At 41.9% G+C, this 72,089-nt stretch overlaps 1 protein-coding gene across 1 annotated transcript; it reads left to right on the top strand.

Moving 5' to 3' along the window:
* The first annotated feature begins 34,491 nt into the window (after positions 1-34,491).
* LOC147428190 (pentatricopeptide repeat-containing protein At1g11290, chloroplastic-like) lies at positions 34,492-62,233 on the top strand. Its single transcript, XM_086497155.1, has 4 exons — positions 34,492-35,379; positions 35,500-35,579; positions 35,683-35,752; positions 58,614-62,233. The coding sequence occupies exons 1-4, from the start codon at positions 35,274-35,276 to the stop codon at positions 61,592-61,594; spliced, it is 3,237 nt and encodes a 1,078-aa protein (XP_086353281.1). The 5' UTR covers positions 34,492-35,273; the 3' UTR covers positions 61,595-62,233.
* Positions 62,234-72,089: the final 9,856 nt, after the last annotated feature.

Genomic DNA, 72,089 nt, shown 5'->3' with positions numbered 1-72,089 from the left:
GTAAGTCGATACATGTCAAACCCAGGCAAGAAACATTGGGAGGCAGTGAAAGGAATATTGAGATACCTGAAAGCTACAAAGAGTATGCGCATATGCTATGGGAGTCAGGAGCTAAGTGTAAAGGGTTTTACAGACTTAGATTATGCAGGTGACTTAGACAACCGAAGGTCTACGTCAGGGTATGTCTTTACATTGGCTGGTGGAGCAGTATCATGGCGTTCTAGATTACAAGATTGTGTTACTCAGTCTACTACAGAGGCTGAATATGTTGCAGCATCAGAGGCATGCAAAGAATCAATTTGGCTTAATCGACTAGTAACAGATTCGGGAATCAAAGAAGAGATGCCTATGTTATATTGTGATAGTCAAAGTGCTATACAATTGGCTCGCAATCCAGTTTATCACTCAAAGACAAAGCATGTGGATGTGAAGTATCATTTCATCAGGGAAATGCTCGAGGATAAGCAACTTCAGCTTGTCAAAGTTCACACCACAGAAAATCCTGTTGATCTACTTAGAAAAGGACTTCCCTCAGAGAGCTTTGTGCATTTTCGCAAGCAGTTAGGTGTAGGGTAGTACATCACTTCTCTACATCTCTTGTATATTAGCTTGTATAGTAGCTTCTCTCACACTTAAAGTACCACATTGGACTTTAAGTGGGAGGTTGTTGGGGTATAAAGCCCAATGTGGTCGTCCAGGTAAGTGGGCGGGCCGCCAGGTATGTACACATATTCTTTTGTGAAAACCTAATAAGAACTCACTATGCTCTACACATTACAGTAGAGCGAGTTCACCATATCGTCGTGCTCTTCTTCTCGCACTCTCCCTCTCATAAAGATCACTCAGTTTTAACCATGCTTGATAAGCCAACATCTCGTCTGCTACATTGAAGTAAACGCTTTCTGCCAAAGTCAGCATAATGGTAGAAAGAGCCAATTCATCCATTTCGCTCCATTCATCTTCGTCCATATCTTCTGGTTTTATCCCCTTGAGCTTTATAGGTTTTATCTGCTTCTTTTGTACCAACACGTGCTAAATCTGCTTCTTCCACAATGGGAAATTGGTTCCATCCAGCTTCTTGATATTGTAAAGAGCAGTGTCCTTTGATCCAGCCATAGCTACGCATCACAGTAGTTTACTTTCCTGGGAAAAATTCGGCAGAGTTTCCCCTGTAAACTGACCTCTGAACCAATATCAACCTGTCAAATGAACCAAGAAAGCTCTCAGATTCTGCATAAATTTCGGCAGAGTCTCCTTTGTAAAATGGCTCTGGTGTACTCAAAAAACAGCTTAAAAAACCACTGTCTCACTAACACTATAAGCTATGGGTAAACCTGTCCTGCAACTGTACTGTCTCTCACTGTCCTGCCACTGTCCTATAAGCATAGACTGTGACAATGCCTCAACGGCAGTAAAGCAAAGATGCAATCCCAACTGTCTAACTCACAGTCAATACATCCTAGCTGCCTATCTAAGGGTGCTCGAGGGATCGCTCCAAGACCCTGTATCACCGAAAGGATCTCAACATTCGAGAATCCCCCAGCTCAATAAAACCTCACTCGACCCTCAACAAAGGCTGCAGTAAATCTGACAATACATAGACTTCCCACAAAGTCATACATCCACAAATTTCCCACTATATGCTGTAACCGCTGCGGCGGTTGTTTGCTGCGTGACTCACAGCCAGCAAACCCTCAACAGACATACATCATCTCTGACAATACATCCCGTGTGGAAGTACCTGCAATGTTAGGATGAAATCTGGAATATCAAGCAGCAAACACAAGCTACCTGATGAACTAGTGAATGTCGCCTACAGTCTGTGTGTAGATGCGCCCGTGTCGTATGTGACACGCCTCCAAGAACTGTGAGCCGTCCTTCGATGTGTAGACAGCCACAAATCAACACTCTGGGAGTGCCGATATCCTCAACACCTGCAGTCGTAGGCCGAAACCCCAAATTTGCAGAGTCGGATCTGCACCCGTCGAGACCACGTAGTCGAAAATGGCCTGCGCAGAACTCTGTCGAAGCCGAACGGTGGCCGAGACAAGATTTGGGGCCGTGTCTTTGCCTGTCGAATCTCACTCCAATCTGAGCAGGTGACTCTGGCTACCTGCAAATGCTACCCCAAGCCTCGATCTGAGCTCTAATACCAGTTGAAGGAGTACGAGCGGGAGTGCGACGCGAGGGAGAGTGCGAGAAGAAGAGCACGACGATATGGTGAACTCGCTCTACTGTAATGTGTAGAGCATAGTGAGTTCTTATTAGGTTTTCACAAAAGAATATGTGTACATACCTGGCGGCCCGCCCACTTACCTGGGCGACCACATTGGGCTTTATACCCCAACATGTGTTTGTGTTTGTATTGTTGCTTCAGCGCTCATGTTTCCCTTTGATGGTGCTACCATTGCACCTGCTATCGATTTAGCAGGTCCCCCCTCCCCCATGCTGCCCCTCGGTCTTCTTCCACCGCTAGTTGATCTGCCCAATGAAACCTTCCTTGGCCACCTCTCCATCCCCCACTTACACTCTTACTTCCAAGAGACATAGATAGTGGATTGTCAATTGGTGTTACTCCATTAGTGAATGTTGATTAGACTCTAAACCCTAGTAGCCCTATGCATTATAACATGTTTGTGAATAGAAAAACTAATTTCACGGTCCATGCACATTGTAAGCTATAGCAAAGCTCAAAGCAGTAGTAAAGCTCAAAGAATATGGTGTGAGGAAAGGAGTGGGGATATTTGCAAGAGATTCACCATGGTAAAACTATTTCCATGCTAAAATGCAACACTTGCGGCCATGTCTTCAATGGCAATGCAACTCCCATCAAGAAGCACTTTTTTGGCACTGGCAATGTGCCAGATTACACTACACTGTCGTCAACATTTTGGGTTCAATTTGCACCATGTGTAAAGCAATCCAAAGAGAAAAGACATATTCCTCAAAAACACAAGGTTGGGTCAAATTCAAATGGACCCCCTAATGGACCTCCGATGGAAGTATGTGAGGATGCTAAATGTGAAAACATAGATATGACAATGCAAGAGGATAGTGTTTGGAGTTCTGTAAAACCCCACTAGAAGGTCATGCTCTTGATTTTAACCCTCAAGACCCCACTGCATTTCAGCAACTCAATGACCATAAATTATAGGCCCCAAAATTGGGAAACATCATCTACAACCTCCTCTCCCCCCCTGCCAACTACCAACTTTCAACTCCAATATCTTGGTGTCTGCAACTCAGTTTGACAAGCCAACACTTTTGGCTAGACTCAAATGCTTAGTACTACATCTATAAACCCTCACAAGCTTGGAAAAGCATATGATGGCACATTTACCAAGGCAATCAAAATGGTGCAAAATTGGTCCCTCGACAAAACTTCATATGTCTAGAGTCTTGACCATTTGGGATCTGATTGCCGGTCCAAAAAGACCACCATGGAGAGCACTACATTTTTGGCGTATAACATTTCATTTTTTATAGTATCTCTGCATCCTAGCATATAGGCATCAACCCACAATTAACTTACATTTCCAATCAACGTAATGTCGTGATAGAATTTGGCATAGACCATAAGATTGCCAAAACTCCAAAACACATGCAGGTCCTAGTGGCATGACATTCACCCCTCTAAACTTGCACATTCTCCAGTATGTACCAATCGTCATTCCAAACTTCAAAAAAAAAACTTGTAAGCACATAACCACTACCCCACTATAAGCATACCATCTACAATATCCCCATCTGCAGCTTCATACAAGCATACCCCCTCAAGGATCATAGGGGAAAATACAAAAATTTTGCATCAATAGAACATATGTATCATTAACCCATAAGCCATCATGAACACCACATGGATCATATATGGCATAAAACAACCACCCTAGACCATACACATATCCATCTCCTCCTGGATCAAATGGCATATGAAACTGGCATAAATCATATGTACCGCAGTATCCTCCTGGATCAAAACATAGCATCGATTCCCATATAGTATTGGGTAGCATCAAATCCCATATAGCATCAAGCATCATCAAATCCCCTACAATATGAGGTAGCATTAGATACTACCACATCCCTTGTGCAACTTGCTCATCTGATTGCAAATCATCTATCATAGGTAGAAACATTGGTAATGCAACTTCACCCCTTCTAGCATTAAAATTCTGGTCATGCGCATCAATTCCCTGGAAAAACTCTCTTCATTTGTCTCCCAAGAAACATCAAAAAAAAATTCCCTATTTTGCACATGCTCAAAATCTAGTAGAGCCTCATCCACCAGCAATTGCATGAGGTCAACATCCCTCGCATTTGGATAAACTTGCTTACGTAAAAAAATTAACTGCTCAATACCCTTAGCATCCATAATTGAGAATCCTTCAAAAGCTTCATCCACCAATAAGCACATAAGCTTTGGGTCTACCACTTCATAAGAATCTTCTATCTTGTGTATCTCAAGTTGTAAACTAGGCTTTCCACATATGATATGCATACTAGCCACATCTGTTGTAGACTGCTCTTCAATTTCCTCTCCCTCATACAAATCTCCTTGAACTTCCATGGCAAAAAGTTTGGCACGCATATTGAAAATTGCATCTACTTTTCTATCCGTATCATCGGCATAATGAATCCAATCATATGTGACATCAAAAGATTGCAATTCATTTTGCACCCCCTCAGAATAGGCATCATCAAGTTTAGAACCAATCTGCCACATTGTGAGTTGTGCATCACAAAAGCTTGCTAAATAAAGAGTTTGAACCCCCTCTAATTCATCACTGTGCAGATATTCAAACCCATATTGTTGCACATCCAAGCCCTATAAATCTGGTATTCCCAAGCCCTATGAATTCTCATGTGTGTACAAACCCTATAAATCTTCATGCCTTTCCCAACCCTATAAGTCCTTATTTATGTCCATACTCTTTAAATCTTCATGCATTTTTGGATCTTGTAAGTCTTCAGCTTCAGCCGATCGTAAGGAATCCACAATCCCATGCTTTGCATAGACAACTTTGACAACTCCTTCATCATCTGTAACATGTAATAACTAGTTATTTTCAAGAAGGCACACTCATCTACACTAGTTTCAAGCTTATTTTGAATTTTCTTGCAAATCCCTACATAGATAGGCACATTAACACTATATAGTTCTTCTTCATACATGCTTCGATCCCATCGTTCTCAAATAATAGTAGCTTTAAACTTTCTCTAGCTATGGATATTTTGTTGTTGAAGCTCTTGAACTCGCTCAATAAAATTTGAAATCACAAATCTATCAAACTTAAGAATCTTTTTCTCTTTTGATACTCCATGCAACTCCAGCTCATCTTTATAGCACTCCAGATATCATGTTGGATCATAACCATAAAAAATAATTTGCTTACTAAAAATTGAGCATTTGGCATTTTTGAGAGCCAACTGTTGCAACATCTCTTGCTTCCAGCTTTTTGGATCTTTAGATTCCTTCCTTCCCATTGCTAACTATGATACTTGAAAAACATTTGTGTTATCTTGCACTTGATGTGCATACCGCTACTGCAAATAGCAGCCAGTAGCCCCATAATATGTTGCATCTATAAACCTTGGTTTGTTGACATGACTAATTCCATTCACCTTGGTCAAGTTCACCAAAGTTGTCAAAAGAGCGTGGTTCTCCAAGGTTGACCAGGAAATCACTGGGCTTTTGGCTATAGATAGGAACTTAGTAGAGGCAAAAACCAAGATAAATGAGCAATAAAGATAATTATAGGGTTATTAAGAGTATAGAATGAAGATTAGAGGGAATTTATGGGATATAATTGAAATTTAGAACACTATTATTTGCTCAAAGCAATGAGAAATATATAATTGACACAAAAACAATGTTGTCAATCAACAAATGCTTCCAAATTTTGATTTTTGATATCCCCTATTACAAATCATTTGCATACACCTTCATCGATATGCAACCCTCTTATCGAAATCCCTATCCCTTGGTAGCAGTTTTGATCTAACATCTTTGAAATGATGATTCGTAATTGTGTCTGACACTTTTACATCCATTTTAACCCCATAAGTGACACCAATGGGCTCGATTCATCTTGTAGGAGCATTTGGTGATACAATTTCCCAAATTTTCTAGCAAATTCCACTACTACAATACTGAACAAGTTGATCAAAGGTTATTTTTTTTTGCATGGACTTTTCTTTTGAGCTATTCGGAGCTTATTTTCCTCTTCATATGTTGTCCATTCTCCTTGATGGAGCATTGTTGCTGAGCCTGAAGCATAGATCTTAGCAAAACATAGCTTAAAAATTCCCTTAGGTTGATTATTTTTCCATTGAGAACTTGTAGTAGGCCTCCTTATTCCCATTCTACCATATATTGAAATATGTACAAGAGGAAAGTCGTGAGAGTTTCTACACTAGGGTCTAAAGCCTAGATGACCAAAGGAAAAAACCCACTAGGAAAAAAGTGCATTTGGAAGTCATACACATTCAGATGATTTCACTTGTAAACACGACTGAGACTAAAGTAGAAAAGGAATGATCATGGGTAGGAATGTTGAATAGGAATGGAGAGGAAAATTTTATTAACTTTTCAAACCAATGAGACAACCAACAAGAAGATATGATGTAATGCCTACAACGGCGGTGACTACAAATGAACCTTCATCACCTTTGGTAAAATATCATGAAGATCAAGACATGGATGATGAACCAAATGTGAAGCCATACATTCAAGTAGTTTTGGGACAAGGTAAGATCATTTTTGATGCTTATGTTGCTGGGGGAAGTGCTTTGAACCTCATTGGCTTTGAGACATGGGAAACTTTGGGAAGACCATTTGCCAAACCAAAGAAAATCGAATGTCAAGACTTTTCAGGTGAAATCTCTTGTGTACTTGGATCACTGATGCTCGAAGTCAACGTTAGTAATTACATTGTGCATGTGACAAACCATCCTCATTCACATGAAGTTGTGATAGCTTGTAATGGAGTTCAAGAGTGCATGGGAGATGATGGATACATTTTGGATAGTTGCAAGAACTTGAACATGTACATCCTATTCAAGACTACCCAGTGGTGGCTCCCATGGATCAAAGTAGAGGAGAGTCGAGCAACAATGTGAAACCATCACCAATTCAAGATCCTCAACATCAAACTCCAAAACTTTAAGGAGAAGGAAAAATCAATGCATGTGACAACCATCCTCATTCGCATGGAGTTGTGATAGCTTGCAAAATGGAGTTCAAGAGTGCACAGGAGATGATGGATACATTTTGGAGAGTTGCAAGAACGTGAACATGTACATCCTATTCAGTGGTGGCTCCCATGGATCAAAGTAGAGGAGAGTCAAGCAATAATGTGGAACCATTACCAATTCAAGAGCCTAAACATCAAACTCCAAAACTTTAAGGAGAAGGAAAAATAAAATCTGCAACAACTTAGGTCAATGTTGGTGGTTAGCAACTTCATCAAGCAACTACAAATTCTTCATGTCCAAGGCTCATGAGTACAAGAGAAGTTTTTTCAATTCTTATGAACATCTCAAGAGACCAAAAGGTTGCATCCAACATGAGTTGAAGGTTTCCATAGTAAGCATAGCTCCATCTAAGAAGATAATTGCTACATAGATCAGTCATCCTCAAATGCCAAATGAAGTCTATCTAGGACAAGACAACAAATACTATCAGATCATCCTTACTTTGCAGAAGCAGTTTTCAAAAGAGGTACAACGTACCTCTGACTTGGAAATCAAAGAAGATGTAATTGATGATGAATAAGGAAACATTTATGAAGATTTTTTTCCACCAAGGGAAGAAGTTGATTCAACACCTTCACTTGTAGTTTCCACAGCAACAAGAGATATCTAGGTGGAGGCAAGAACATTTCTTGAATCTTCTCTACACATCTCTACAACAAAATCTAGCACAACGGAAACAATCTCAACCTCTCCTACAATGTTTATGTTCACTCTACAAGTACCAAGCAAAAATCCAGTCTATCAACCAAAGCACTCATCATTCAAAGCATTAGAAAAGAGCCAAGTGTTCATTTTGTTGGCCAATATTCAAGTTGCATATCCAGTTTGGGTACTAACAAATCAACATCTTCATGAAGATAGACCCACAGGATGGATCATGTCAAGGCAGACATTGCAAGCACAAGTATACTTCCAAGGAAATACGAACATATGGGTTTTCACAAAAGCAACAAAGGGATACAACTTATCATATGGTCCAACACCTCAAAAAATTTCCATCAAGCGATGATAAGAAAAAAGAGGAAACCAAAAAACATGTGGTCCAAGAAGAATACTTCTATGCACCATCACCAACAACAAAAGGTTAAGCATATTTAGGTTCCAAAGTCTCATGTGGTAGCAACAAAGATGGAAATGAATTTTCCAGCTAGGGGTATAACAAATTGGTGTAAAGTTATCCAAACACAACAACGGATGGTCCCGATGAAGGTACTTGAAGCATAAGGATTCTATGAGGGCACCCCTCAAATATGGTTTCTTAAAGAGTAGCATTCTAGCCCATTACGTATAGTTGTGTAGCAGAACGCTTCACCCAAAGACAACCAACCATAACCAAGTATGCCACAACCTCCAGGTGGATTCCTCATCCTCTACTACAAAAGCAAGGCTTCAACAATAGTGATACCCACATATGGATACCAAAGTCTAAGGTCCATCAAATCAATGGTACAACAAGGAATTTATGAAATACAGTCACACATGGATAAGAACAAGGTGGATTTCCAAATTGCTATTGGAAACTTAGTTACAGAGAATCAACCCGCATATATAGCCTCTTTTTAAAAGAGATAAAGCAAAGGTGCAAGAAGGAGAAATCCTTAAAGAGGTTAACAAGTTTTTAAAGGCCCAATCAATTCTTGCTACAACCTTAGAACCTGTTTCACAAAGTGTTACCAATATATAACAAAAGAATCAAGAGAAATGGAAATATGCAAACTTATTGGAAAAAATGATGGCATCCAAACCCCAAAACAATGAAAGAGGCTTAAATCTTAAAAACCTTTGGCATTGGGTTTCTGACCTTGACCAGTTAAGTCAAATTCACCATTAGAAATACATGGCATAACAATAAGACTAGGGCATCTAAGAAAATTAAAGAGAAAAGCATTGGTCCCAAATCTTTGAGTAATATTGTATGTGGTCTAAGAGTATTAGATATTCTAGGTACTACTCAAGCTGGGAGAGTGAGCATATCTAAATCATTTTGCTCATGCCGGCATAGGTTAGCATAATAGTCAAATTTTATGTCTTTTAAGTCCAGAGGAGTGAAGGAAAAGAGTCCAAAAGACACTCATGCACTTAGCATTGTGAGATATGAGTGGATAAGTTTTTACGTTGCAAACAGTTCTTGGAAAAGTGGAAGCTATTGAGACATCTTTTGATGCCACATGTGCTACATTTGTTCCTTGAAGCAAGCATCGACTCTATAATTACACCGCATTCTTTTCTTGAAAATTCTCTCTTCATACTTCCCTCAACATCCTCAATATCATTTTTTTTTTGGAGCTTTGTTTGAGATCTTGCCACAAAATTCATAAGAACTATTGGTTCACCCTCAGATGAGGTTTGTAGAATTTACTCTACCATGTTCAATGATGGTTTTCTTGGAAGCAAGACAGTTCTCCGTAGTCAGTTAGCATCACCGCATAATCCACACCTAGTTGAAAGCGCTCGTGGATGTGAGGATCTATGTGAGATCCCCAACCCGCCGACACCAAGGTCGGGATGGGATCCTTGACAGGTCTCTAGGCCTAATAAAAACCAGAGTCTCTACACAAGGAAAATCCAAGGAATAGACCTTTATCATTGACAATGGCTCGGGTCTATAGCCCTAGAAGAAGACCTAGTCATGTCTCGCAGCAGAAACGGGACAACATTTTAAAAGTACAAAAACTATCTCAGCCCTATAACTTCCACAATTTGGGCTAAGGTATCCTTAACCAACACTTTTTCCCCCCTAACATATGTGAGGGCACAGCTGCTAGTGGACTCCTCTTCCGAATGAAGAAGTTTTCTGAACATTTTTAGTGCATAGGGATGGATAGTTACCTGACCAATCAAGTCCACCCGTCCATGATTGACAACCTTAGTCAATCCCCACTGACCACCCCACACTCACACATGATTCTTTTGTTTTCTAATTACTATCACATTGTTTTAACATATAAAATAATGGTTTCTTTGAACTTTTCGTAACAGTGATTCCTTCAATCAAGTATTAAAGACAGCATTGAAAAGCATTATTTTAGCAAACACACATCTTTAAACTTAAGACAGGGTCTGTCAATCAAAACATTGTCCACAATAACCATGACCAGTACTCTTCTTGTCTCAAGACTACCTAAGGGTGTAAAAAGGGCACCCATTCCTTATTCACAATCCAGGGTGGATAAACCCCCATCCAAGGTTCGGGGTGCCCATACACCAAACCAGTTGCCCATACAACCGGGCGGTTCCTCTAGGATAAAAATGATATCCTAAGTAATATCCACAAACACAAGCATGCACGGGGTAAAGACTGTATAATTATCTAAGTAATTTAGCTAATTTCTCCCTTCATTTTATACTCAAAAATAGACAAATTTTGACCTAATTAATTAAATAAAGTGATTTTCTGTGCATGGCCTAATTATCACGACTTTCCAACATTGATTCTTAGCTCTAATAATTACTTTATAATCATCTAAGTAATTTAGCTAATTTGCCCGTTCAATTTATGCTCAAAAACAGACAACTTTGGCCTAGTTAATTAGATAAACTAATTTATTGTGCATGGACTAATTATCCCACTTTTTCAACATTGATTTCTATCTCTGACAATTACTGTATAATTATCTAAGTAATTTAGCTAATTTTCTTCTTCAATTTATGCTCAAAAACAGACAATTTTGGCCTAATTAATTAGATAATCTAATTTTCTATGCATGGCCTAATTATCATGGATTTTTAAAATTTATTTATAGCTCTGATCATTACTGTATAATTATCTAAATAATTCAGCTAATTTTTCCCTTCAATTTATGCTCAAAAACAGACAATTTGGGCCTAATTAATTAGATAAACTAATTTTCTATGCATGGCCTAATTATCATAGCTCTTTAACATTAATTTTTAGCTTTGATAATTATTGTATAATTATCTAAGTAATTTAACTAATTTCCCCCTTCAATTTATGCTAAAAAATAGACAATTTTGACCTAATTAATTATATAAAATAATTTTATGTGAATGGTCTAATTATAATGGTTTTCTAACATTTATTTCTATCTCTGATAATTACTATATAATCATCTAAGTAATTTATCTAATTTCTTCGTTCAATTTATGCTTAAAAATAGACAATTTTGGCCTAATTAATTAGATAAACTAATTTCCTATGCATGGTCAAATTATCATGGTTTTCTAACATTGATTTCTAGCTTGAATAATTACTGTAAAATTATCTAAATAATTTAGCTAATTTCCCCCTTCAATTTATACTCAAAAATAGACAATTTTGGCCTAATTAATTAGATAAACTAATTTTCTATGCATGATCTAATTATCATGACTTTCCAACATTGCTTCCTAGCTCTGAGAATTACTATATAATTATCTAAGTAATTTAGCAATTTCCCCCTTTAATTAATGCTCAAAAACAGATAATTTTGGCCTAATTAATTAGATAAACTAATTTTCTATGTATGGCCTAATTATCTTTGCTTCCTAACACTATTTCCTAGCTCTGATAATTACAATGTAATTATCAGAGCATAAGTGTGTTAACTAATTTCCCCTTCATTTTATGATTATAAACAACTAAATTATGCCTAATATATTAGGTAGATTACTCAAGAAATTAAGATTCAATTTCTCTAGCTTCTACACAGTATAACCAAGCTCTAAAAATTATACCATAATTATTTAGGCTTAAAAACTATTTTCCTTCATAAATCAACCCATAATTAATCATTTTCAACTTAATATGTAGTAATTAATTAATTATATTACTAATCAGGCTTAAGTAATTAGTGACCAATAGTTTAAATGATAATTTAGAGAGTAGTTAATAATAGGGAATGCTAACTAATAGATTAATTAGTAGAAATTAATCAAAACTTAAGGTATTTTCCTAATTAATCAAAACTAGATTAATTACCTCGATTAATTACAAAGAGTTTTTTCTCTCTAAGTAATTTGCGAGAGGTTTTCTCTTATACGCAAGAAAAATCTGCCAGGACTCCGAGTCTGAATTTTTTTGTGAAGAGAGGGAGCCTATTTATAGGTTTTTAGGGTTCATAGGCTGCTTTTGGCTGTTACTTGCACATCAAGGCAGCTCCCAGCCTTCCCCTAGCACCACCTGCTACTAAAACTGGCTTAGGCAGGCTCATGACTGCTCCACACAGCCCCCAGATGCACCAAATCGATTTTTGCTCTTATCTAACCCTTTTCATGATTAAATTTGAAAATATCTGCAAATATCTGTAAATATCTAGGGATTTTATGATAAAAGTCTTTTACAATAATGATTAACAAAACCTTACAATTTATTTAATTAATTTAATCAACAGTGTAAACTTTGAGTGGCCATAAATATGCTAGTTTTTGTTGGAATTTAGTTCTGAAAATTTCTAACCATAGTAAAGTCATGATTACGATTCGAAAAATACCAATATTTGCCATGGTCGGTCAATTCTACATTGCTTTCATAACAAATAGATCAATTTGATTAGGCTTTATACAATTTCTAAGGTTTCAGAATCTGGAAACCTTACAATCCCTGGATTTTTTCTTGTTTAGAGACTCTGACTTCTATTAGACCTAGAGACCTATCAAGGATCCCATCCCGGTTTTGGTGTCAGTGGGTTGCAGACCTTACACTCTACACGAGCACCCTTAGTACTACTCTCTGCTCTCTCTGGAGAGTTGCTAATGAAAGGCTCCTCACTACCTCTAGAGAATTTCTAGTGAAAGGCTCCTCACCAAACCCTGATTTGTTATCAAATCTGAGGCAACATCTTCAAATGTGACTCTTTAGTACTCGACCTCTTTTACAAGATTCTTATGTATCTTGTATTCATTGAAGATCATGTATGAATTACAAATAATCTTACTAGATTTTGGATGTTAAAGACAATAGCCCATCTCTACATCTGCACCATATCCAAGAAAGATGCATTTGTGAGACTTTGGATCAAGCTTCTTTCTAATCTCCTTTGGCACATGAGCATATGCCTTGCAACCAAAGACACGTAAAATGACCACAGAGTGGTTTCTTGCTTTATCACAACTCCTCTAGAATATTCTAATACAATGGTATACTAGGATATCTATTTATGATGTGAATCGCTATCAAAACAGCTTCAATCCAAAAGAAGTGTCAAATTTTCCATGAAAAACATAGGTATAACACTCTCCTCAATCATGGAGTTGATTGATAGTCTCAACTACTCCATTTAAGGCAAGTGTGTATGGCGCAGTAAACATTCCAAATGCAATGGTGTTGTCCATTTGATCTAATTCTAATCACATCTTTTGCAAAAACGTGCATTGCATCAACATCCTCACACACAGACACAAGTTTTGTACACACAAATCGAGACACAAGACAGTTGTTTTGAGCATTGGCTCAATGTCTGCTTATGTGGTTCATACATGCTCTATGTGAGTGTAGTGTGGTCGTTGTCTATGACACAACAGGTTATAGGCATAGGTGCTACTTGCTCACACGACAGGCAGTTGGATACAAGTATAAGTTTTAAATAGCATTTTCCTTGAGATCTATGTGTGATATGCCATATGCATTTGGCATCTATGTTTGAGATCATGGTAAGCTTTATCATTGCAAATGTTGACCAACATTTTTTCTACTCCTGGGTTGCATTTTTTATGGGAGTTGTAGTTATTGCTTGCACTCTGATTGCCGCCTCTTGAAGTGCATATCATGCTTATTGTAGAGATTATCATATGTATGTTTCCTGCAAATATTGCCTTTGTACGCATTTGTGGAGCCATCTTGGCTAGTATGACAATCTCGACCATTTCTAAGACTTAGTCTGAAAGGTAGTTGTTTGTGAGGTTTATTAAAACCGAACATAGTGGGTCGGTTTACCCAGTGCAAATTGGATTAGGTTGTTGGAGATTTCCATATCGTATCCTCATCATAGGCCATTCATAGCGAGGACTAGATGCTTTGACACCATGTTAGCAGTCCTTTGATAGTATGCACATATAGTTTACTACTCTTCAGTTTATGCCTATTGCTTAGAGAGCATTTCTATGCGTTTTTGGTCTGTGTATTGCAATTTGATGGACATTTTTGTTGAGAATTTCTCCCAAACTCAAAGGGGACTATACCAAAAAAAAATTCCAAATTTTGTGCTAGAAATGTTGATCTTATGGCGTATTCTAAGGATAGGGATGTTTATGACATCACAAAGTTTGATGGGACAAACTTTGCTCTTTGGAAAGAGAAGATCCAGGATGTCTTAGTGCAAAAGAAGCAAAACTTCCCCTTTCATATGCTGTGAGGACTGAGGAGATGAACATGAATCAGTTTCAATGGGAAGAGTTAGATACATTTTGCAGATTACGATTAGATTGCATCTTGCTGAGTCAGTTTATTTCACTGTTTTGGAGTGTGTTACAATGCATCAAGTAATGCAACACGTATGAGAAAACTCTACTAGGTGTTCTTGATGCAAAAGCTATATAATCTTTATATGAAAGAGTCAGCTAGTGTTGCAAGCCATATCAATGCGTTCAACTGTTTGTTTGCCCAGAATCGTACTCAATTGATGAATATAGATGATGAAATAAAAGCTATTTGCTTGCTTTTCTCATTGCCACCATTGTGGGATACATTTTGTAAGTTTTGTTTGTAATTTTTAACCAAATTGTATGCTAATGTACAATGATATCACTAGTTCTCTTCTTTTAGAAGAAGTGCATCGTAAGATTATGGATAGCTCGCATCAAAAAGAGGGAAAACAAAGGAAAGTTCATTATTGGAAACATGAATCCAGCAAAGATGGCAAGAGAGATACATCTCGTGATAGATCAAAGTCTCGTAGTAAAAAGGACATTTAGTGTCATTTTTGTGAAAAGTATAGTTATATGAAGAAACATTGTCATCCATGGAAATGTCAGAAAGGAAAAAGCAAAAGCAATGACAATATGCGAAAGAGGAAATTAGTAAAAGTTTAGTGCAGATCCAAGCGATCAATCTGGTCACTGATTATGATGATGTGGAGGAAATTAATTTGTTGATAGAGTCTACAGATGTATTCTATGATGCATAAGAGACTCTATGCTTATAGAGTTTGTTGCCAACCAGATTGCTAGACTTCACTGGTGATGTGTCACATACGTGAAATTTGGATTCAAGTACATCTTTTCAGGTGACCTCACACAAGGATGGGTTTACTTGCTATGGAGACTTTTGGCTCCGTCACATTGGGTGACAATTATGCTTGTAAGATAATTGGCATTGGTGACATTACTATGGTCTTATTGAATGGCATCAAATTTATCATTCACAATGTTTGGCATGTTCCATGTTTGACTCACAATTTGATTCCCATTGACAGACTTGATAGCTTGGGTTATAAAGTCTCTTTCTATCAACAATCTTGGCATATGCATTGCATTTGTGCCCAGAGGGGAGTGCCCTCCCTTGAGCGCCCTAGAGGGACTTGGTGCAAAGGCAGAGCAACTAGCATTTTCCTCTAGATCAGCCAACATTTTGGCATGCGATCCGCTAGCATTTTCTTGCTCACCAGATCAGCCCTAGCGTTTTTCATGGGAAGCAGACGTAGTGCTCGGAGATCATCTCTACTGTGCAGTACCGCCTCAGGGCAGCCTTTCACAGGCCTTGTGCCCATGATGTAGCAGGTTTTTTGACTGAGATCTAGATCCACATATAGATCTAGCCAGAAGGAGATGCACTAGACCTATGCTCTCAGAGCATGTTGGAGGTGATGTCCATGTAGAGACCGTGTCAGTGGTCTCGTGTGCAGGATCAGTTGGCCGTGTTAGTAGTAGTCATAGTTGTGTGTACCTCGGGTCTATCTATTAGGCATGTCAATTTGATGTCAAACCACCCTCTGTCACTTGTATGAGTAGATTGTATCAGCATGGAGAGCCTTTCCCATCTCTCTCTCTCTCTCTCTCTCTCTCTCTCTCTCTCTCTCTCTCTCTCTCTCTCTCTCTCTCTCTCTCTCTCTCTCTCTCTCTCTCTCTCTCTCTCTCTCTCTCTCTCACACACACACACACACACACACACACACACATACACATTCTCAGATGTCCTAACTCTTTTTACCTCAATGTTCTCTCTCTCCACAAGTGTGCCTTGCTCATGTGTTTGGCATTGCAGGTGTTCTAGATTGGAGTCAAGGTGCCCACCAAATCACGAGCCAATGCTGATTGTGAGAGAAGAAGCTTGCTATTTTTTCTTGGTTTTCTCCAAGTTTGGGAAATATTTGGGTATGAGCAGGCCTTGGATCCTCGTCTACAACTTCCCCGTCTTTACCCTTGATTACCCCAACCTCTCCTTACCAAGGGGAACCCGTTGGAGGTTCCAAGATGTGTAGCAGTGTTGGATTGCTTTGTTTCTTCCCAAATGGAGTCATGTTATCGTGCCTTCCCGCAGGGGGAGAAAGCATGTGGGTGCTCGATCCAGAGGGGGAGCTATTCATTTCCAACTTCATCTTCAGAGACAAGTGTCGGATCTTCTTCATCCTTTCTAGAGGAGTCTTCTATGGCTGTGTCTTCTTTGAGGAGATGAAATGGAAGATTTGTTGTTCTGTTTGCAAATGCACATCTTTCTTGGAATTGTTGATAGCTACCTATTTGATGGGTAGTAGGTTGATGATTCAGTTGCACTTGGATGATAGAGGGGGACCTCTTCCCTTCTTGAAGTAGAGGATGTTTCATGATTTTTCATTTTCCATCTAAGGATGAAAGGTCCAGTTCCAATTTTAGTTGACTCTTGTTCTTCCGGTATGTAACATTTCAGGTGCATGTTTGAGTGCATGTGTTGGAGTTGGCTTAAACAGGTAGAGGGGGATACTTCTATCTCTAGAACCACTTTGTGTTTGATCATCCGATTTCCTTGGATGAGGTTTAGAGGTGGAGCATGTTGCGCCAGACCCTTAGCCAACAATGACAATAGTTTGAAGAGGTTTTGTTGGAGTGTGGACCCTTCCTTTCTCCATGTTCTCTCCTTTCCCCGGTGGTAGTGTGGCCCTATAGTTTTGGTCACTTCTTTGCCCTTTTGTGAGCTTGTCAGTACCAGTTGTGGGACAGTTTATGACTTCTTGTGAGCTTGTCAGCACCAATTTTGGGACAGCTTTGCAACCTTCCATGGGCAGTTTTTCTTGATGATCGACATCAAATTTGTCAAGATCGTTTGGATGACATTTTTACACGTAGTGTCAACAGTTGGTGGGGACATCTATTTCATATTCCCATAGTCAGAAACGTTTAAATGCTTCTTCCATACATTGATTTGGAGAGCTCCAACCTTGGGGGCAGCCATTTCGACTAGTTATTATAGTAGGTTCTTCCCTTGTAGTCTTTTGCCCAGCTTTTTGGCATGTTACAAATCAGCCCTACTGTCCTTTACGGGCTTGTTCCCCGAGCCGGTTCCTTTACTCTCTCCTAAGTTTGGAGTCATGTTGTGTATTGAATATTGATTGCACAGTTTAGTTGTGGGTATGTTCTCCTCAGCACAAGTACAAAGGACAATTTTGATGAATATTTTAAGGAAGCAAGTTACAACAGTAGCTTTATATGTGCTCTTCCGAGTTCTGGCATATTGTATTGGATTGTACCTACAGGGCTGATCTTGGCATATGTAGAGAAGTGGTGAACATTTTGGTTTGATCTCAAGGAGTTTGCTTGAGTAGCTAGGTACTTTTTGGATCCCGAAAGCTTCTTAGGCAAACATGATCCTCAGGTGACGACCCTTCAAATCTTCCTATTCTTAGCAGTCCGAGTTTATCGATGGTGTGATTCTCTTTGAGTCTCGAGTTCCATGAGATTAGGTTTTTCTATTCAGTTATAGAGGAAGCAATTTTACTCCAAGTTGTCTCAGATTTCTTTCTGGCGGTACTTATTCTCTTTTCCCAAGATTGAGCGGGAGGGGGACTTCCTATCTTGGGGGAGTTCTTAGCTTTACCTCTGGAGCTTTTATTGACAGTGTTTGCTATGTTCCAATGTGGGTTAAGTTAGTTGTTACCTTGGATTGTACTTTTGAGGATACTTCTCTTTCAGAGGGGGCTTCTAGGTTATTATCTTCGATTGACTTCTAGTGCTCCATTCAATGGAGTACCATGCACAGTGTCTTCTAGTCCTTGGTTTCCTTACCCATTTTTGTGCGGTTTTATGGTGTGCTTTATCCCACAGTACAATTGGTATCTTGGCAGATGTTTTCCTTTGCCATTCCTCATCTTTAAAAATTTGTGGTGTGATCGTTGCTCTTCCCAGTGCATTTAGCAGTGTTCCTATGCATTGTCTTCTAGATTGATCCCTAGCAACTATACCATACATGACACACCTACTTCCCTTATCCTTAGATTGGCAAGTTATCTTTCATACAGGTGGATGGTGGTCCTTCTTGGACTAGGAACGAGTTACAGTTAGCTCAAGCATTCTTCAAAGAGGGGAGACAGTCTTCTTGGTTTTCCTAGATTTGGTTCTAGTTTCCACAGGTATATTATACTTCCTTTCCGATTCGCCTATCCCTTGGGTGATCTAGTTACACAGGTAGAGACTGTTGGAGAGTTATGATAGTTATCCATGGTTCAGGTGTTCTCCCTTCAGAGGGGGATATGGACCTCGTTTGGGAGTTAGTTTATGCACACTACTTCCATACAGTTCTTGTGGTTCTATGTGCAAAGGACATGATAGACAGTCTAGTTGGTGGCTTTCTATAGCACCTTGTTCTTCTCTTGTAGAGCTTGAGAGCAGGATCTTCTCTTGATCTTGCCGTGTTAGTTGCAATCTCAGTATTGATGTGTGTTTGTTTTATGTTGGATGTTTATTATTGATTCACGTTGAGAGTGGGGTAATATTCTCTCAGGTGGTGTTCCATATAGTTGAAGATTAGTTACAATTTCACTCTCCGTTCCAATGATGTCATAAAATTTAATATCATTCTCATATTAAATTGATCATTTAATATGGGAGAATAAATGGGAACAAGGGTTAGAATATAGACATGTGCTTATGGATCTGTCTCAACACGGGGCCAAGGTTAAAGGGGTCCAAATGAGAGATGGTATGTTAAAGAGCAATGCTACCTAATGGAACTTAAAGACCTCCAAAAGTTAGTGTTAAAAAGTCCTTTGACCTTAGGCAAGCTAGGGCTGACCTTGAGGTGGGAACCCTACCCAAGCATGAGGTGCTTGTTGGTTGCTAACTAAAGTGCTTAAAATGTTTGTGGAAACCTCGCCCAAAGCTTCAGGTATTTTTTATGCTTAAAATGACTAACGTTCTTGAAGTGTTCAATTCAAAGATAAACTCTCAAGAGGCATCAGGTTTCCATGCTTGCTGAATAAGTGCTTGAAGCATTCAATTCAAACCAAATGACTTAAAAAACATAGAAGACACGTGTTCAAATGATCCTCCACATGTGGCCCTCATGATGTGCTTGAATCCTACTGGATAGGTTTTAAAGGGGTCCAATGAGAAGTTAGATGCATAAAGATAAATAATTAAGTTCTTTCTCTCAAAGAGAAAAACGAGGAGACTTGTCCAAATGAACAATTAAATAATACGAGAGAGAGAGAGAGAGAGAGAGAGAGAGAGAGAGAGAGAGAGAGAGGTGGACCAAGCATGAGAGGGGGTATACTCTCCCACACACACACACACACATTCTCTCATTGTGGGGAGTGCAAAGTGCAAGAGCTCCATCTCCTTCTCCAAGATTTTTGAGAAGTGAAGAGCCTACACCAACACTCTAGGCTATGGAATGCAAATCCAACCAAGAGCCATGCTTCAATGCTTAAGCTTGTCATCTTCTTCATCTTCATTACTATGCTATTATGTTATGCTAAGCAAGAAGAGTGATGATAAATGAGAAAATATTTCTTTCTCCTATGAATGATCCCTTTTCCTCTTCCCTACCCTCATTCCCCGCTAGCTCTCTCCACCTTCAAAGGTGTTTGAGGCCTTGGGACTAAGGCTTGGGATAGTTTATGCTTTTTGCAAAGTTTATGCTATGCTTGTGATGCATGAAGCTTTCCATCTTCATTGCATCACCTAGGTCACAAGGAACACAAAGATTGTATTGTATAAAGTCTCTCCTAATGGGAGAATCCATAATACAAACGCCTTTTGGAGGGGGGACTAGCTCCAAGTAAATCCAGTCCTCAACTATTGTCATGTTCTCTAATACTCTCTCTCTTGAAAAAGTAGTGTTCACGCCAAGTTAATTTACTATGATTATGTGCTACCATCAATAAAGTTCACCCTCTATGTTCTCAAAGTAACCTCACAAAAATGCTCACTCTAATTCTCTTAATTCCGCTATTCTCAAAGTTCATAGGCGATTTCCATTACAAATGAAGTTCCTTCATACACAGTTTTCAATTCATCGTTCTATATGATGGTTGGTGCAGTTATTTGGTTCTTCTTCATCGGACATATAGTTCCTTAGTAGCTTCGATTGTCCCTTTCCTTGGACTACCGTAGGAGCTTGGAGTTTCTGGCATGTGGTATGTGACCAAAGATGTAGATTTCTGACTCTTTCCTCGAGGGTGGACACTTTAGAGTTGGGAAATGATCCGGATACCAATATTTTATGACTTTATCCTCGGTTTTGATGCATACTCTTGGAGCGATCAACAACATTAGTTTTTGTAGATGGTGGTTGTGCGACTTGTGAGTCAGTTGGCTTGAGGAGATTCTTGCTAGAGCTGGATTTTCTTTCTGCGGATAGCATGATACTTCCCATATGTCTTTTAGGGGTAGTGGTTGGATGGTATGATATTATTCAACCTTGCTTGTCCATGAAACCCTCTCTTTACAGTTGCAGATTGCTCACTCTAGCTCCCTGGTTCGACTTCCTTTCAAGGAGCTGAGAGGGGGTGTTAGAGTCTAGGCATCTCTCCAAATTCATCCAATTGATTTTAGTTTCTCCCAGGGATAGGTGCTAGGGAGTGAGGGCTGTTTTGTGGTTGTGCATGGTCACTGTGAGGTAGGATTCTCATGTCGGGTTGTGTCTAGCCATGTTTAGCTCGGGTTTTGGGCTTTGTTCCATGTCCATTTGTGCTCCTGTAGGCTCGATATTATTCCCCATCCTTGTGATATTTTTCCCATGTGTGCCATGGGCATCTTGTGCCACTTTCCACCTTATCACGATCGTTGGGGACTGAGAGCTGGGACGGGCAACCAACCTTCTGGCATATATAGGTAGAAGGGGGTCACCTTAGTCATGCATTGCAATTGCTCATAGGGGGGTGCCACTTTCCACCTTATCACAGTTGTTGGGGACTGGGGGCTGGGATGGGCAACCAACCTTCTGGCATATATAGGCAGAAGAGGGGTCACCTTAGTCACCCTCCCTTGGGTGCCCTAGAGGGTCTTTGTGTAGAGGCAAAGCAGCTAGCGTTTTCCTCCAGGTCAGCCTCCGTATTGGACTGTGATCAACCATCATATTCCTGCTTACCATATCATACCCAACGTTTTTCATGGGCAGAGCTATAGTGCTTGGAGATCATCTCTACGGTGCAATATCACCTCATGGCAGCCTTTAACAGGCCTTGTTCCCATGCAGTAGCATGTTTCCTTGATTGAGATCTAGATCCAAATCTATATCTAGCCAAGAGGAGATGCACCGGATCTATGCTCTCAAAGCATATTGGAGGTGATGTCCATGTGGAGACCATGTCAGCGGTCTTGTGTGCAAGATCAGTTGGCAGTGTTAGTAGCAGTTGCAGTTGTGTGCACCTCGACTCTATTCATTGGGCATGTCACTTGGTGGACCACCCTTGGTCACTTGTATGAGCAAATTGTTATCAGCATGGAGATCCTTTCCCAACTCTCTCTCTCTCTCTCTCTCTCTCTCTCTCTCTCTCTCTCTCTCTCTCTCTCTCTCTCTCTCTCTCTCTCTCTCTCTCTCTCTCTCTCTCTCTCTCTCTCTCTCACATTCTCAGATGTCCTGTTTCTTTCTACCTCGGTGATCTCTCTTCTACACTGGTGTGACTTGTTCATGTGTTTGGCATTGCAGGTGTTCTAGATCGGAGTCCAGCTACCCACCCAAGGATGAGCCAGTTCTTTTCTCCATTGCATCTTCCACTGCCATCTTTGACTCTCCCCCCCTCCCCCCCCCCGGCCCCCCACAAACAGCTTCAGACACAAGCATCGCAAAGTGCAATTCGTGATTTCTTCCTCAGTTTGGAGCCAATTTGGGCCTAGAAAAGACCGGTTTATTGCCTGTCCCAAACATCCACTTTGGTCCCAAAAAATTCCAAGCATTGCACCAATTAACACATATCCTTGAATTTTAAAACTCATAAAAGTCTCATAAATGAACCAAATTTTGCCATAGTAAGCTCGATTCGGACCCGATCGGAGGCCAAAAAAATTGGCATGATCACTAACTCAAATCCCATGCACCCAATCCTATTGTTCATAGAAAGTACATCCGATCCATCATTTGCATTGATCCCTCATCCGAAGATGCTCAAAACTTGCAAAACCCATTCAACCTTGGCTAAACTGAGCATAACTTGGCCAATTTGAGCCCGATTTGAGCATCCTAAAGCACATATCGTAGCTCATAACAAAGACTACCGATTGAGATTGTTGCAAATTTAAATTGACCATCCATGCATACCTTCTAAATCCGGTCCAAAAATTGTAGACCCGACCCTTGAAAATTTTCAAGTACTTATAACTTCGCCTTCTAGACTCCGATCAAGGAGCCATAAAGACAAGCTCAGAGAGAGCTTTGAACACTAGGTAATCAGCCCATAAACCTGTACTTTGACAAGTTTCAAGCATTCCGGATCATAGGCATCAAAAAATCACTTTATGTTCCCAAAAAATATACTTGTCTACTCTTACTTGCATCCATGCCCCACCACTATACAAATAATGCATACACTTTAAGTAAGCATAAACTGCTACCCTTTCCCTTTTCCCCATCATGGAAGCGAAGCAACAAGACACTGTGTGAGTACCAAAGCTCCTAACTCTCAGCTTCAAAAAACCTCACCATGACCCTCTCACAAACATTTGCATGGTTCTAAAAGCAATAGCCCTTTAAGGCAATTTCAATAGGTTTAAAGGCAACAAATAAAAAACTAGCAGCATAAATATTTGGCACCCCTACTAACCCCCCGCCACAAAAAGCCTCTTCTAAACCTAAAACTAAAGGAAATCCTACAGGTCAAGACAATGCTTCTTTCAAACAAGTATCTAAAGGTTTTCAGTCCTAAAACAAATCCAATAGCTTCAAGAAGCAAGAAAACAAAGGGAAACTTCAGGTCTCCAACTGATCTTCTATTCTTGCTAGGATCATTGACCATTAAGATTCTAACTTAGGGCAGTCTGGTGAGTTCATGCCACCAACCCACAAAGAAACCCCCTCAGCTTGTGCCCCTTTGGAAGAGCAGGTTAATGCAATGGATGCCCAAGGTATTTGTGACCTCAAGAAGGATGACCCTCCCAACAGTGACTTGGCCAAATCCTCAAGCAATCCAAGACCCTCCCTTATGGAAGTCCACAAGGATAACAAGTGGAATCATTTGACTGTAGCCCAAACTCTTCCTAGAAGTGTTGGGGGCAAAAAGATAAGACGCATTTCTAAATGAGAGTTCTCTCATGGAATGTGAAGGGGCTCTTTGACCCCCTTAAGGCCAAAATCTTATTAGAAGTGCGGGGGGGGGGGGGGGGGGATAGACGCGTTACTAAATGAGAGTTGAAATGTGAAAAGGATCTTTGACACCCCCTCAAGGCCAAATGTGTCGCCAGTTGGCTGCAAAACAACCCTTTTGATCTCATCATATCGTAGAAGGTCAAAACTACAGGATCTAGGCCTCCACAAAGCTCTCCACCTAATATCCAACTCCCATTGTTGGATTTTTTATGTCCACAATCATGGCTCATGTGCGTGTGTTATTGGAGTCCCTATCCAATGGTGTTACAGGACTGGGCACCCTCCTGTTGTAGTGGTTAGCTGCAATTGGGATAGCTGGTGTAATGGTTAATTATGTGTTGTCTATTTATTTTTCTAATTGAGTGGATGATGATGATTTTGTAGAGTGGAATGCGGGGAGTTGATGAAGAGGCGCCGGCAATTACTCTTCACCATTTTATATTTGCACAATATTTTAGCATTTCATTTCAATAAGCCACTATGGCTCTGTAAATAATTGTAGTGGTGGGAACTCCCCTTATGGGTCATGCAAGAACTAATGAGCTTCACTCATTTACAAAAGTGAAGCAATTGTAAAAGAGGGACCTCAATTTTTGGCACCTTAAACTCACAAATAATATATTAAATACCAACTCCACAAGAGAGGTGCCGTGGAGTTTGGGGCTAGATTTAGGCCTTTCTCTTGCAGATTCTCTTCCCTACTCTCTTATGCTATGTTCTATTTGTTGTGTACTCTCTAATCAAGTATCCATCCCTTACAATTCTCTTACATACTCTTACAATCTTGTCTATGTCAATTTTATGTTGTCTATGTGTGTGTGTGTGTCATAGTCTAGGTGTGTGTGTGTGCACTTGGAAATTGGGAAAAGAGGTGGACAGGTTGATGGTGATGTTTGTGAGCATGTGTTGAATAGTTTATGCAACAGGTCTCTCCTTCTTCTTCCCAACAGTGGTATCAGAGCCAGGTTGTTCGAGAAAATTGGCAATCAAATTCCAATTCAGAAGAGGAATTTGCAATTGGCAATACCAGATTTGCAAACGAAGCTAATCGGTGATCAATGGCTAAATTGACAAATTAATTTGCTTCACAACAACGAGAATCGGTACACTCAATTTCAATTCTAATTGATGGCTAATTCCAGTAGATTGTGAAGGCGAGGGAGAGAGCAAGAGTTGAAGAAAGCAGTAGAGCTTGAAGATTTGGAAGCGTCCTGGTTTCACAAAAGAAAATTGGTGATCAAGGTCGGATATTTCTTTTCTACGACATCAACTTTGCAAGCTAGACAAATTGCGAGGGTTTGCAAAGAAGGAATTGACAAGATGATGCATTTCGAGGAGTTGAATCACGTCAGGAATTCGATTTGACATTGGGCAACGATATTGAGAGGCGTAAACAAAGAGAAGGTAGAACGAGAAATCCTGCGGGGATTGCCTCTTGCTTGCAGTTTGTGTGGGAACCACCTCCTCCTTGAATCCGGTCTCTTGTCAACCTCACTCAAAGTTGGCGAGACTTGCACCACAAGGGGGCGCCCGGCATGAGGATGCTTTTCTCCTATCGCCTTGAGGGCTGAATTTGCCTATGCACGGCTCTATCGACCTCCCCCTCTCTGCTCGCGCTGTCGGCCCTCCTCTGCACGCCATGCAATGGCTCCACACTTTATATAAGAGGAGCGGCCTTAGTTAAAACTTCGGCCGGCCACCCAACTCAAGAACCAAATTGGCCCCCCTTTATTAAGAACTTGTGCACCCCTTCTCTAATTCCTTTGGCCGGTCTCCGCCAACCCAATCAATAAAAATAAAAAATAAAAAAAATCAAACCATCGACTCCCTTGGCCACACAAGCTCAAAAATCTCTCTTGCTGTTCAAAGGGAAAAATTGGCCATCCATTCCTCGCCGATCATCTACGACAACCTTTGGTGGTTCACTTTTCGTCATTATAGTTTCCAGAATTCTGCTTTAACCACAGATAACCGACTCTATGAATCAAAATTTTACATTGAAAGCTAAAACTACCATTACTTTTTGGGATAAGGGAGATCGAGCACCGCGTAATTCGACTGACTCGCAGACACACCGTCGGACCACTCACTTTTCTAGCAATTTCCTAATGCATCGCCATTCCGGACTGGACGCCAGCGCAATTTCTCAGCTAAGTACATTACATTTTTGTTATTTATTTTACTCTTTTATTCCGCATATTGCATCTGTAAATATCACCAAATAGCCCTTTTAAGCATTACCATTTTAAAAAACACAAAAAGAGAGAGAGAGAGAGAGAGAGAGAGAGAGAGAAATATAAAAAGCACGCAATCATGCCACACCTTCCTCAGGCACCCACAATTGCAGAACAACTTCTAAATTTGCAACAATCCCTCACATATGAACGTATGCGAAGGAAAGAATTTGAAGATAAATTATTGCATTCTGCACGCACAAAATCTGCACCGGCACCCAAGCAAAACAAAATTAGCAGAAAAGTCTTCACTTTCAAGGATTTTGATGGCACTAAATATGCTAGCACGGTTCTAGCATGGGTTAGTCAGCTAGATGACTATTTTCATGATAAAGGCTTCCCCGAGCGTAAAATGGTAAAATGTGCATCAAATCATCTCACTAGCAGCGCTGCACTGTGGTGAAACGCCACCAAACAGCACGAGAAAAGACCACGTACCTGGCATGCATTTAAAAAAGTGTTTTTACCCCAAATTTTTCTACACAATACAAAGTAAAGCACGATGTCAATGGGATTTAATTCGACAGGGTCAAAATGAAGATGTGCAGGGTTACACTGATTGTTTTTGGAACTCTTTAATTCAATTGCAAGCTATTGAACATGTTAGTCGCAGGAAATTGAAGCGTAAATACATATCAGGCTTGACACTACAAATTGGTGTTGAGGTAGATATGTTCGAACCAAGTTCTTTGTCAAAAGCTATTAATTTGGCTCTCAATGCAGAAAAGAAGAAAGGTGGACCTCCTTTCTTCTTTTTTGCAATAAGAGACCTCCTTTCTCTACTAACTTTGACAGAAACAAACATCAAATCCATACTTTTTTCAAGAGACGTAGATTTGACTTTTCTCCTACAACTGCTCAACCTCATACAAGCAACAATAACAACAACACATAGCAATGAGGCAACCAAAATTCTTTCAATCAACGTCCTGCTCCAAACTCTAATGGTAACAAAAAGGTGAAGTGTTTTAAATGTTTTCAGTATGGTCACTATGTAGATAAGTGCCCAAATGGTCCTACTAAGGGCAATGGTCAATTCAATGGCCACTCCAATGGAGTTAACAAGAACCCTTCAACAACAACCGCCCCAACGGAGATACTCTTAACCTCATCGAAGATGCTACTCCCGACGACAATGAAGTGGAAGCTAACTACGGTGAGGAATATGATCCTGATTATGATAACGATGACAATCCATCTTCAGGTACTCTTATATCTCTTCACACTTTGTTTAAACTGCAAGGCACTGTTAAGGGTGAAAGTGTCACCATTCTGTTAGATGATGGTAGTAGCCATAATTTCATTTCTACACGCTTGGCACATCAACTATCTCTCTCTGAAATCTCATCACCTCATAAGATTAAAACTGTTTTTAATAATCAACGTTTTAATTGTAAAACCCAAATCACCGTTGAAGTTTGCATTGGTGAACTTACACAAGCACGAACATTTCTGGTAGCACCATTGCATGGTCTTGATATGATTTTGGGAATGCCATTTCGTCATGAGTTTGACCCATTGATTAATTATAAAACACGTACAATGTCTCTCACTCATAATAATAAAAATTTCTCCATCCAAGCAACACTAGCACATCAAAAATTTCCACTTCTCTCTCACACTCAAGCCAAAAGAGCAATTAGAAAATAGGGGAAAACATATCTAGTGTTGATACATCAAATTTCTGCTGAAATTGAAACTTCACGTAACTCCACACACGATGAATTTCTCTCACAATTTAAAGATAGTTTCATGCATAAACTGCAACCTAGAATTCCACCTTCACGTCCAGAAGACCACAAAATTGACATTATACTCGGTAGTGAACCTCCTCGTAGAGCACCTTATCGTGTAAATCCAACCGCACATAGGGAATTAAACTCAAATCACTGATTTGCTTGACCGAGGCCTAATCCAACCTAGTAGTTCACCATACGGAGCTCCAGTACTTCTTGTCAAGAAGAAAAATGAAACCTTTCGTATATGTATCGACTGCAGGGTTTTAAACAAGATCACCATTAAGAATAGGTTTCCTATTCCTAGAGTGGATGATCTATTAGACAAACTGAAAGGGCAAACATCTTTAGCAAAATTGACCTTAAATCATGGTATCACCAAGTCAAAATGTTTGAACATGATGTCTACAAAACTGCTTTCAGAACACAAATTGGACACTATGAATTTCTTGTCATGCCATTTGGTTTGACAAATGCACCAGCCACATTCACACGCATGATGAATAGAATTTTCATTAACCATCAAGATTTTGTGATTGTATTTTTTGATGACATTCTGGTATTCAGCAAATCTGAAGAAGAGCATAAAAAGCACTTAACACGTGTATTTGATCTGCTTGCACAAAATCACTTGTATTTGAATCCTGAAAAGAGTTCATTTTTCCAATCTGAAATTGAATATTTGGGACACATTGTATCGGGGAAGGGAATACATGTAGACCCCAAGAAAATTGAAGCCATTCAATCATGGCCTAGACCCAAAAACTTGCATGAGCTACGTTTTTTCATCGGTCTTTGTAGCTATTACAGGAAATTTGTTCGAAATTTTGCTTACAAGTCACATTATTTGACTCTCCTGTTGAAGAAAAACACACCTTAAGAATGGATTGATTTACAAGAAAGCTCATTTAATGCACTTAAACACGCTTTGACTAATGCACATGTATTGCAATTGCCCGATTTTGAAAGACCATTCTTTGTGGTAGTCACTGATGCTAGTGGAAAACGTATCGGTGCAGTCCTTATGCAAGATAACCATCCACTTGCTTTTGAAAGTCGTAAATTCAAACCCTCTGAAACAAAATTCAGTACTTATGATAAAGAACTGGCTGTTGTGGTACATGCATTGAAAATTTGGAAACACTATGTAGTGAGTACTGATTCGATCATAAAAATTGATCAATAAAGTATCAAATATTTACTTTCTTAGCCCTTAATAGATGATAGACATATTAAGTGGGCCGCTTTTATTCAAAGTTCTCAGCCCAACATTCAATACTAACTTGGTAAAGAAAACATTGTAGCTAATGCTTTGAGTAGAAGACCCTCACTTAATCATCTATCAACCATTACGGGAACTTCATTTGACACTATGCCTGACACTTATGCACATGATGATGACTTCAAAACGACATGGTTGCATATGATTGACAATTTTGTGCACACGTTTCTCGAATACACTATTCAAGAAAACTTCCTTTATTTCAAACAAAAATTGTGTGTGACTAAACCTTTTCGTACATTAATTATTGAAGAATTGCACAAACCACCCTATGCTGGACAAAGAGGATTTGCCTGCAACTTTTCAAAATTTATGTCGTGATTTCTATTGGCCTACTATGAGAATGGATGTTAAATAGTATGTTTCCACTTGTTTGATTTGTCAAAAGATCAAAGTAGCAACAAGTAAGAAATTGGGACTTTTACACCCTCTCCCCATTCCTGAAAGACCTTGGGAACACATGTCAATGGATTTTGTTACTGGTTTTCCACTCACAATGCACAAGCATGACATGATTTGGACTATTATTGACCGGTTTTCTAAACAAGCGTATTTCATTCTTTGTAAGAAAACACTCACAGCACATCAAGCTGCACTTTTGTTTCTTAAGACTGTTTTTCCACATCATGGTTTGACTAAAGTGATTATTTTTTATCAAGATTCAAAATTTTGTAGTGCTTTTTGGACTACTGTGTTTGAAAATCTTGCCACTACACTCGACTTCACTTCTGCATTTCATCTTGAATCTAATGGTCAAACCGAAGTCACCAACAACACTATTATTGATTTGTTAAAGGCTTATGTTTCTTCTCAACCTAAGAAATGGGATGATTACCTGCATATTCTACAATTTGCATATAACAACACCACTCACACTGCCACGTGTAAATCTCCATTTGAAGTTGTATATGGTCACTCTCTTCCTACTCGTGCTTCACGTCTTTCTAATGTTGTGCCTGTTGCTCGCTGATGATTTTACTACTAACTTTCATGATATTTATGAAAGTGTGCATTCTGCTATTAAACACTCACGAGAACTTTACACTAAGCATGCTAACAAGCACCTGGAAGGCACACAATTCAAAGAAGGTAATCATGTTTTACTTCGTATTGAAAAACAAAGGATCAAAAGTGTTGATACCAATGTCTTTGTTAAGCTTGCTCCTTGTTGTTATGGACCTTTTAAAATTTCAATTGTCATTAATGATGTTTCTTTCCGTTTAAACCTACCTACACATTGGAATATTCACAATGCATTTCACATTAGTCTTTTACGACCATTCAGAGGACCCCTACCCTACACACCACATTTATGAAGATCGACCTTCACTTATAGACCAAGAAGAGCAACTCATCCCTGACAAAATAGTTGATCATGAGACCACCACTACACGCACTGTCATGGTTTATAACCGTACCTTTTGACTTTCAAGGGCCACCCTAGAGAGGATGCCAAATGGATGCTTGAAAAGTTTTTTCGCAACTTCCCCGACCTTCTCCACAGTTCTCATCATTCACGGTCCAGTTGATTTCTTTATTGAGCGAATGAGGACAGTTGCTATCCCTGGTGGAAGGGATGTTAAGAGACTGGGCACCCTCTTGTTGTAGTGGTTAGCTGCAATTAGGATAGCTGGCGTAATGGTTAATTATGTGCTGTCTATTTATTTTTTTAATTGAGTTGATGATGATGATTTTGTAGAGTGGAATGCAGAGAGTTGATGAAGAGGCACCGAAAATTACTCTTGGCCATTTTATATTCGCATAATATTTTAGAATTTCATTTCAATAAGCCACTATGGCTCTGTAAATAATTGTAGTGGGAACTCCTCTTATAGGTCATGCAAGAACTAATGAGCTTCACTCATTTACATAAGTGAAGTGGTTGTAAAAGAGGGTCCTCAATTTTTGGCACCTTAAACTCACAAACAATATATTAAATACCAACTCCACAAGAGAGGTGCCGTGCACTTTGGGGCTAAATTTAGGCCTTTCTCTTGCAAATTCTCTTCCCTACTCTCTTATGCTATGTTCTATTTGTTGTGTACTCTCTAATCAAGTCTCCATCCCTTACAATTCTCTTACATACTCTTAAAATCTTGTCTATGTCAATTTTATGTTGTGTGTGTGTGTGTGTGTGTGTGTGTGTGTCATAGTCTAGGGGTGTGTGTGTGTGCTTGGAAATTGGGAAAAGAGGTGGACAGGTTGATGGTGATGTTTGTGAGCATGTGTTGCATAGTTTAAGCAACCGGTCTCCCCTTCTTCTTCCCAACAAATGGAATGACATTCTAAGTATTGCTTAGAGAGGGCATAACCGGTGAGTGGTATCCCTCTCTTCACCTTACGATGCTAAACTAGTGGGTGTGTACACGGGAGGGTTAGTCTTAGATAGGGATAAGCTTTGGCAAGAACTGCAGGTCCTACAAGGTTCAATCATCATGGCTTGGATTTTAATATTTTTGAGGTTATAACTAACTAATTCCTTGCTAAGGGAACCACAATAAAGGAGGCTGAGTAGATAGCGTAGGAGGCCCTTAAAAATCATCTTTAGTTGTGGGACGTAGGAACAGAAGGTGAGTTTACCTGGAAAAACTACTAAACATGTGTTACATGGACATAACCTTGATTAACTCATTCACCAAGGTCAAAGCTAAACCCAAATACACTTCTTGCATTTCTGATCATTATTCCCAATCTATTACTATATATGATAAAAGATTCTAAAGTCAAGAACCAGTGGTTTCACATTAATCCCTCTCTATTTCACCTCCATGTGGTCAATCGAACCATTAACGACATATGGAAGAAGTCTTTCTCTAAGTACAAATCCCCGTCCAAAGGTTAGAGTTAAGTACTCAAGGACACCCAAGCTAGTCTTATCTAGGTTAGGAAGGAGGTAACTCTTATGAGGAAAAAGAGGAGAGATAAAATATACGCGGAGATGGCTAGCCTAGAAACAATGAAGCCTTCTACTATTGGTCAATCCTTTATCATTGGCCTCGGGCAAACACTATGGCAAGAGGAAGAAGTCATGTACAAACACACTTCTGCTTTCTTTAAACAGTGGTTGGGCAGGGAAGGTAGAACGGCCCACCAAGGAGATGTTCAAATCAATTCGTTAAAAAGAATGATAGAGAAAGGACACCTTTCTCTATTGCTTCTTCTCCCATCACTACTAATGATCAAAATCTAACGTTGGCCAGAAACCACTTTCAATCCTCATCAAAAACTCTCTTTGGAATTGGTGGATGCTTTCCCTCGTGTGACTCCATGTGGGGATTGGCTTTAGATATCCTTGGCATTCCTCCCAACTGTGGGACTCCCTGGAACATGATTGGCTCACAGACCTAGAGCTCTCATTAAGGTTGAGAGATCATCCTTGTGACCTTACAATCATAAGGGCTAGAATTAGGGAGATTCCCTCTAATCTTACATGGACTCTTCAGAGACCTCTGTAGCTAGAACTCACTTGGAAAGGAGGGTTCAAACCCACATGAGATCCCCCTGACCTTCCTTCCCCTCTACATGTCACTTTGAATTGCAGATGGAAAGCTAATTACTCACTTAAACATTGATACTTTTAAGTTTCAATCACTGTAGGCTCCATCTCTGGAGCCAAAAAAGTCTGTTATGATGTGGCTTATACTACACAAAGCCATCTGGATAGGCAAAAGGATGATTCAGGCTCAACTTGGGGATGTAAGATGTTGCAAGTGTAACAAGGATATTGATAATATATGTCATTTATTTGTTGCTTGCCCTGCAAACAAATATGTTTTCTCACCCTTGGTCAAAATTCTAGGTTTCTCTCCTAATTGAAAATAGGCCTTGCTTGGGGATTATGTTGGCTTCCTTAGCCTATTTTGGAACAAGGCCAGAGTGGAGTTCCTCTGGATAATTTGGAAAGAGAGGAACCTTATGATTTTTGAGGGGCCTTACCAAACTCCAAGTTTGAGAGAATTTTGTTATGATGTGAACTTGCAGGCTGTAAAGATTGCTAGAGACGAGCTTGTTATCTATTGTGCTCATAAAGCAGTTTTGTAGGATGCAAACTACTACTACTCCTGCAATGTTGTCAACCACCCCACCTCTATGGCCATCGATGATTGTCAAAGGATGAGAGATGAATGGGAACAAAATCTGAACATCAACATCAGCCACCTGGAGTCCCAAATTGAAGAGGACAACCGTTTCCTTAAGGACTTGTCGAATGAAATTGATGACCCCCCGGCTATTGCTTAGTTTGCTCACTGTTAGGCTTCTACTCTCTCTAGCTGTACCCCCTGCTAGCTCATCTCATATTCATTCTTGAAATTTCTCCGAATTCGCTTTCATGCCCGTTAGGAATTTTCTTCCCTTACTTACAAAAGTGAAGACATGATTCGAACCCTCATGGTCAAAGTAACGACTTCCTGATCTGCTCCCGTAACCACTCGAGAAAGCTCGTTCAACTGCTCTTTGTGGCAACTCAAGCAATAAAAAAATGTTACGCACGACATGTCACCTGCTCCTCTACCCATCGGCCTCAATCCCTGCGTGCATTATGCTCATCTACTCATCTCTCGCCCTTACCTGCTCTGCTTGTTGCGTCGCCCAACACATGCCATTCCTTGACTTTTCCTCTAAACGAATCTCAATAGATTCTCATTTTTTAAAGAATTCTCCTAGCCGGTACGCCCTACTACTACTAGCTCCTCTCCCCCATCTCATCGTAGCAACGGATGTAGTGATGCAAAACTCCCAACCAGAATCGAGCTCTGGCACTCGCTTCTACGAGACAAGAGTTTCCATGCTAACCAGAACATCGCAAGGAGGTCGCTGCCTGGAAGTTGACTTTTAATATATTTTTTTTCAAAGACTCCTTCCCCAACCCCATTGCGCATGGCCCCCTCACTGGTTTACTCTACAACGGCAACTGAATAACGTTGACTGGCTGCTCATCTCGTCTCCTGCTGCATACTTGCCCGGCTGCTCATCTCCTGCCACGTGCCATCTCATTTCTTTTCCTCTTTAATCACCGAGGGGCATCTCCCTATATTCCTCGTTTTTTTGAATTAATTTCAACCGGTACCCCCTACTAGAGGCTAGATTTTTGTACTTAAGCCTCCCCTAGGATGTCCTATTTGCCTACCTGGCTGTACTTTTATTTTATTCAGTATTAGTGCGTGAGATGCTCTTTGAGATTCCTTCCCTCCTCCTCTCAGGTGAAAGCTTCACCACTACCTTTACAAAAGGGTTTTTGAGTTTTGAACACCCACCGATTCAAAATAAAATCAATTGCTGCTCTCGTAACCACTTCAGCGCCCAACTAACCTGTTCAAGAAAGCCTCACGTGTACTGAAAAAAAAACGCAAATCCTGCTTTCGCATGCTGCATTCGAATACGCTCGCCTTCTCTCTCCTCCACATGCTGCAAGCGGGATGCCCTCCCTTCTGTCCTGCAGCGGCAGTGAACTGAGGTTGAACTGCTCCTCGACTGCCGCGCACGGGCAGCCTCAATTTTCAAATTTCAACAAATTGCAAGCTGCAACAGAATCGACCTTGATTCTCAGCTTACTTTCCTTTAAATCAATTGAATCCCATACTGCCTATGTTTGCTTTGCTCCTATCTAATACGTTCTTTTCCAAAGGAAAAAAAAGAAGAGAAAATATTTGGCACAAAGAGACTACGCCAAGCGCAATGGCGGCTGAACTGGGCGGGACAAAGGCCACGGAGGAGGGCTGAATCCAGGAGCGTCAGCAGAGTGCGAGGAAGGAGCCAACGAGAGCATGGAAGGCTGAGGAGCAGGAGAAATTGGGAAGTAGGAACTCCCCCCAACCCAACCCACCCCCTTCCCCCAAAATTCATAGAGCGCCATGAAGACACCGTCCATTGGCTCCCTACCATTGGTCAGCCCTTGCCAGTCAGCAACAAGCTTCAACAGGCCATCTTGAGTCCTCACCAGCAACTATTATAGACAAATTTGCTCTATGTTGGAGTAGAACAGCTATATTCGCATATGGTTCAAGAGGGGTCCTAAGGACCTAAGCTGCCAACATGACAGGGTGGCGTCAGGCTATGTCGTGCATTGTGGAGAGGCAGGGTTCACCTCTAAGGCATGGCAAGCAATTGTGAGACTCACCATGATCTGTATACCTTATCAAATGGGCTTGTTGCATGTGCTTGGAAGTCAAGTAGTGCTGTCGGACCATCATTCATGTCCTTCAATCCATCTATCCAAACCTAAAGGTATTTTCTATTCTACTTTAGTACCCCCGAACCCCATCACCCACCACCACACACACACACACACACACACACACACACACACACACACACACACATTCTGATCGCTTTTGGTATTTGCAGGTTTGGGCACTTTGCCACCATACTCTCAGTCAATACCTCCTTCCTCACATAAATGTTTGGTAGCCACTATTAGTGATAAGGTGAAAGATACTTTTGTTTTTGTATGAGATTTCTACTTTTACTGGTTTAAATTCTCTCGTGAAGTGTGATCTTTACTTCTCATAGAATCAATATGCAATGCAGAAAATTGAGAGGCATACTGTGAGTTCTGTATCATTTGCCTTATCTTTGGAACTAACTGCCACAATTCAAGGTACTACTGAACTTGACTTTTGGTATGTATGTTACTTTTTTTTGAAAGCATTATACTCAAGATTTGGAGTTGTAAGGCTCTACTAAAATGTTAGGGTCACCTTTGCCATTTCATTGTAAACTATCCCACCCTATGCTTGCGTTGTACCTCGCTGAAGCAATATAAAGAAATACCGAAAGGGGCGCCATCATTTGGGGCCAGTGCAGCTTGGGAGTGGTACTCTGCCACTCTATGTCTCGTTAAAGTCTGTTCCGTCTGATCTTTTCCATTGGCAGTGGTGCCGTCCCGTTATATGGTGTCAAAACTTCAAGCGTGTTGTCAGGTGCTGCAGAAGTGTTTAGGGATTTAGCTCGGATCTAGTACTCCGCACAAACACAAGGTTACTTTACTTCATGTGAAAGAATTGAACTGAAGAGAGAGAGCATGTTGGGTCCCAACAACCCTCAAGGGCCCCCTTGCTTTGTTGCTAGAGCAAGTACTTGCTTTATTTCTTGCACAATGCTGATACAATGATGCTAAGTCCCAAGATAGTGAGATGCTAATGGGTACTTGATGCAGATGTGGTATTGCTAGGATGGTGAGGGATATTGCAGTAGATGCTGTGGGGTACTACGGGTACTTGGTACCATGGGATACTTTGGTATTGAACATCCTGCTCTCGTAAGCAATGACACGGCCTTCTTGCATCAAAACTGCTCCCAGACTACGACCACAAGCATCACAATAAACTTCAAATGGCTTTTGCAAATCTGGCAAAGCCAACACTGGCCCAGTAGTCAATTTCTCTTTTGAGTGTCTGAAAAGCGGTCACCTCTGTCGGTCCCCACATGAAAGGGACTCCATTCTGAGTCAGTAAATGCAAAGGTGAAGCTATCTCTCCAAACTTGCGAATGAACCGCCGATAATAAGAGCACAAGCCCAAAAAGCTTTGAACTTTATGAACATTCTTTAGCTCAGGCCAATTGCGGATAGTCTCAATTTTGGCCGGGTGTAGACATTGCCTAGAGCGATTTTGATATGATGATATCCGCTTTTCAAATCAATCCTGCTGAAACAAGAGGATCCCTGAAGTCGGTCAAGAATATCATCGATCCTTGGAATTGGAAATCTGTTCTTGATAGTAATTTTAATGAGAGCTCTATAATCAATGTGCATCCTCCAAGATCCGTCTTTTGTAATACAAGACCGCCTTTTGGACAAGTTTTGGTTTATATGAATTTTTGGTGATGCCTTTTGGACTTACCAATGCTCTAGTGACTTTCCACTGAATGATGGATAGGATTTTCCGAGAGCGTGGATCTTTTGTTAGCACTTTCTTTGATGATGTTATAGTTTTCTCCAAGGATGAAGCAGAACATCGACACCATCTGCTACAGGTCTTTCAGGCATTGCATGGTCACAGATTGGTTATCAATGTCAAAAAGAGTGAATTTTTCTTGCTGGAAATACACTTTTTGGGACACATCCTCTCAACAGCAGGAGTACAGATGGACTCGGCCAAGATTGAGACTATCCACGATTGGCTAGATTTGAAGAATGTTCATGAAGTTAGAAGCTTCTTGGGCTTGTGTTCTTACGACCGGCGGGCCGCGGTTCATTTGGAAGTTTGAAGAGGTAGCTTCCCCTTTGGACATATTGACTCGGAAAGGAGTCCCTTTCTCGTGGGGACCGACAAAGGTGACTATTTTTCAGACAGTTAAAGAAAAACTAACTACTGGACTAGTGTTGGCTTTGCCAGACTTGCAAAAGCCATTTGAAATATATTGTGATGCTTGTGGTCGTAGTCTGGCAGCGGTCTGAATGCAAGAAGGCCATGTGATTGCTTATGAAAGCAGATTATTTTCAAGACCAAAATTGACAGCACAGATTTATGAGAAAGAGGTATTGGCATTGATCCATGCTCTTACTCAGTGGCGACATTACCTACTCGGATTCAATTTCACGGTCTTTACTGATCATCAGAGATTACGCTACTTCTTGTCACAGAAGCAACTTTCGAAAAAGCAGATGCGGTGGGCTAACATCTTGTCACAGTTTCACTTCCAGATTGTCCACGTGCAGGGACATAAAAACTTGGTGGCAAATGCTTTGTCTCGGAAGCCCCTAGTCTTGGCTATTTCCGCGATTCATCATCGAAGCTTCGAGGATATGGTTGATCAGTACGCCACCGATCCGGATGTTTTCGATGTTTTTACTCGGATACAGAATGGGGAGATATTAGCAGGATATTCCATACGGGATGGCTACTTGATGAAGAAGACAATGTTGTGCGTCACACAGCCGTTGAGAGAAAAGGTTTTGATTGGGTGCCATTGTCCACCTTTTACGGGTCACCGCGGCATCGACACCACCTTGAAAGGTGTGGTGTCACCAGCATGTGACTACTATCTATCCTTTTTGTTGATTTCTTTCTTATTATTGATTTATTTTCACTTTTTGGAAACAACCCTCTGGAAATCTAACTGCCCTGCATTGCATAGCTAGTGTGAAACTGTTTAGAGGGAGTCCAGGCCTGAGGGCAAGAGAGCACTAAGGTTGGACAAGGACTATGGTTAGCCAAAGTGGGGTCATTGACTCATAGTCACAAGGGACGCGTCGCGAGGTGTGGGGACGAGGGATGGGGGACGGGGCTCAAATGGATTTTTAGTGTAAAAAAGAGGGAGGGACGGAAAAGTGGGGACGGAAAAGTGGTGACAGGAAGCCCAAAAATGAGCGTCCCCTGTGACTATGCATTGACTAGCCAAAGTGGAATCCTTTGTTACAAAGGCTACATTTCAGTTCTTGGTGTGGCTGCAGTGTACAAAGAGGGTCAGATGACCTAGAAAGATACAATGGCAGCATCTCCTAAAATTTAGGGAACTGCTATTTTGGGACCTGAAAATGTGTTTGCGTCATTACCTCCGGAATGACAAGGGGAACATTTTATTACTCTACCATGAAGTCAAGTGGGCAACCGGTCGGGAGATTTTTAGGCGGCAACCCCGAAATAGGAAATGGCCTGTAAATGTGCCAAGTGGCACATTTCTGTGCACTTTCCTCATGCATGAAGAAGTGGCGCTGAATTTAGAGAAGAGAGGGGCTCATTTTCAGTTTCTGTCACAGGTTGAGAGCTATGGAGTGCTTCCTTTCCCTCTTATGTACAGTGCGGTGCCAAGAGTGATGCCCTGCACGCTACGCACTGTTCTCTCTCTCCCCTATGGCAGTATGTTATGCCCCTCTAGTGGGCTTTTCATTTGACCAATGTACAGTTATGTGGGCTCATGCGCGATTGTCGAGGCAAGAGCCTCTTGCACAGGTACTGGATTAGCTAGCGGCTAATCCCCCGTAGGTACAGGTGAATTCGGAGAGGTTTCATGTGCGAAATCTCGTCCGATTCAAAGGGCAAGTAGCCCTACAGGTGCGGGAGCTCGAGGACTTGATACGGATGCGACCGGCACGCGAAACGGAGCCCGAAACAGTGAATTACAGCATGCTGTGTATTTTTGCAGGTGTAGGGTTTTGGCCCTAAACGGACCCTAATACCCCTAGGAGGTTCGGGGATGCGAGGGGACCGCTGTACAGGTGATCTGGCGCATTTTCGGGGCAGAAAACAGAGAATTCAGCGTGTTGCAGATTCTCGCCAGGTTTTGCGAAGTGTCCGTATGCGTCGGGAAAGTCATCCAATGCGTGGGGATACTGACTGTGAAGGGTCCTAGTACAATTATGTTGCCGAAATCGGGCCAGAACAGTTGAAATTCAGCCAAGATTGTGCGGGACAGCTTGTAGGGAACCACAGCTTTTATTCCCTCTTTTAAAGAATAAAGAAATACCGAAAGGGGCGCCTGTTTAGAGGCCAATCTGGTGTCGGTCTTCTCATACAGGTGCAATCTAGCAACCTGTATCCCTTTCCCCTTTGTTGTGTTTTGAAAGTACAGGTAAAGTGGGCGGCAAATTAAATAGGTGAAAGCAAATAAGGTTTAAGTCTAAGGTCTACCGCCCTTTTTGGATTAAACAGGCCGGTTCCATGGTTCCATTGCCGGGATTAAATCACTTTTTCCCATAGAAGTGAGCCTTGGTCAGTTTGGGCTTGAAGACACAGGGGATCATAGATCAGACACAGGGAATTGCAATTATGGCTGATAGACCAGATGATGTGACTGAAGAGGTTTCCTCTTCACAGGGTCAACAGACACATGAAGTGGGCGAGTCTTCAAGACCACCACAGACGGATGATGATATATTCAGGACCCAGTTGGCTACTGCTGTGGCTATGTTCACACAGGTAATGCAGAACCCAAGGTTTTTAGCCTTTCTGCAACCTCCTCTTCCGTCTCAGCAAGTTGGGTCACTAGATCATAAGCAAGTTGGGTCACTGGATCATATTCAGAAGCCTGTTAAGGCTCAAGCACAGGTGATTCATACCGCAGAATCAATGGAAACACCTGTACACTTGACGGAGACCATGCAATCTCCAAAACCTGTGCCTACGGTGCAAGAATAGGTGGCTGAAATGCCAGTCTTTCAAGTTGTACCAGTTCAGCCAGCCACCTTTCAGCAGCCTATAGTTGGTTCTAATGGACAGGGAAGCAACCTACAGGCTATGCAACAAGTCTTCCCACCACCTTCAGTATACCCTGGCTATTTTGGAGGTGGATCGGTATTCGAGAACATGGCTGGTCATGCACCTGGAAATCAGTTTTACATGCCAGGAACAGTGTTCGGGGGTGCTCAAACGATGATGCCTAACCCATGTATGGTGTCATGGATATGCAACCAAGGTTTCAAAGCACTCAGGGCCAATTTGGGATGCCACAGGCAAATTTTGGTATGACTGGAATTACAAATCAACAGCCAAATATGGCATTTCCAGGTCAACTTATGTCACGTGACACATCCCAACCCTATGTGTCCGTGGACAAGCTACACCATAGTAGGGTTCTCGTCAGTTCAGTCATTTAGATTAGCAGTGATCTGGCACTTTTGTGAGTCTATTCGTAGACCGTGCATGCCCAGTCACTTAGCATAGATGCATATCCTCTGGTTGCACACAACATGATCATCGGAATTCCCATCAGAATCCATTAGCATCAGTTAGAGGAATTTTCCAGTGCATTTAGCCTATTTTTCTATTTATTGGTATTTTCACTTATTATTTTTAAGTGACTTGTCAACAAAAGTAGGTAGGGCAATTTTGCTAAGTTAATATATAAGCAAACCAAAGTTCACACTTTCTGGCAGAAGAGGCAGCAGGAGCTTCCCACTCAACAGGCAACTTCTCAGCAGTACCCCCCCTCAGCAGTAGACCCTCGCCATCCACTCCTTCCCTTTGGCGTTTCCTCCCAGCAAGCCATCGCCGACAAGTCCTTTTGCCTGGAGTTTCCAACCTCGGCAGATACATCCCAGCCAGCGTTTTTCAGCCCTTGACAAAAACTCCAGCATCATTGCAGATTCAGCGTTTTTTCAGCCTTGTCAAAAGCGCCAGCTCAGCAGTAGCAAAAACACAGAATTCAGCAGTTGGATTCTCGCAGTTTTCAGCCTATGACGCAGTAGCAGATCAGCCCCAAGACGGTTGCAGATGTTTCCCCCATTTTCAGCCATAAAAACGCAGCCAAAACAGTCATTTTCAGCCATAGAAACAGTCCCAGAATTCAGCGATTAGAAGATCTCAGATTTCAGCCATCCAGTCGTCATCGTCACCGTCGTCGTCATCGGCATAGACCAAGTTGCATAGTCCATTGCATACGCATTATACAGCTTTGTGCAATCAAAGAATAGACCACTCTCGCCGACGAGAGTGGGGCCTTTGGAGGAGGGTTTTACAACCTCTCGGGTGTCGTATCTCTTCTCTCTCCTTCTCTCAGTCTCATTCACTTGCACGCACAATATCCACTCACTTTGTTCGTGATCACAACACTCTACAAGACGGAAAGCTCTCTCCTTCCCTAAGAACTAAAAGGAACCTTGAGCAATAAAGATCACTAATCTTGAGAAAATACAACATTCATTCCGTTGCACCTAACATTGGTATCAGAGCTTTGGAAGTGTTCTGCATTACTCAAGGAAAGAACCACAAGAACCACAAGAATTTTTTTTGCTTGTTGCGATCGCACGAACCCAAGTTTACTTGGGCGTGGCGATCCCTAATCGTGTTTTGTTGAAGAGTGACAGGAATCCCAAGAAAGAAGGGCTTGTCCAGCCTCCCCTTGTGTCTCTTTTCACTCATTGAGCGGACCGTGCACTTAGCGGCCGGCCAATCGACGTGAGGTGGGAAAAAGCAACCTTGGTGTGAGCGCAAGGCCGCCAAGGGGTGCGCCCATAGAAAAGGGTAGAACTCGGGTGAAGATAAGATCCTTCTCCAACGCGATTTGCAAGCGAAAGAAAACCCCAAGAACCCAAGACCCCCAAGAACTCAAGAACCTCAAGAACCCTAGATTTGACGTGGCATGACCAACTGGAAGAGAAATGGCTGCGTGGACCAGAGAAACTGAAGAATTGAACCTAAAGAAATTTTGAGCACCGGGCGAGAGGCCTAATCCTAAAAATCCCAAAGCTTGACCTCTGAGGTGGATTTTCGTAAAATGCGCTAACGTGGCATATTGTACGGACGATGACGTGGCAAGACATTACGAATTTTCCACGTTTTGCACTCCTAATGCCACGTGGCAGGCTATACGGACTTCCGCAAGTCATGCTGGATGATTTCAGCGCTAGCTTTTGGGAGAAAATGCTTTTGGGCTTTAGTGCTTTTGAGAGTTGCTTTTGGGGCTTTGCTTTTGGGCAGCCCTTGTATTGTTTATAAGTGGCCTTGGGCCCTCACTCTGCCGAGCATCTGGACGCACAGTCTAAGAGCAGAGGACCCTCGAGAGTTGTACTTTTCCATGAGCAATAATAAAGAATTACCGAAAGGCGCGCCAGTTATTGGGACCAGTGCATCTGGGTGTGACACTCTGCCGTGCCGTGCTCTCTCTCTCTCTCTCTAGTAAAGTTGAGTGATTTTGCAGTTTCCGTTTGTGGGTTGCTATTGATTTCTGGCTTTGAGTGTCCAAGCCTGTAACAATGGGACATAGGGTGGAGGTGCAGAAGGCAAAGGTAGTGGTGTTTCAGAAGCTACATGTGGTCGTTCTCCTGAAGCCATATGCTCGAAAATGCCTCCTACAAACTAAGATACATCCCCAGAGCTCTATTGTGAAGAGGTAATCAGGGTGATTTCAGGAAGGGTCAGGAGGAAAAGAAGAATAAATTTGAGAAGGTTGGGGAAGAATAACACGGTTAGCTGGAGGATCAAGGGGCCCAAATAGCTGTGAAAAGCTTCTAAGTCAATTCTGTCATTCGTTGGATTCTTTCCTCTAGATATACCAATTGTCGAACCACATATTGGGCATATTTCTCCTCAGGTTGCTTCTGAGTGGATGGGCTGGGTGGATTTCCACCTTCGACAGTGTGATCTCCTAGTGTTTCGTCCATGTGGATAGGATCGGCTTCAATTTGCAAAGGGCAAGGAAGCAAGATGTGCTTTGATACCACTGTAATCACTTCCGGTGCGGGTCCGCACGGGAACACAGACATAATTGCAATCTACACACTTAGCAACACTTTAGCTCTTCAAACACTTGAATACTGTGAAAGGAAGAGAGAGAAGTTGACACGGCACCGAGCCAAGACTCACTGGCCCCAAAGACGGTGCCCCCTTTTGGTATTTCTTTATCATTACTTTCGCTATGTAAAACTCCCGAGGGTCCGACTCTCTCTGAGACTCTGTGTCCAGATGCTCTACGCAAGAGTGGCCCTTTAGGCACTTATAAAGGTACAAGGGATCCCCAAAGCTGCAGTTCTAAAGCACTTGAATCTAAAAACATCTATTCCCAAAAGCTGGCACCAGAAGCTGCCCACAGCTGCCAGCGCAATTTTCGGAAATCCATATAGTAGTGCCACGTGATAGTCAACACAAATCGCGGGCAGTGGTACAGCTTACCACGTCATCAGTCCTTTTACGCAATCTTTTGTGTGTGCGTCTTTTATATTTTAGACCCTTGGAACAACTTTATTAAGTTGGGATTTCTTTTGTTTCTTCTGCTCTACTAGTCTTTAGGCCTCTCAGCCGGTTCCTGCAAAACTCAGTCAAGTTAGTCCAAGACGCGAAGGTCACATAGATGTTCCTAGCACCATGTAGATGACTTCAAGAGAATTGATCACGGCACAGAGGATTCTCGCTTTGACCAAGAGATTGGCATGGACCACCTTTCTAGGGAAACAGAGTCTAGGGCAGGCCAAACGAACGCATTGATCTGATGCGTTTATGACCTCGACGCAGAAACCCTAACCCTAAAAACCGTCACCCTAGCGTCTCCATCAATAGCAGAAGCGTTTCTCCTTCATGAACCACATCGCGAGAACATCAGCCTTATCAGCATTTTCTCAGCCTTCAGCATTGCATTTTTGCACCATCAGATCAACATTACAAATTCCAGCCATCATCGCAAGCATTTGCAGATTTGAGCCCTAAATCCCTGGCATTTTTCAGATTTCCGCATTCCTGTGTCTGATCAGCCACAAGTTCCAGATCCAAGCAGAGTAGTGACAGATCCAAGTGAGATCCACTAGCGTTTCTAGATTTCAGCCCTTAGCTCTCCATATCGTCGAGTCCAAGCGTTCAGTGCATGATCTTATCAACACCTCAGCATCTAGATTTCAGCCCTTCGCCTCTCCATATCATCGAGTCCAAGCATTCAATGCATGATCTTATCGTCGAGTCCAAGCATTCAGTGCACCTATGGATGCAAAGTGGATAAAAGAAAGTGAACTGATAGAGTCATCAAATGTATTGCAATTTTGACTTGAAGGCTTTAGTTCACCATCAACGTATTCTCCAACTTAGATCACTTCTGTAGAGCAAAGGCCAAAGGGCTTGACACGTGCTCAAAAGAGGGTGACGATAGAGCTAGCACTTCACATGTACATAAGGATTCAGTGCAATAGCAGTGTACATTGTTTGACAAAAGTATGAAGGTCTCATTAAGTCATTTGTACATGTGTTTGACAGTCTTTCTTGCGGATACATGGGATGATAAAAGAGTGCTAATCACACTAAATCATTTGTGGCATGTATAGGAAGCATGCAATCGAGGACGCTTGCGATTTTAATAGGGGGGTATGTCATGAGACTGTGACAACCACTATATATATTTGCTGGTTTCTTTCCCTTGATTTTTATTTGATTTTTGGGGTCCTCTTGTTAAAATTACAAAATGCCCGGACATTGCATTGCCAATGTGAAACGTCCGTTGGCCGAGAGCTTCATCCGCAAGAGTCAAAGCCAGGCAGCCACGAGATGGTTGGGCCGATCGGATTGGAATCAGACTAGTAAGGAAGTGGCTAGGCTCAGTTAAAGTCATTTAGGCCCCTCGGCAAGACTTCATAAGTTGGTGGGTTGCAGGTCAACTCTCTCCAAAAGCTCATCCCAAGAGGGGGCACCGAAATTTGAGGATGGGGGACTGATTTTTATCATTGTGCTACAAAACGTGTGTGAGTAGTGGGTGCAGGTGCTCATAGCTTTAATGAAAAGCTTGCCTTCTTCCTTGTCTTATGCAGCGCGATGATTTTTTCTCGCGTATCTCTCTCTCCCCTTTGCACATATGTAAGGCGCCACTAGTTGGGCTTCTCAGATGACCATGTACAGTTCTGGGGGTTTTATGCGCGTTTGCCAAGGCAAGAGCCTTCAACAGAGGAACCGGATGAGCTAATTGCTAATCCCCTTTAGGTACGCACAATTCCATCGCAAAGGAATGCGAAAACGGGGAGTTTTCTCGTGCGAAAAGTTGTCCAATTTATAGGGGAACTGTCCCATTGCCTGCGGGAGCGTCTGAGACACGCGTAGACGTGTTTGCTCCGCTCAAAATGATGCGAAACAGAGAATTACAGCCTGCTGTGTTTTTTTGCAGGTTTAGGGTGTCGTACCTAAACTGCAAGGTAATGTTAGGGGAGCCTCGCGAAAGCCTTGGGTGCTTGTACATGACAAATCAGAGAGATTTCCCGCGAGGAATCTCGCCTAATTCAAAGGGCAAGCGACCCTATAGGTGCGGGAGCTGGAGGGCTACCCACAAGAGCGATCGGCACACAAATCGGAGCGCAAAACAGAGAATTAGAGGTTGCTGTAATTTTGGCAGGTTTAGGGTTCTAGCTAGTTTTGATGCCTACAGGTCCTAGTAGCTTCAGGGAAGTTAGGGAATCACCGAAGCAGTGATTTGGTGCAAATTGGATGCCAAAAACAGAGATTTCAGCGTGCTGTAATTTCTCACCAAGTTTTGTAAAGTGCTCTAAAGTGCATGGAAAGTCACTGTTTACTTGGGATTTTGTCCGTGGAGACTTCTACTGAAGTTATGTTGCCGAAATCGGGCTAGAGTAGGGGAATTTCAGCCCGATAAGAGTGCAACTGCTTGTAGAAGTTTATAGATTTTTCTCAAGTGTAAAAAGAATAAAGAAATACTGAAAGGGACGCTAGTCTTTGGGGCCAACAGGGTGTTGCTTGTGAGAGTGAGCAGCCAAAAGAGAGTGAGCCATGCGTGTCGAAAACGCTGGAGGGAGAGAGAGAGAGAAAACACAAGTGCTCTGCAAATGATGCTCTCAATACACAATCTGAATGACTACAAGACCCTAAGCATTCTATCTATAGAATCTTAGATTGAGGTAGGGCAAAAATGTGTAACTGGTGCAAAAAACATAAAAGCCCAAAAATGGGGAGAGTTGTGTTTTCCGCAGACTGCTACGACTTGTCGTTTGTGTGACAATCAGAGTTGCATTGCTATTGCCAAGAACCCTATCTTTCACGCTTGGACAAAGCACATTGAGGTGAGAGCATCATTTGCAAAGCACTTGTGTTGTCTCTCTCTAACGTTTTCGGCGCACGTGGCTCACACTCTTTTCTATGCTCACTCTCACAGTTACACCACCGTTGCTTCGTCATTTTGTACGGCTAGTGATTGTCCTAGGTTGGCCACCCATTGCACATCATGTAGATTGCATGGGCGGGCACTTTTAGCACGTGTCCGGCCGGTCGTCTTCCAATTTCGAACGAAACTGAAAGCCTCCGACTTGAGCTTTAGGAACCGTATACCTGCTGAAATCATCCACAAGCACAAGCAAAAACTGTGAGCCAGAAAATGAAGGAGTGCTCATCGGGCCACATAGATCAATGTGAAACGGTGCAAGTTTTGTTGGATGCTTGCTTCAGAAAGGCAACCCTGTGTTGCTTGCCCATCTGGCAAGCCTCACATACGCCTGATGAGGAGCGTATTGCTGGTAAACCCTCCACCATAGAGGTCCTAGCAGCCTGCTGAAGCTGTTGATAACATAGATGTCCAAATCGTGCATGCCATAGAGAAGAAGACTCCGTGGTCCTAGACAGAAGAGCAGTGAGGTGGTACAGGGAACCATCGCGCTCACCGCGTGCACGGATAGTACCTGTCGTAGAATTAGAAATAGTGACTGTGCCACTCTCAAAGTGTATGTCAGCTTCCTGAGAGTCCAAACTCGACACTGAGAGGAGGTTGAAGGCCATGTCCGGAACATAAAGCGTATTGCTGGTAAACCCTCCACCATAGAGGTCCTAGCAGCCTGCTGAAGCTGTTGATAACATAGATATCCAAATCGTGCATGCCATAGAGAAGAAGACTCCGTGGTCCTAGACAGAAGAGCAGTGAGGTGGTACAGGGAACCATCGCGCTCACCGCGTGCACGGATAGTACCTGTCGTAGAATTAGAAATAGTGACTGTGCCACTCTCAAAGTGTATGTCAGCTTCCTGAGAGTCCAAACTCGACACTGAGAGGAGGTTGAAGGCCATGTCCGGAACATAAAGCGTATTGCTGGTAAACCCTCCACCATAGAGGTCCTAGCAGCCTGCTGAAGCTGTTGATAACATAGATATCCAAATCGTGCATGCCATAGAGAAGAAGACTCCGTGGTCCTAGACAGAAGAGCAGTGAGGTGGTACAGGGAACCATCGCGCTCACCGCGTGCACGGATAGTACTTGTCGTAGAATTAGAAATAGTGACTGTGCCACTTTCAAAGTGTATGTCAGCTTCCTGAGAGTCCAAACTCGACACTGAGAGGAGGTTGAAGGCCATGTCCGGAACATAAAGCGCCTCCACTGAACTGAACTTCAGGTCTGAGGTAGAACGAAAGAGGGTAATTTGGCCTGTGCCAGACACTGGAATCTCATGGTTGTCACCCAGAGTGACGGTCTGCCCGTGAGTCTCCCTGAGAGAGCTACACCATGACTGTTGGGGAGTCATGTGAGTGGTGGCTCCACTGTCAACAACCCAAGTACCTGACTGTGATGTAGCAAGAGCGTGGTCCGTCGTCGCGACAAGAGCAGTCCCCGTCGTCTCGTGAGAGGCCACAACTGCAATCGAGGCTGTCTGTTTCTCCCTGTTGGCCTCGTCTCGCTTCTTCTTTTTGCATTTTGATTCTCTGTGCCCTTTCTTGTGGCAATGGTAACATTCGATGTCCTTGTTCTTCTTCTTCTTCTCACCTTTACCTTTCTTGCTACCTCCTTGAGTTATCAAAGCTCCTTCTGCATCAATAGCACGTCTGGCTCGGAATGCGGAGTGCCCCTCAATCTGTCTAAGGGAAGGGAGAATCTCGTCCCAAGTGGGAAAATGGGGATCAAAGTGTGGGGGAAGCTTGAATAGTAAGAGGCCAGCCATGCGTGCCTAGGTGATAGGTGATGTTGCCTCCGGCAGAGACAAGGTTGTCCAAGCGTTCCTGCATGTGGCGGGTCAACCCATTAAGTGAGTTGAAATCCTTGAATTGGAGGTTGTATAACTCCTGTTCAAGTGTGATCTATCTGGCAAACGAGGTCTCCTCAAACTGGTCAAGAATCCATCTCCACAATGGATGTGCATGCTCCTCTTTGGAAACTTCCTTCGTGATGCGGTCCGAGAGGTTCATCATAAGAAAGGTGAAGACTCGTATGTCTCGATCCACCCACTCGTCGATCTGGGCCTGAGTGGCGGTGGGAAGGGAAGGATGAGTAGCCTAATGGGTGAAATCATTCAACCATTCCCAGAGTTGATGGTAGGCAATAATTGTGCAGACTCGTGTCCTCCACACAGGATAGTTGTGTAAATCCAACTTCTTCTCCTCAGCAAACTAGGTGAGGGCATAATTGTTGGATGTAGCATTGGCAGATGCCGATGTTGTCGGAGAAGTGGAAGTGGCCGTAGTCGCAGAAGATGTAGCGGCCCCCTTCTGGGACTATTGTTGTTGGTCCTGTTTCGGAGTTGACATGTCGCGTGCTTAGAGAGAAGTCCCAAAGGTAGATCGATAAGATCGCAAGTCGTCAATGAAGTTACCGTTCCCAAGGCTGTAGCAGTCCAAGATAACCGCACGGACAACCACCGGATGGTGTCCTGATGAGCAAGGGATGGTTCAACTGCACAAGAGGTAAAAATTCAGCGTGTTGTCCGCCCAAAAAACGCTGCAAAGGGTGTTGAAAACGCTGCTGTAATAGAGATTTCAGCGTGCCTATACGCCACCAGTCGGTGCGGGAGCGCTGCAGAGTGTCAGAGATGAGGGTCCTCGCACTTTTCAGCCGTCAAGGGGCTGAAAACAGAGAAAGAAAAAACAGCAAGTAGTACCGAAAATGGTGCCGATTGGGTGTCGATACCTATCCAAGGTGTAAATCTGCAAGTTCCAGGTAGTGCAGAAGATCTTGGGTGTTCCTTGGCCGCTCCCTTAGGTGCACAAGATCAGTGTTTTGAGGAAAACGTCGCAAGTCACCAAAATACGCCAGCAAAGCACGGAAAAATGCAGCAAGATCTGCAAAACGCAGGTCTGTCCAAAAACGATAGGTGTTGCAAAAATGTTAGCAGATGTTTAGTGTCACAAATGGGTGACGTGGCAGCAGACCCCAAACACTCTGGTGGCAGCAGGGTATGGACCCGTAAACTCAGCTGACATGCTAACGTGGCATACCGTACGGACATTTCCAAAAAAAGCGGTGCAATTCGCGGAGATGCTAATGTTGCATGGCGTACGAAAATTTCCAGCTTTTACGCTGGCTGAAATTTGCTGGCTGATTTTAGCAATGCTTTTGGGATAAATTGCTTTATTTAGAGAAGCTTTTAAACTACTGCTTTTGGGCACCCCTTGTACCGATAAATAAGTGGGCAGGGCTTCACTTCTCAGAGCATCTGGACGCAGAGTCTGAGAGTGAGCACCTACCCACTCTCTTGTACTTTGAACACAGATTAATACAAAAAGAGATACCGAAAGGGGCGCCAACTTTGGGGCCAATATCTGTAGGCACGGAACTACACCGGGCCGTGTCGAGTCAAGTGTGAATTGTGAAATGTTTTGAAGTGAATCTCTACTGTGTCGCGGTAGAATCTTGACTTGGGGTGTCCAAGTTTGTTACAGTGGTATCAGACCACAGAAAAATTCTTCTTCTACGGAGGATCCGATCTTTTTTTACAGCGCACATAGCTTTTGAAAAAGAATCTTCGTGTCCCGACCCCGGACTTATTAGCCACTCCCACCCTTCATACATCGTGCATCGGGCGCTCTCTCGTCTTCATCGCTCTAACTTAGGGCATAAAGCCATAAAGAATCCCAGATTACACATGGGTTCTCGTGAAGAATCTGCCAGAGATGACACCTCTCAGTGGGACGGCAAAGAAAAGTTGAAAATTTGGCACGGGAACTGAAGAAAAGATGCTCCGAGGGCTTTGATCCTCATACATTAGTTTGACTCTTTTCTTGGATTTCGAGATGCTCCGAGGGCTTTGACCTTCATACAGCAGTTTGACATAGCTTTCTTTGGAGGGTATTACTCAGAGCACTCCAAGATTCAGAGGGCTACCTCTTTCTTCAAGGAAATGCTCGGACATTGTGGTCCACCCTTCTACTGAGAAAGGAAGCTCCGGTTAAATGGTTGAAATTCAAAAGGCTTTTTATTTCTTCTTGGCTGACTCGGGAGTATAAACGAGATATACGAACTGCTTGGAATCATCTTCGGATGACCAAGAGAGATTCTTTGGATGCATATTGCGAGAGATTTTGGAGCTCTTTTCTACCAGCTTCTTCATTTAAGAAGGTCTCGTTTAAAGAACAGATTGAGCGGTTTTGCTATGGACTTCCTACAGAGATCCGAGATTACTGCTTAGAACAAAAGTCAAATTCTATTTAAGAATTGATGGGTCACGCGAAACGGGGTTTTGCCATACACTCGGGCAATCTGACTTACCCCACTGATGAGATCTTGACTCAGAGAACCGAACAGACTTTTAATAATGAAAGTAGAAAGAAAAAGAGTTCCCAAGACGAGAAAGATAAGGATTCACGACCTCGGCTTACTCTTCGAGAGAGGGCCAACTACATCAAAGAGGGGAAGTGTTTCGGATGCGGGGAACATGGGCATGTCTTCGCGAAGTGCCCTAAAAAGGCACAGCAAGAACAAAATGAAGACATGCCAAAGAGTTCGAGAGCAGCTGAGGAATGTGGACGAAAAGGCAAGATGAAAGGACTGGTTCCAGATTGCATGGGTACTGACCCAAGAACGATTGATGAAAGTACAGAAATTTGCCGAGCTTGGGGCAAAGTGAAAGATCAAGAAGCCCTGATTTTCTTTGATGGAGGAGCCAAGGCCAACTTCATTTCACCTAAATTGGCGGCGCAGCTCTAGATTACACCCGATCTGATGGGACCACAAGCAGAGGCAGTTCTAGTGGCACCCGGACGGGACGTGGCCATTACACCTGTCATTGGCAAACTTCGGTTGCATTGTCAGGTGTATTTGGGGCATGGTGACTTCTACATAATGTCCTTGGAAGGTTGTGATGTCCTCCCGGGAGTCCCTTGGTATCATAAGAACAACGCCGTGGTTGATTATCGGGCAAAGAAAGCGACAATTGACTAATGAAAAGGGCCGAAAAATTATACTTGATATGAAATTGAAGGGCGAGTCTGTCCCTATTGTATTGTCTTCGGCCGTTTCGAAATTAATGAAATCCAATCTGTTTGTTTACTCGATCTTTTTGAAAGAGTTCAATGATGAACATAGGACAAATATGTCTGAACTTGATAAAGAACGCGAAGATTTTCTCCATACTCATGCCGATTGCTTTTCTGAGGGGCTGCCAGGCGAGTTGCCATCAGCTCGTCCTGAAAATCATACCAATGATCTGATACCTGGAAGCACACCACCAAACTGGCCATCTTACCGTGTGAGCCGAGCCCAAAATGAAGAGATTATGAACCAAGTGAAAGACCTCTTGGAAAAGGGTCTTATCCAGCCGAGTACTTCACCTTATTGCTCTCCGGTGTTGTTGGTTTTAAAGAAAGACGGATCTTGGAGAATGTGCATTGATTATAGAGCTCTCAATAAAATCACCATCAAGAACAGATTTCCGATTCCGAGGATCGATGATATTCTTGACCGACTACAGGGATCCTTTTATTTCAGCAGGATCGATCGGATATCATCAAATACGAATTGCGTCGGGAGATGTCTACAAGACAGCTTTTCGGAGGAGCTTCGGTTTATATGAATTTTTGGTGATGCCTTTTGGCCTTACCAATGCTCTAGCGACCTTTAACTGAATGATGGATGTCGCTTTAACCGAATGATGGACAGGACTTTCGGAGAGTACAGATCTTTTGTTGGCACTTTCTTTGATGACCTTATAGTCTTCTCCAAGGATGAGGCAGAACATAGAGAACATCAGCTACAGGTCTTTTAGGCATTGCGAGATCACAAGTTGGTGATTAATGCAAAGAAGAGTGAATTTTTCTTATGAGAGATACACTTTTTGGGACACATCGTCTCAACAGGAGTGCAGATGGACCCAACCAAGATTGAGACTATACGTGATTGGCCCGATTTGAAGAATGTCCATGAAGTTAGAAGCTTCTTGAGCTTATGTTCTTACTACCGGCGGTTCATTAGAAAGTTTGCAGAGGTTGCTTCCCCTTTGCATATCTTGACACAGAAAGGAGTCCCTTTCTCGTGGGGACCCACAAAGGTGATTGCTTTTCAGATTTTGAAAGAGAAATTGACTATGGGACCAAGTTTGACTTTGTCGGATTTGCAAAAGTCATTCGAAGTATATTGTGATGCTTGTGGTCATAGTCTGGGTGCGGTCTTAATGCAAGAAGGCCATGCCATTGCCCATGAGAGCCGATTGTTTTCAAGGCGAGAATTGAAAGCACAGTTTTATGAGAAAGAGCTTTTGACGGTTATCCATGCTCTTACTCAGTGGCGACATTACCTACTCGGAGCTGATTTTATGGTTTTCACTGATCATCAGAGTTTGCGCTACTTCTTGTCACAGAAGCAGCTACCGGAAAAGCAGATGCGGTGGGCTAATATCTTGTCAGAGTTTCACTTCCAAATTGTCCATGTACAGGGACAGAAGAACTTGGTGGCATATGCTTTGTCTCGAAAGCCGTTGGTCTTGGCTATTTCCGCGATTCATCATAGAAGCTTCGAGGACATGGTCGATCAGTACGCCGCAGAGGCAGATTTTTCAGATGTATTCGGTCGAATATAGAATAGGGAGGTAGTAGCGGGATATTCCATTCGGGATGGCTACTTGATGAAGAAAACGATGTTGTGCGTTACACAGCCGTTGAGGGAAAAGGTTCTAACCGAATGCCACTGTCCACCATTCATGGGTCACCGCGGCATTGATACCTTGATAGGTGTGGAGCGATACTTCTTTTGACCGAGACTGAAGAAGGACGTGGACAATTTTGTATGTAGTTGCTTGGTATGCCAGAAGGTCAAGTTTGCCAGGCATAAAGCACAGGGATTGTTACAACCTTTTCCATTCCCACCTGCCCTTGGGAAAGTATTGCTACGAATTTCATTTTTGATCTCCCGAAGACACAGAGTGGGCACGATGGTATCTGGACTGTTATTGACAGGTTTAGCAAGTAGGCTCATTTCATTCTAGTGAAGAAAACAGTCAAGCCGGATCATTTAGCGAGACTGTTCATTGCCCAAATATTCAGATTACATGGCATGCCTGAGACTATAGTCTCTGACAGAGATCCCCGATTCGCGAGTTTGTTTTGGAAGGCTATTTGGGAGAACATTGGCATTCGATTGCAGTTCTCGTCATCTTTCCACCCGCAGATAGATGGGCAATCTGAGATTGCAAATTCAGTCGTGCTGGATTTATTGAAGTCTTACATTTTTTATCAGAAGACTCAATGGGAAAAGTTTTTGCCCTTGGTGGAATTTGCCTACAATAACACAATCCATTCTTCGACGGGAAGGCGCCATTTGAGATTATTGAAGATGCTACGAAGGGTCCACCCTTCCTAAGCACGAAAGCTAAGATTTTTGAAGCCGAACAGTACATGAGGGACTTGGACACTGCTTTTGCCAAGGTCCGGGAGGCTTTAGAGAAATCTCAAGAAAGACACAAGAAGGCAGCAGATCGACACCGTCGCGATTTGAAATTAAAGGAGAATGATTGGGTGTTCTTACGTTTTGAGAAGGCACACCTGAGAAAGAAAAAGGGAAAGGAGCAGCTTTTTCCAAAGCTTATCATGAGATGCTATGGACCTTTCCAGATAAAAGAAAAGATAAATGATGTCTCCTTTAGACTGAAGCTGCCCAATACTTGGAGAATTCACAATGCTTTTCATGTGAGTCTCTTGAAGCCTTTTAAAGGCGATGTGCCCGATGATTGGGAGCCAGATGAGCAACCCGAAGTGGAGGAAAGCGAGGAGATACACGTTCCAGAACAGATACTGGCACATAAAGATAGAAAGATTAAAGGTAAAGTGATTAGGCGGTTCTTGGTTAAATTCAAGAACTATCCTGCATTGGATGCGAAGTGGATGGAGGAGGACCTAGCAGATACTCCTCAGATTGTGGAACTTTACCTTGAAGCATTCGGTTTAGCATAGTCTATTCCGATAGAACCCCGATTTCAACATGGGCGAATCTAGTGCAGCGGGTTTCACAAGAGGGGAGTCACTCCGCTCCTTTGTCAACAGATTGCTCCGATTTTTGATATAGAGTCATTGATGTCCCTTTGGGTTTCAAGATACTGTTGGGCTGACAGTATTTTGCTGTATGACTTTATGAACTGGAATTCCCATAACGAAAATGATACTGATTGATTTGTACTTGACTTGTTTGAGTGCAGGAATTGATAGACGAAATGATTGCAGCATTTCGGTTTTCTATAGACATGATTGCAATATGGATTAGTTAATCGGGCATTTGAGAGGTCCCGACTGGATCTAGATGCGATTGCTAAATATGTTGCCGATTAATCATGGTCTGAGATTTGGAATGAATTTGAATGTGATTTGTCATGTGATGTCCTATGATGTCACTATCGATTGGTACATGTGCTAGATGTGTTGTTCCTAGTGTGTCCGTACTAACAGTGAGTGTCTGCTAAGACAATTTATGGCCTCTGTCTGTTTTGCAAGCGTAATCGAGGGCGATTACAATGCTTTCAAGAGGGGGGTATGTCACAAATGGGTTACGTGGCAGCAGACCCCGGACACACTTTGGCGGTAGCAGGGTACAGACTCGTAAAATTTGCTGACATACTGATGTGGCATACCATACGGACATTTCCGGAAAAAGCGGCGCAATTCGCAGAGATGCTGACGTGGCATGGCGTATGAAAATTTCCTGCTTTTACGCTGGCTGATTTTAGCAATGCTTTTGGGATAAATTGCTTTATTTAGAGAAGCTTTTAAACTACTGCTTTTGGGCTCTGCTTTTGGGCATCCCTTGTACCAATAAATAAGTGGGTAGGGCCTCACTTCTCAGAGCATCTGGACGCAGAGTCTGAGAGTGAGCACCTACCCACTCTCTTGTACTTTGAGCACAGATTAATACAAAAAGAAATACCGAAAGGGGCGCCAGTCTTTGGGGTCAATATCTTCAGGCACGGAACTATGCTGGGCCGTGGCGACTCAAGTGTGAATTGTGAACTCTTTTGAAGTGAATCTTTGCTGTGTCACGGTAGAATCTTGACTTGGGGTGTCCAAGTTTGTTACATTTAGTGCCGGTTTGGTGCGAGTCTACTGCAAGAGGGGAGCGCTAGGACTTGGGAGTGCAGATCGAGGTTCACAAAGCAAAAATGCTGGCTGAATCTACAAAAACGCTAGGTTGTTGAAAAATGCTAGGCTGAAATTGCAGTTTTCCGTGACGAAAGGGGCCAGAATTGCAAGCGCTAGCCTCAGGAGGAGGGATCGATGAAGATTCTCCGCGTCTTGGCGACTGATACCATGTGAGAGTGAGCAGCGGAAAGAGTATGAGCCACGCGCGCCAAACACGTTGGAGGGGGAGAGAAAGAGAAAACACAAGTGCTCTGCAAATGATGCTCTCAATACACAATCTGAATGACTACAAGACCCTAAGCATTCTATTTATAGAATCTTAGGTTGAGGTAGGGCAAAAATGTGTAATTGGTGCAAAAGCCATAAAAGCCCAAAAATGGTTAAAAATGTGTGCACCCAGCCAGGCTCAGAAAATGACCGGCGGCAATCTACATGATGGGTGGCCAACCCGGGACAATCACTAGCCGTACAAAATGGCGAAGCAACGGTGGTGTAATTGCTGTTTGCTTGGAAGCGCTCTAGCTGCCAAGCGGTGTTTTGTTTTGAAGTGTTGAATTCCAATCACAGCTTATTTGCGAAGGTCCTTTGTGTCGTAAAGTTCATCAAGTAAAGACTTGGGTGAAAGCTGAAGTCTACTGCCCTACGGGCCGGTTTCAAACATATCGTACAACCAAAGATTCCCAGCTATCAGGCAAAATCATCAACAAGAAAATAGCCTTCAATTTATTACTAAAGTCTGCCAGACCTGAATCCTGCAACTACTCGTCAATTTTGCCGAAATCAACAATTTCAACAAAACCCCAATATTTCTCTGACGAGTTTGCCCCAATTGCATTCACAAGAAGATTTATAAATATTCTCATGTAGGAAAACGAGGTCTTTTTCAATGTTTTTCATACAATGCATAACATCATGACCTTCTGCTCGAGAGGCACCACATACCTAGCTAGGTACGATTGGGGGCAGGGAACCACCGGCCCCTGCCACCGGGGTCGGCGGTCCCCTGCCCCCAATCATACCTAGTTAGGTATGCGGTGCCTCCCTCACAGAAACTCATGATGTTGAGGTAAGTCACAATGTGGGAATTATTGTGAGAATTTGTCCAAAACTTCTTGTGATTAATACATGATCCCTTAAGAAACATTTGAGCAATTTTTACAAAAATTCAGAAAATTTTGCAAAAGCCCCAAATTTTCCGGGTTCGAATGTGCACAAATGTCAATGAAATTGTCTTCGTCATGTGAAATTTCACTTGTATATGAAAGCCCCAAATCGGTGAAGCTTTGCAATTTTCGAAGAAAATTTTGTTGTTGTCAAAGAACAACGTTGCGCATCATCTTTGTTGCATCGTTGATCAATTGTCGACGCTCCATCTCTTTGAGCTCCGCCTGAGTAGACCGAGACGGGCCGTACTCCTCGTGTGAATCTTCGTTGTGATCTCTTCCCGCATCTCCGGATGCAGAGGAAGTCGATTGATCTTTGCCTGAAGCCATAAGTGCCGCGTAAAAAGGATCGGATTTCCCGTAGAAGAGAAATCGGCCGCACTCTGATACCACTGTAACAGACTTGGACACTCCCAAGTCGTGAATCTACCGCGACACCACAAATAATCACTTCAAAACAGTTCACAGTTTGCAATTGATTCGACATTGGCCCGGCGGAGTTCCGTGCCTAGAGATATTGGCCCCAAAGACTGACGCCCCTTTCGGTATTTCTTTTTGTATTAATCTGCAACTCAAAGTACAAGCGAGTAGCCGGGACTCACTATCAGACTTTGCGGCCTGATGCTCTGAGAAGTGAGAGCCCTAACTACTTATTCAAAGAGTTTACAAGGGATGCCCAAAAGCAGAGCCCCAAAAGCCCTTTTTAAAATAGGCTTAAAAATAATGCAAAGCTCTCTTTCTCTCTCTTTTAATGCCTTGTGTTAAAATAAAGCAAGTCATTTGCGTAGAAAACAATCCACGCTTGCGTAGCCAAAAGCAGAGTCGAAAAACTGCCGTTTGTACCCTGCTTTTCCGTACGCTGCTGCCGTGAATTGTGCCGCGTTGTGTGCGGGGGCAGTACGGACAGTGCCACGTCATCATTCCCTCGAACCTGCTGTTCCGGGACTGCTACCAGCGGGTGTGTGCGAGTATGGGGCAGCCACGTCACTGAGTTGTGACACCTTGCTCACTCTTCAGGCATCATAGCTCAGTACTGCATGGGCAACCAACGCCCTCAAGCCTTAGCACCCTCTAGCGTAGCAGATATCAGCCAATTCCACCAGCGTTTTCACCTACAGGACCCAGCGTTTTAAACCTTCCACCATCAGCATTTTCAGCCTTAGCCGCATCACCAGCATCCCTCATTTTGGAGATCAGCCTAGCGTTTCCATTTTCAGCCTCATCGCCAGCAGATCCCCTAGCGTTTTGCAGATCCAAGCCAGGACAACTTGCGTTTTCAAATTTCAGCATTAGCCACTTAGGACTATCTTGTGGTGTGTGTTTGTGGGAGCATATATTGGTATCTAGTTCTACACCCACCATTTGGCATTGATGACCTTAGTGGGTATGTACTATCTAGTCAATACTGTGCATGATTGGGATGATTATTATATAGTCTTGTGGATGACTACTGTGAGTCTATAACTTGCACTGCCATATAAAGGTAAATCTGGGTCTTTTCGGATTTTTCTAGGTAGCTATAGGTTATGTTTGTATTGCTATGGAATGCCTATGATTGGTCATTCTTGGAGTTAAAACCCCCTCTTTTTTCGAAGTGTTGAGTTGTTTTGAAATGGTATGCATAGAGGGAAAAGAACAAGATGACGCGGGGCAAGGAGGACCTGATGAGGACAGTTTCAGGGCAAGCTCTCAGATCCGCAAACTAATTTCTTCTGGACATCTGGAGGAGGTCAACAAAGTGTTTCGCTCATTACTGCAGCCAGATGCATATACATGGAGTGCAGTTATCTCTGCTTATTCCAACTTTGGTGATTATGCCCAAGCTTTAGAGTTCTATCATGAAATGATCAACACAAGTGTGGTGCCTGATGGACGTGTTCTTCTAGCAGTTTTGAGAGCATGCTCCAACTTGTTGGACCTGGAGCAGGGCATGCACACACATTCTTGTATTCTCAAGTATGGTCTTGATTCTGATGTCTACCTTGGCAATGCCCTTGTTAGTATGTATGCCAAGCTTAGAAACCTAGATTGTGCATGCCTGGTCTTCAAGAAACTTATGCACCAACGAGATGTTGTCAGTTGGAGCACATTAATACAAGCTTACATGGAGCATGGATATTCCCTTGAGGCTTATGACCTTCATGACCATATGCAACAAGAAGGGGTACAACCAAATGAATTTACACTTGTTTGTCTTCTAAAAGCTTGCTCCAATATTGGAGAGGTTGAATATGGTGAACGGATACATTCCCTTGTGATCGAACATGGATTTGAGTGCAACCTGTTCGTTGGGAATACACTAATGGACATGTATGTCAAATGTGATAGTCTTGAGAGCGCACAGATTCTTTTAAGCAAGCTGTTGAAGTGGGACGTATTGACTTGGAGCATAATCATGGGCGGTTTTGCTGGAAGGGGACTTTTCCAAGAGACACTCGAAGCCTTTAAAAAAATGCAAGAAAATGGTGTAATGCCGGATGAAGTCTCTTATGTTTACCTTGCAAAAGCTTGCCAAAGTTTAGAATCATTGCGTCAGGGAAGCCTGGCTCATTCTTTGATAGTCGAAAGTGGTCTGGAGCTGCATCCTCTTGTTGGGGGTGCTGTTGTGGAAATGTATATTCGATGTAGAAGTCTAGAAGATGCATGTGCCATGTTTTCTAGATTGCCAAAATATGATTTATCAATCTTGAATGTATTATTGAGTGGCTATGGTCAGACTGGGCTTTCTCAGAAGGCATACCAAATCTTTCTTTCAATGGAGCAGGAAGGCATTGAACCAGACAATGTAACCTTTGAAAGTCTCATTAGGGCATGCTCAATCTCAGGAGATTTGGAGCAAGGGAAACAAGTACATTGCCGCCTTGTCAAATTTGGGATAGAGTCTGGGGTTCGTATTGGGAATGCCCTCATTGACATGTACAGTGAATGTGGATTCTTTGAAGAAGCGTATGAGCTATTTGATGAGTCATCAGAGCTTGATGTTGTCACATGGAACATCTTGATTTCACGGCTTGCACATACTCGTCAGGGCAAGGAAGCAATTGTTTATTTTGAGAGAATGCAGCATGAGGGCTTTCTTCCAAACCAGGTCACGTGGAATGCATTGATTGGAGCCCAGTTTGATCCTGAGGGTGCTATTCAATTATTTGGGCAGATGCAGCAAGGAGGGATTGCACCGAATGAGATCACTTTTGTTTGCATCCTGAAAAAATGTTGTAGAAGTGGATGCTTGAAGCAGGGCATGCAGCTCCATAGTGACATTGTTAAAGTTGGCCTTGATGTAGAGCTGGTAGTCCAAAATACTCTTATTGACATGTATGCCAAAAATAATTGCCTTGAGACAGCTTGGTTGGTCTTCGGTACTCTAACAAAACGTGATGTGATTACCTGGAACGTGATAATTGCGGGGCATACTATGCACAATCGTGCCCAGGAATCTCTTAACTTGTTTCGGAGAATGCAACAAGATGGTGTTGACCCAGATCGAGCTACATATGTGGGCATTCTTCAGGCCTGCTCAAGTATTGCAACACTCGAGCATGGGAGGCATATCCATAATCTGCTTATTGACAGAGGCTTAGAGCTGGACCTCCATGTTGGGAACACTCTCATCGACTTCTATACCAAGTGTGGAGAAATGGAGAATGCCCATGTTGTTCTGAACAGGTTACCAGAGCGTGATGAAGTGACATGGAGCACCATCATATCTGGGCATGCTAAGCATTGTGATTATGCCCTTGCATGCCAATGTTTCAGTGATATGCAAAGTGAAAGGTTGGAACCAACTGGTGGTGTGTTTCTCTCCCTACTTTCAGCCAGTAGCCATGCATGCCTACTAGACAACGGATGTTTTTATTTCAAGTTGATGCAACAGGACCATGGCATTGTTCCGTCCGTAGACCACTTCATGGTGCTAGTTGAGCTTTTTGGGAAGGTTGGATGTTTAAAAGAGGCAGAAGACCTACTCGAGACCCTTCCATGGATCTCCAATACTGTGGGATGGATGACTCTGCTTGGGTCCTGTAAAAAACGTGGGTCTGTTGAATTGGCAAGGCAATGCTTTGACCATCTAATGAGAGCAAGAAGCAAGAGCTCAAGTGGATTTGTGCTTTTGTCCAATGTATATGCACATGCTGGTTTGGAGGAGGCTGTAGATGACATTGTCAGTCTAAGAAAAAGTGCTGACACTTGGAAGCAACCAGCAAGGGCATATATTGAGATTGATAACCAGGTCCATGATTTTGTTGTCGGAGATACATCTCATTCAAGGAGTGAGGAAATTTATTCTACACTGACGAGAATAAACACAGAGCTAAAGGAGGCAGGGTATAGACCTCATGTGGCATTGGTTCAAAGGGGATCGTCACTTGAACAGAAAGAGAGGAGCTTGTGGGCTCATAGCGAGAAGTTAGCAGTAGCTCTGGGGCTTTTGAGTACACCAGAAGGCACAACCATCCGAGTAGCAAAAAATCTCCGAGTGTGTGCGGATTGCCATGATGTAGCCAAGCTGATTTCAAGGAAAGAGAGACGTGACATTATTATAAAAGATACTCATTGCCTTCATCATTTCAAGGATGGCGATTGTTGCTGCAAGGAGTTTGACTAATTTGTGGTTGAGAAATATGGTAGAAGAAGGGCAATGCAATCAAATTAGGGAAACTTTCCTTCAACCAGAGCCTTCTAACCAAGCACATTTTTTTAGGGCACTGAAAGTGAGGAAGAGTCGAGGCCACGTGCAAGTGCTCGATGATGAGAAAGGGAATACAATTCAAAACCAAGATGAGATGGTTGAACTTATGCTCAAGTATCTCAGCCAAATTATCGGCCAGCCAGAGACCCAATCTCAGGAAGTGGAAGAAGCCCGAGCGTCTTTACTTGGGAGGATCTTAACATGAGGGAGTATGGTTTGGGCATAAGACAACTCAAATTACAAGGGCATTCCTATTGGCTGATAGATGCTCATAGAGGTTTTGAGCATAGATATGCCGTGCTGACATTCAATGGGACAGCTCTCAAGCTAGAGTGTGTTTTTGGTAGTTAACAACCACTTAAGGAGGTTTTTTAGTAAGGTATTTGTACTATACCACAGGATGATATGAAATGGAAAATCTGGTTAGAACCCCAGAGTAGAGTTCCATAGTTTTGCACTCCCTTGGAGGGGTTGTGCATGATACACACGTTTCTTTTGTAAATGTCAACGAGATCGAATGATTTCAGTCAGATTATGGCAATATGGTTGGCTTGAGGAGAGGAGTCCAAACATATAAGCATCCTGATTAGATTTTGTGCAAAAAAGTAGTAAAGTTTATGAAGAAATAGGGGTAGTTTTATTCAAAATCAAAAAATGTGCAGAGGGTTACTTATTTTATTTTTTACTTCAGCCTTTTCAGCATCAGCTAAACATCCTTGGATTATGAAAGCATAATGGTTGAGTGGCTAAGCTCATCCAAATCCTATCATTAATTAGCATCCATGTTCTATGGTTCTGACAATATTTCTTGGATTTTGCATCTTGGCACTTCTTTGGTTTAGCTTGCTTTTCTTTTTGTATGAGACATCGAGGACTTCGGTGGACACACAAGGGCTTAAAAAACCTCACTTAATACTAAGCAAGAGAACTTGTAGTCCATAATCAATTTGCTAGAGTTTACCTAAAACAGTACGTGGCAATGAGTGGTGTCTCATATCGAAAATAGAAAATATTGCTACTGAAGAGCAATTATAATATTCAAGTGCATAAAATATAAATTATTAAGCATAAACTGCATTGCGGATGATTTTGGAGGCATGGCCTAGGGGTTTCACAATCCCTTGGCTTTTGTGAGTTGCTTCAAGAGGTTTTTACAGCGGATGCTTTATAATAGTCAGATACACAACACTCGACTTTTTGGTTCACTACATTGCCTGAAGTGGACAAAGCTTCGGGAAAATTAGTGTAGACTTGATCACAACCTAGGTAGCCAGCTGATTAGAGTATCTTTATCCCTAGATGTATATGGCTGAAGACCACTTGTCTAGATAGATATAAACGATAGGGAAAATCTTATTCACTCATTACTAAGTCACTATTGGGAGAAATCGTTCATGGTACATTGGTTTTGTGTGTAATCACACTACCGTTCTACAGATAAGTGTTGCTGTCATCAACAACCATATAATTTGTGGAAATAATAACCCTCAAATTCCACAAATTCCCAACATACTCCTATATCAAAATTTGATGGAGTTGTTGCAATATGTGCGTAGTTTACTACTGGAAAACTATAAAAGTACCCTTGATATTTCTTGGAATTTAAAATACCCCTTGTTTGTCTCACAATATAGACCTTGGCTTGGGCAACAAACTGTCTCTAAAACCAATTGAGGGAGGTGGAGTCTCCATGGCCAAAAATAATTACATGCAGAGGAGAGAAGGAGAGACTTTTTCTTTTCGCTTAGTGGAGCTCACTCAAGTAAATCAAACACCGAGCAAGATTTGCAAACAAGTGTGGTTGTGGAATTTTGCTGGTATCCACTCCCTCTTAGTGGTTTTGGATACCACTCCCTCTTAGTGGTTTTGTGGCCATCTCTCCTCCCAAGAGACATCTAACATACCAACATCTATAAATATTCCAATCCCTCTTTGAGATTTTTTGCACATCTCTTTAGGTCTGCCTTCCAATCTCTCTCTCTCTCTCTCTCTCTCTCTCTCTCTCTCTCTCTCTCTCTCTCATATATGCCCATTTTCTTCAAAGTTTGTGTGTTGCTCTCTGCCTTGATGATGCAGCCATTTAAGCAAGCTCAAACAACCCTAGACCACGGGTGCAAACCTAGCCAACAAAGCGTATATTGGTGAAACTATTTCTTGCATAACAATCTCGCATGGGCCTTTGCACATGCTTGTCCCTTCCAACTTGCTAACACCTTCTTTTCCTTAACTTCCATACTTCTTGAATATTGTATGTTGTCATCCCATTAAAAGAGTTTTCACTCTCTCTCTCTCTCTCTCTCTCTCTCTCTCTCTCTCTCTCTCTCTCTCACACACACACACACACACACACACACACACACACACACACACACACACACACACACATATAAAAACGTCGTTTTTTTCGCTACCTTTTTCATTTCCCTCTCAAGCATCCCTTTTTTTACCTTGGATGTTCTTGATAAGGGCATTTTTTTAATTGAAGAAACCTATGATAGTAGCTTTTCTTAGAGCTCTGACTCTTCCCGGTTCACATTTTGGAATTGAACCCTACACCTTGTGATACGGTTTTTCCATTTTAAACCTTTTGGACTTCTCATGGATTTTTTCTCTTGTGGGGAATGAGCCCTTGCCTTGGGATGAATGTGCCTCATTGGTCTTTTCCATGGGTTATAATCTCTATAGAGGTTCTCTCTTAATGGGGAACTATCCCTGCCAATTTTCTTTGGGTGGCTTCTCTCTATAATATCTAACTCCCTATGTAGTTGCTCACTTTAGTGGAACCTGCCCTTGGTTTTCTTTTCCTTGGCCACTTGGCTTGGCAATGAGGAGGCATTAAAAGCCTCTAGGCTTGGGAATCTTGCAAGGTCCTTTCCCCCACTCAAGAAGTGTAGCTCAATTGGTGAGACCTTTGTGATGTAACCCCAAGGTTGAGGGTTCGAGGCTCTCGGGTAGCATTCTCTTGGGTGTATTCTCCTTCCCTATTGGGGAGGTGGTTCCCATGGTTGCCCCTCGAGGGTGTAATGCACAAAAATGTATAGTTGTAAATAGATGATATGTGTAAAGTTTCTCCCTACTACCTTCACCGCACTAATGATTTTTTATATTTTTTTAAAGGTCCTTTCCCCTTCGCTACACCATAGATGTCATCTAATTGGGAGGGGGGGGGGGGGGGGGGGGGGGGGGGGGGGGGGGGGGGGGGGTTGCTCTCCTCTTCTTCTTTTGCATGCTGGAGACATTAGGTTTTTCACCCTCATTTAGCCTTGCGAATTCTTTCAAAATGTCTCTCTCTCTCTCTCTCTCTCTCTCTACACACACACACACACACACACACACACACACACACACACACACACACACACACACACAGAAGAAGAAGAAGAAGAAGAGAGAGAGAGAGAGAGAGAGAGAGAGAGAGAGGTTTGATCTCCTTAATTGGTTAATGAAGAATGATAGATGTGTGAGCCTTTGAAGGATTACATGAATGTGAGGAAAAGGATGCTATGCATGATATTTAACATTTTTCATTTCAGCCTAGCTTTGGATGTTTGACTCTGCTACACTTAAGCATTTACTAAAGTTAAATTAGGGCTTAATTAGGGAAAGCCTTTTAGGCTTGCTTACTCTTGCCAAGACTGATGGTTCTAATCTTGTTTTAGTCCTTGTCTCTCTTTAGATTCCTTAAAAGTTGTGGGTTTTGTATTGTGATACTTTTACCTTGAGACTTGTCACCATATCTCTTTAAGTTTGGTTCTATTTCTTACTATAGTTCTATTTTTTGATTAAACATGATGTGATTTTGTGGTACTTCGACTTCCTTGGCTTTGCTTTATGCCATGTAAGCTAGGACCTTCTTGCACTTTTTCTTTAGATAGCCTCTATTGATTTTCCCCCTTGATGATTCAAATTGCAAAGAAAGCCTTCGTTTTACATCAAAAAAGACAGTACTATGAGAAGGTTGGGAGCTATTTTCTTGCAAAGAGGAATAATTTTAGCAAAAGATATACTATTTAAAAAAAAAACAAAGACTCCTTTTTGCACCAAAAGGTGATACCCTTCTCATCATGGGTATGTTTTAAGGGGCATCTCTTGTATAAATATAAAATCTTGCATTGAAAAGTGGCCAATTTTGGACTATATTGCCGGTGGGTCTAAACTTCATGTGTTAATATTGTTGGGATGTCTCTCTCTCTCTCACTAGTTGGGTTTACTTGCAAGAAAAATTGATAGATAGTTTTTGAGAGATCATAACTTAAAAGTATGTAGTCCAAACCATAAATATAATAAAGTACATCTTTTTTTAAACAAAATAAGTATTGCAATGCCCATCAAAAGGGTAATGGGATTTTAATGGACTTCATGGTTTTCATAATTTGTTTAAACAAAATATGACTAGTTCTTCTCACTAAAAAGAAGAAGATCCATTATCTATCAAGGGCTTAAAAAAAAAAAAAGGACCCCAAACATTATCATCTTATTCTTTTAACACAGTAGGATAGTAACTATTCTAAAATTTTGCCGGTAATACACCAAGAGACATCTATGAGTATCCACTCCCTCTTAGGGTTTTGTGGCCACCTCTCCTCCCAAAATCTCTAATATACCAAGAGACATCTATGAATATACTCTCTCTTAGTGGTCTTGTGGCCATCTCTACTCCTAAAATCTATAATATACCAAGAGACATCTATGAGTATCCACTCCCTCTTAGGGTTTGTGGTCATTACTTTGGGTCTGCCTTCCAAATTCTCTCTCTCTCTCTCTCTCTCTCTCTCTCTCTCTCTCTCTCTCTCATTCTCATTTTTGAGTGTTTGTGTTTCTTTGTGCCTTCATCATGTAGATGTGTTTGACAGCTAGGAGGCAACCCAAGCTTCCTAGGGGCTACTAGGTTGTTAGAGAGCCTATAAATTTGCCTCCCATGAACACATTTACACATGTTGTTACACTTTTCCCAAAGAGAAGGGCTATCGTAACCTATTGAGATAAATAACACAAGTAGGAAACTCAAAGGTGAGAAACTCCTTTAGGTTGTCAAATTGAATGCTAAACTTATATGTTTTATGCTTTGGATAACTCAAACTCATCTCTCAACCTTAATATCTTGTTATTTTAGTCTAATTATCTCTTAATCAAGAGTGATTAATTTAATTAGAAGATCAAGCATATACTTAATATCCTTGTAGTCTCCTCATGCTCATTAAGTTGTTAGTATGCCAATTAAAGCAGATCAATGCATATGTAATTTCAGTATGCATGACTTAAATTAGGGAAACATTAAGCATACAATGATTAATTTAGTGAATCTAAAGTCAGAAATAAATAGACCATTGCTTCTGCAAGAATGATATCATGTTAATTTTTTGTAAAAATCTATCATCAAAATTCTCTTTTAGAAATATTAAAGATAAATCTTAGATACCCATATGATATTATCTAATTATAATAAAACAATGATTAAAAATTAAGATAAAATAACTATGATATTTAGTATATTAGTCCCAAAAGTTACAAGAAAACTAAAGGACATAACTGTCTCTATTAGAATGACAAAAGATAGATAGCAGACATCCCAATTATTTATTTCAATTAAATTATCCTAACTTCAAGCTAGTTTGATGAGGGAAAATAAGACCTTTTATAGCCAAACCGGCTTTCGTTGTTTCTCGTGTACCCTTGTCTGGTTTATGATTCTCTAGATGCCCTGGCTCGGTTTGTTGAGTAGAATTGGTTGTGTATTTTGTTGGTTTTGATCAATATACTTTCACTCACTATTGTGAGTTTCAAAAAAAAAGATAACTTTAAGTTATTGTATTTTCTATGAATTATGGTACTTTGTTGGTCAAATATTGAAAATTTCACCTTTTATCTAATTGTTTACTATATATGGTGTAAGTATGGATAATGAACATCCTTAGCAAGATGGAACCAAATAAACTCCGCACTCAAGATGGAAATGACCAATAAGAACAAACAACCAAGTGAATAAGGATGAGCAAGTGTGGTAGCTAAAGATGCACAATTTGTCATGATCCTTTGCATCCATGATGTGAAAAATCGGGCTGAAGGTGTTTATTTATGCCACAATGTGGTGCATGTACGGAAGATTAAAGAGATTTTGTGTAGTCCTTTCCCATGTGGGTGGATGTATCGCCGGGGGGGGGGGGGGGGGGGGGGGCTCCTTGAAGGGCATTCCCACTTGGTGTGTGAACAATGCTGCAATGGTTGATGAAGATGCTCAAGCAAGATTGAGGAGTCCGATATCTATAAATAGAAAAGGTTTTTTTCTATTTTATGTTGTGAACAAAGGATGAGGAGGAGATAGAGCACTATGAGTAGGCCAACAATAGAGGAGGAGAGAGACCGAGAGAGATTCATACTCGATAAAACTGATTAAAATTGAACCCTTACATGTATATAACACCTTAGAGGCTTCATGCAACCACTCTTCTTAGCCACACACCTACCAGGTACTAGATATTTTGGTGCATGCTATGCATGCTACAAGAGACCGAACCCACAATTAACTTAACGCTAACAATGCCCCCCGTCAAGCTCAACAACAAACATGCCTCCCCCCCCCCCCCCCCCCCCCCCTTCCCAACATGTACATAAGATGTGTGTACAATTCTCCAACAATAACAGATGGAACAACAATGGAGAGTTGTACACACATAGACTGTGTGTACAACTCTCCAACAACAACATATGGAACAATAATGGATGCTATCATAAACTGCCAATCCGCAACCTTAACATGGATTAGAGGGGGTTCTTACCACTGCATTTTTTTGTTTTAATTTTGAGGGCAGTGTCTAAAACTAAGACTAACAACATAAAGGATCAATAAATCCTAGATAAATTGACACATTATTGTGTCTTGTATGAAGCCAAAAAATAAATCCAATACCATAAGGGTCTGTTGCATGCGAAGAAATTCCCCTTCCTCTTTGGAAATGTCTTAATCAAGTAACACTTACATGCAAAATAAATTTCCTTTGCCATGATTTCCAAAGAAAAATTTGCGTCAAGAAAATAAATTTAAGAAAAGTGAGCATCGAAGTAAAAACACAGAAGATTGACAAAGTGGAGGGTGGTTGTTCAAGACAAGTAATGTGGGAACCAAAGAGTGTAATGTCCAAAGGCTAAAACACTCCTACAATAGGGATGTCCAATGCTAAATAATTTGTGAGGAAGTTGTAAGAAGCATGTAGATGAAGCCGATGAGGTTGTTCTTGTTCAAGGTGAGCTATAGAAGTAGAATAAAAAAGAAGATTGTAGAGTTAAAAAATATCTCCACGGACCATGATGACTGCTTTGATGCTACTTTTGAGCAACTTTGAGGAGGTCGATCTCTGTATCTCCCTCCACTGAGGGCATTGTTTGCGTAGCCTTGTGAAGTCAAGCTTCTTCTATGAAGGCCTCAAATCCCAAGGCTCTTATATCATGTTGTGAACAAAAAGGGAGGCGATGATGGAGGACAATGATGTTGAAGATGATGAAACAGGAAACAGAAGGAAGACAACAACTCAGAGTAGGAAGAAGATGGAGAAGGAGAAGACACAGAGCTTGTGTACGAGATCTCTGTAGTCTCTCTGTATTGGAATAATTCTTGTATACAAACTCAGAGCTACAAAGCTTATATGAAACCCTAAGAGATAAGGTGTCCTTTCACACCGGATGTCCAGGGGGAAAAACCCAGTGGGAGAAAAGTGCCCCTGGTGAAGCGCGTATACACACTAACACTACTACATGTCTACAAATCCCCCCTGTAGTGATAGTGTGAATCCGTACAAGGTAGCAGATCATCATGTGTATGAGAGTAAGCCCAAAGCTTTTCGGAAAGCTTCAAACTTTTCTCGTGATAACGCCTTCGTAAATAGATCTGCAATGTTATCCTATGTAGGACAGTAAGTTAGTGTGATCTCCCCTGCATGTAGCCTTTCCCTGACATAGTGGTAGTGAACCTCTATGTGCTTTGTTCTTGCATGAAATACTGGATTCCTTGCAACTGCCATAGCACTCTGACTGTCAGTGAAAATGGTAGTGGGTGCCTGTTGACACTCACAAAGATCTGCCAATAACCTGCGTATCCATACACAATCAACTGTTGCCGTGAAAGCTGCCCTGTACTTAGCTTCACAAGCTGATGTAGCCACTGTGGGTTGCTTCTTGCTTAGCCAAGATATACATGCATTTCCCAAGAAAAAACAATTGCCACTTGTGGAATGTCGTGTGTCAAAATCACCAGCCCAATCTGAATCGCTGTAACCAAGAAGCTGCATAGAACTGTGCTTTCCATACATATCCCCCCTTGGAAAGAACATGGCAAGATTAGGGGTACCTGAAAGGTAACGAAGTATGCGCTTCACAGCCTGCCAATGATGCATACCTGAGCTGTGCATAAATCTGCTTGCTTGTGAAACCCCAAATTGAATGTCTGGACGAGTGTTGCCTGCCAAATATATCAAGCAACCAACCGCTGCTGCATAAGTATGTACATCAAAAGTTTCTCCAGCATCATGCATGCTCAACTTTCATCCAGTTTCTACGGGTGTAGAGATTGGCTTACAATTTTTCATACCAAACTTGTCCAAAATTTTATGCAAATATTTTGCCTGCAACATGTATATGCCATCCTCTGATTGCACAAACTGAATACCCAAGTAATAATGTAGCAAACCAAGATCAGACATCTCAAAGGTTTTTCTCAAAACATCTTTAAACGCTTCAATTTCATTTGCATTATTGCCTGTAAGAAGCATATCATCCACATAAAGTGTTAGCATAATGAGAACTCCATCTCTCTTTTTGACATACAAAGTACTTTCTGTTGGACTATTCTGAAATCCCTGGCCAATCAAATAAGTATGTATCTTCTCATACCATGCTCTTGGAGCCTGTTTGAGACCATACAAAGCTCTACGCAATCTACATACCTTTTTCTCTTGACCTTTTACAACAAAACCACTTGGTTGACTTACATAAACTTCTTCCTGCAAATCACCATTCAAAAAAGTAGTCTTGATATCCAACTGATGCACTTTCCAACCATGATGAGCAGCAATTGCAACTAGTGATCTAACTGTGGACGCACGAGAAGTAGGAGCAAAGGTTTCATCATAATCTATGCCTTTCTGTTGCGCATAGCCTTTTGCCACAAGCCTTGCTTTGTACCTGTCAACAGTACCATCTTGTTTCCTTTTTACCTTAAAAACCCACTTTGTACCAATAGGCTTTTTACCTGTAGGCAAGTCCACTAGATCCCATGTATGATTCTTATGAATAGAATCAATTTCTTGCTGCATAGCATCTTTCCACTGAACACACTCTAAAGCTTGTTCAAATGAATCAGGCTCATCTGCATCACAAAGAGTGCTAAAGCAAGCCAAATCTACTTGCTCTCTGCCAAAAGTAGTACCAGCACGTGTTTTTCATGGCAACGGTGCATCCAACTTGCTATCCTGCAAAGTTTTCTGAACCCATTTAGGCAAGGTTCTTTCTTCCCTGAGAACTTCTTGCTCTTCACGCACAATTTCCTCTACATCATGAGGTGTCACATGCTGATCAAAAGATTGATCAAGATTATCAACCTGTTGTGATTCTTGATTCTCCACAAAAGAAGGAAGCAAACCTTCAAATACATCATGTGTCTTCATATGAGGTACATCAAAAGCAACCATAGGTTGAGCAGTAGTTTCTGCAAAAATTACATCACGACTTTCAAAAATCTTGTTTGTAGCAGGATTGTAAAGTCTATAACCTTTACTTCCACTACTGTACCCCACAAATATACATTTGATTGCCTTATCATCAAGCTTCCCACGTAACTGCTGAGGGATGTGAGCATAAGCAAGACAACCAAAAACACGAAGATAACCGACTGAAGGTTTTCTGTCATACCAAGCTTCATATGCAGTAATGGTCTTCAAGGCACGAGTAGGACACCTGTTCAAAACATGTGCTGCACAAGCAACTGCCTCCATCCATAGCTTATGAGGCAAACTCTTAGCCTTGAGCATACATCTAGCCGTCTCCATTAAAGACCTGTTCTTCCTTTCTGCAACACCATTCTGTTGTGGTGTGTATGGCATAGTGCATTGGTGTTTAATGCCTTTCTTTCCCAAAAAATCCTTAAATGCACCTGACATGTATTCACCTCCTCGATCGGTACGAAGAGTCTGTACTTTGCAACCTGTTTCATTTTCAACCATGGCGACATAATGTTGAAAAACTGCAAACACATCTGACTTTGCTTTGAGTGGATACACCCAACAAAACCTGGAAAAGTCATCAATGAAGGTCATAAAATAAAGGCTGTTTCCTATAGATGGCGTCCTCATGGGACCACATACATCACTATGTACAAGCTGCAACTTTCGTGTCGCTCTAGCTGAACCATCCTGCGAAAATG

The sequence above is a fragment of the Adiantum capillus-veneris genome, chromosome 23 (genome assembly GCF_014529385.1).
Source record: "Adiantum capillus-veneris isolate H3 chromosome 23, ASM1452938v2, whole genome shotgun sequence".
Lineage (NCBI taxonomy): Eukaryota > Viridiplantae > Streptophyta > Polypodiopsida > Polypodiales > Pteridaceae > Adiantum > Adiantum capillus-veneris.
The sequence above is the reverse complement of the archived record's forward strand: the minus strand, read 5'-3'. Positions and strand labels throughout refer to the sequence as shown.

Coding starts and splice junctions, on each gene's coding strand:
- LOC147428190 (XM_086497155.1), top strand. CDS start 35,274: ATGATCTGTATACCTTATCAAATGGGCTTGTTGCATGTGCTTGGAAGT. Junction 35,380..35,499: donor CCATCTATCCAAACCTAAAG/GTATTTTCTATT, acceptor TGGTATTTGCAG/GTTTGGGCACTTTGCCACCA. Junction 35,753..58,613: donor ACTAACTGCCACAATTCAAG/GTACTACTGAAC, acceptor TGGTATGCATAG/AGGGAAAAGAACAAGATGAC.